The 60,948-nt window shown below is 43.8% G+C and overlaps 4 protein-coding genes across 4 annotated transcripts; 2 read left to right on the top strand and 2 right to left on the bottom strand.

Moving 5' to 3' along the window:
- The first annotated feature begins 600 nt into the window (after positions 1 to 600).
- On the top strand, positions 601 to 15,177 carry dcbld2 (discoidin, CUB and LCCL domain containing 2). Its single transcript, XM_079277321.1, has 15 exons — positions 601 to 911; positions 2,874 to 3,098; positions 3,747 to 3,884; positions 7,834 to 7,885; positions 7,987 to 8,059; positions 10,197 to 10,330; positions 10,547 to 10,587; positions 10,712 to 10,927; positions 11,193 to 11,317; positions 12,349 to 12,499; positions 12,584 to 12,733; positions 12,816 to 12,909; positions 12,999 to 13,048; positions 13,118 to 13,252; positions 13,353 to 15,177. Exons 1-15 carry the CDS (start codon positions 809 to 811, stop codon positions 13,748 to 13,750), a joined length of 2,085 nt encoding a protein of 694 aa, XP_079133447.1. The 5' UTR covers positions 601 to 808; the 3' UTR covers positions 13,751 to 15,177.
- A 138-nt stretch (positions 15,178 to 15,315) lies between these two features.
- tmem30c (transmembrane protein 30C) lies at positions 15,316 to 18,289 on the bottom strand. Its single transcript, XM_079277322.1, has 7 exons — positions 17,992 to 18,289; positions 17,610 to 17,726; positions 17,306 to 17,413; positions 16,589 to 16,679; positions 16,363 to 16,509; positions 16,078 to 16,290; positions 15,316 to 15,907 (listed from the first exon to the last, which is right to left on the bottom strand). The coding sequence occupies exons 1-7, from the start codon at positions 18,187 to 18,189 to the stop codon at positions 15,720 to 15,722; spliced, it is 1,062 nt and encodes a 353-aa protein (XP_079133448.1). The 5' UTR covers positions 18,190 to 18,289; the 3' UTR covers positions 15,316 to 15,719.
- Positions 18,290 to 18,768: 479 nt separating this feature from the next.
- On the bottom strand, positions 18,769 to 48,640 carry cmss1 (cms1 ribosomal small subunit homolog). Its single transcript, XM_079277073.1, has 10 exons — positions 48,552 to 48,640; positions 21,436 to 21,563; positions 20,998 to 21,069; positions 20,763 to 20,895; positions 20,603 to 20,662; positions 20,408 to 20,510; positions 20,257 to 20,317; positions 20,069 to 20,156; positions 19,895 to 19,983; positions 18,769 to 19,093 (listed from the first exon to the last, which is right to left on the bottom strand). Exons 1-10 carry the CDS (start codon positions 48,598 to 48,600, stop codon positions 19,010 to 19,012), a joined length of 867 nt encoding a protein of 288 aa, XP_079133199.1. The 5' UTR covers positions 48,601 to 48,640; the 3' UTR covers positions 18,769 to 19,009.
- On the top strand, positions 40,051 to 44,458 carry LOC306783155 (filamin A-interacting protein 1-like). The gene is made up of 2 exons (XM_079276691.1): positions 40,051 to 40,184; positions 41,590 to 44,458. Exon 2 carries the CDS (start codon positions 41,894 to 41,896, stop codon positions 44,099 to 44,101), a length of 2,208 nt encoding a protein of 735 aa, XP_079132817.1. The 5' UTR covers positions 40,051 to 40,184; positions 41,590 to 41,893; the 3' UTR covers positions 44,102 to 44,458.
- Positions 48,641 to 60,948: the final 12,308 nt, after the last annotated feature.

The following is a 60,948-nucleotide window of genomic DNA, read 5'->3' as shown; positions in this document are numbered from 1 at the left end:
TTTACTCCACTAAACATATTTTTTACCTTCCCCTTACTTTGCAAATTCTGATTAATAATACAAAATACAATCAACAAATAAATGATGATGTGTTATTTATTGTGGATAAAGATAAGACTGCATTGATTCATTCACAAGCTACCTGCAGTTTACATAGGGGAAAATAATATATATATATATATATATAAAATAACACAATTTCCACACCAATATTTATAATTCAATAATGTAAATAAATCATTCTGCAATGAACCATTCTGCAGAATGATTACTTTTACTTTTGGTTACTTTTTTAAGAAGGCTACATTTTGATGCATACACTTTTGTACTTTTACTAAAGTCACCTTTTAAATGCAGTACTTTTACTTGTATTGTACACTGTGGTATTGCTACTTTACATCAAATGAAATACCTGAAGACTTCTCCCACCTCTATCAAAGAGTGACTTCAAAGGGAGTGTTGGTGGATCTGGGATCATTCAGACCACTTGGGGGACTCGGGTGTCCCAGTCCCAGATCAGGAGGAGGAGCCTCGGTGGAGGAAGTAGCTCGCACAGCTTGGACGTGTGTGTATCTTTATATGCGTGTGAGTGTGTGAGGAGCAGTTACCTCCATAGTGAGAGTGTCGCTAACCACTGGATTGTTAAAACGACAAGCGAAAGACATCCACGGGAGGAAACCAACACGCGGATTCGGGCTCGAGGATCAGTTTTTGTATCCACAACACCACCGCCACCCCGCGGGACAGGTTGAAGCGGTGCAGCTGGTCCAGGAGCGAGCTTTATCATGCATTCAGACTGCAGGCTGCTATGGGCAGAGCGGTAATGGTGGGCAGGGAACCGACAGGGGCCGGGGTTCTCGTCCTGTCGATTCTCATCATTCTCACCGCGGAGGGCTGTCGAGCGCAGAAAGGTTGGTGCCCCCACAGCTGCGGTGACAACTGGAGGAGTGGAGAGTGTAACAACTGCACAGCGACACGCGGCCATGCTGGTTCTTAAAGTGTGAACGCGGACCTTTTTTGGGGGTGTTTTAGAGATGTGCTTAAGGCGACGGGACGTCGTTATTGTCCTCCAAACTTGAACAAAACGTACCTTACATGGCCGAGTGTACGTGCAGTTCCGCTCGGGTTTACACCGCTTTCCGCCGCCCGTTACGGTGGAAGTCTGGTGTAGTAAAACCAGGCAAACTGGTTCTGGAAAAAAAAAAAGATAAAGTACTGACGACTGCTTGTTGTGGTAGTTGCTTGCTGAATTAACGTGTGGCTTTTTAAAAGTTTAAAGTCACAATACATTTTTTTTTGTTGCTTTTCCCGATAAGCTACCTTTTTTTAAATGGAGTCTGGGTGTGAGGACTGTGTGTACGAGACAGCAGCACATTTAGGAGCTCGTGGCCTTGTTTCTCGTTCCAGGTAACTTAGCCCACTTTATTCCCAATACACCGCGAACCTACCACTGCGTTCACAGCACTGTGTTGTGATTGTGCTCGGTGTACTCTACTCACTATGTTCTTCCTAAATGCGAATATTTGGAAGTTTTAAGAGCCCACCGCCGACCTCAGGTGGTCAGAGGTTGGGGGTGGGGTAACGTTAGCAGTGGGGGTATCTCTGTAACATTTCACGTGAACTTAAAAAAGAGTGTCTCGTGGTATTTGTGTGATCATCTTAATCTCCTGGAGTAGGTCTGATGATGAAACAGTTGGGTGGATTCAAGTTGTATTCTGATTGTTTTTTTGAGCACTGAGGGGTAACTTCAGGAAGGTAATCTGAACTCCTGCTGAATGCCATGCAGTTGTTCCGTGTTTGTGTTTGTGAGTCAGAGTTGAGGGAAGCGGCTTTTGTTTTTGTCCTGTTCATCTGGATAGTGTCCACTGAGAGGCTCTTGCGTAACTCCAGGCTCACTGAGCACAATGAGGCGTGACGAGTGTTATCTCAGAGCCCACATCATCCACGCTCCTGCTCTCTGACAGCTCAAAAACAAACCTTAAAAACGGCATTTTCTCCATCGATTGTTAAGTCAGTTAAATGTCCAGATGTCTTCAGATGTCCTGCTTTTGTTTGACTTACAGTCAAGATTTACCCCCAACATATTCAATTTACTCACAAGCCAAAGTGAAACTGCAGTTCCTTAGAAAATATTTTTGTTCAACCGATGACTCAAAGGATTTGTCAATTGTCAAAATAGTTGCGGTCGACTAACTGAAGGATCGTCTGTAATCGTTTCAGCTCTGATCCAGAGCAGTTTATAGTTGTCTCGCGTCATGCTCACAATCTATATCTCGCTGAAAGGACGGTGCAAATTGTAGACAGAAGTTGATCCACCAACCATATGATTTATAGATGCATCGCTGTTATCGCCTCATCCACAGGCGCTCCGGATGTCACTTACATTTAACAGACGGAGGCCAACTACATTTAGACTGTACTGTATTAACCTGTGTAAAGAAACTCAAACAAATCCCCAAATGTAAAAAGCTCACTGTCAAATCGTTGCAGTTGGGCATAAATATCAGTCTATCAATAAAACTGTTAATACACATTTTAAAATAACTCATCAGCAGCATTGTGGCGACAGCCCCAGAAAGGCTAAATAACAACACGAGGCCTCTGTTTCAAAATCAAAGAACACAATTTTTAATCGGAGCACTCTCGTAGAGCGCTAAATGTATTTTGAATTTATGAACGATTCTCCATCAAAGTCAGCAGGGGGCTGCGTGAATCCCAAACAAAAGGAAATCTATCAGCAAAAAAAACCAAAACATGATTCAACAATCAGTCGACAGAAGGCAAGACTTGACCAACCACATTTGTTGTGTGTGCTGTCTCAGTGGCGTCCTTTGGCCCCTCCTCTGAACCCCTGTGTTTGTGTTGTCCTGCAGGTGATGGCTGTGGCCCCAGTGTACTTGGCCCCAGCAGCGGGACTCTGTCCTCTCTGGGTTACCCGGGGACATATCCCAACCACACGGTGTGCGAGTGGGAGATCAGCGTGCCCCGCGGCAACAGGGTCCACTTTCGCTTCGCCGAGCTGGACATCGAAGACAACAACTGCCAGGTCAACTACCTCCGCCTCTACAACGGCATCGGACCCGAGAGGAGCGGGATTGGTGAGAGTGACATGCGGATACTCGACTGATTCGGGGGAGAAACCACAATTGGAGCAATAGTTCCTACCAAATTACATACATCAGACGTTAAACACACAGTGAGGAAGTCCTTCTAGTCACAAATTCAGGCCCCAAGTGCTTATGGGATGGTCAAATAAAGAAAGGAGCCACAAGCTAGCCCATAGCCTGTATGCATCTCATTAGCCTCCTCTGTCTACGTTTGCGTGCACAGTCGAACTTGCAGTCGAATCTTTGCACTGTTGACCCTGTGATCCTGCAAATATCAAAGTATTTGTTTGCACAATTATCAAGAAATCAAGCGGCTGCAGAGCACCGACAATGCCCGGTTACTGAAGTGCATGTAATCTCAGTGAAAGACATCGGCCACGTGATTCAGCCTACGGTAACAGTTGTTCTCATAGCAGAGTGCTGCAGGGCTTCCAAAGAGAGTTGCTGGGAATGAAAGTTAAGCTAAATAGTAGATCGATAGATTTTATATATTTATAAACGTAGCTAGTTACACCCACCGCTAAAGAAGGATTCTATTAGCACTAATATCTACCGTAATGTTTGTTGTTTTGTGTGTTAAACTGAACAAGCGTGTTTAACCGACCAGCCTCTCTTCTCTCTCCTGCGCCTGTTTCACAGTCAAGTACTGCGGGTTAAGTGTGACGGTCAAAGAGCTGATTGAGTCCACTGGAAACCAGGTCACTGTCCAGTTCATGAGTGGGACCCACCACACCGGCCGTGGATTCTACCTGTCCTACTCCACCACCGAACAAACAGGTAAGGCTTTCATGCCGTGTTTGTGGCGTTATCCTCCAAAACGCCAGAGGACGCACAAACAAAATGAACTCGTGAAACCGGGAGATATGGCCGTACACTGTATACGTGTCACCGGCCACAACCCATAAACCGACCTCCACAATGCCGAGGAAGGACTGTAATTATCTGTAAACTCGTATCTTATATTCATGGCGTACTTTATGGTCGATGCAGGCCCTGTAAAGAAAGAAGTGGAGTATTAAAAGCATTCTAAAGAAAGAAGGATTTAAGAATTCGGCCCGCCACGTCATTTTATGTGGCCCGCGAATCCGCCAACACACAAAAAAAAAAGAGAAATTTATTTTTATTTAGAATTGATAATAAAAATATCCCCATAGTCAAAATTATGAGATAGAAAGTCGAAGTTATGAGCTAGAAAGTCGAAGTTATGAGATAGAAAGTCAAAACTATGATAGAAAGACATAATGATGATACTTGAACACAGAAGCAGCTCTTTGGCTGGTTACTGTACACTTGAAATGGAAATGTATTGCGAGTACATTGAAGACGACTTCAAACGTGGCTTTAAAACACATGAAATACTTCATGTGGGATTGTGCAAACGCACCCGTGAAAGGATTTTAAGCTTTGAACAAAGTTATTGTAATAACTTGTTTGATATTTTCTTTAATAGTTTGATCTTTGATAGAGTAATGTGGATTTCTTAACCCTAAATTAAAAGGATTTAAGTTATAACAACAGAAATGTGCTTAAATATAGTTTTACATTCATATAACTACATGTACAATATTTTTACACTTGAATAATCAAATGCAGAGACAGTTATTTACCAATATGTTAGGAGTAGTTACATTTACACAGTCTTACATTTACAACCGGCCCTTTGAGGGCGACCGTGATGCTGATGTGGCCGGAGTGAAAATGAGTTTGAGACCCCTGCTTTACAGTCTTTATTTAACTTGTTAGCGGGCTGACGTTTTCCAATTAGCACAGAGCACAGCTGAGGTTGAAGGGTATGCAATTAGTTTTTGCAGGCATCTTGTTAAAGTCGTATTTGAATCCTGCTGGTGGCACGAGAGGAAGAGTTCATCATCACCAAAATGAGTTGGCGCAATCCTCTGGGGACCATGAATGTCTGCGCAGACTTTAATAATTCAGCCTGGTGGGCCGAGCTGCTGTGGCTGACAAACAGTGTTTTTGAGGTGGTCTGGAGAGCGTTCACTGTAAACTGTTCTGTTCCTGCATTAGTGTTCAGGTCTGATTTATTTTTGGGTAAAAATTAGTTTTGGCTCGGACCCCCGAGGATCTCTGAACTACATTTCAGGAAATGCAACATACTGTTTTATAAAATGCTGTTTTTCTATTTAATGTGTTGTGTCCAGTGGTGTCAGTGTCAACCTGTATGACTGGAGATGATAACCATTTCCAATCATCCCGTTTGAAAACGGTGTGTGTGAAATAAAAGACAGTAACAGTCAAAGAGGACTCTGGTTGAATGGGGGAACTGTGTCTCGGTGCTCGAGGCTAAATGAGAGGAGCGTTTACGACGGCGTGTTTGCGCGCCACTGAAGAGTTTATTCAAACACGCGCAGATAAAGAGCTGCTCGGCTGCTCGTTTGCGCCGATCAGCCACATATGTGTGCAGGGTCAGCGTGCCAGTGGGCATCGGCTCAAATCAATGTGTTTTGTTCCCCCTTTAGTGTGTGTGTGTGTGTGTGTGTGTGTGTGTGTGTGTGTGTGTGTGTGTGTGTGTGTGTGTGTGTGTGTGTGTGTGTGTGTGTGTGTGTGTGTGTGTGTGTGTGTGTGTGTGTGTGTGTGTGTGTGTGTGTGTGTGTGTGTGTGTGTGTGTGTGTGTGTGTGTGTGTGTGTGTGTGACCGACCGACCGACCGACCGACCGACCGACCGACCGACCGACCGACCGACCGACCGGTCAGTCACTTTGCAGTTTTACAGCCCACCGCGTCTCATCGCAAACGATAAAGCGTTTTATTGTCGCTATATTTGTGGTGTTTAAGTTGTGACTTAATTGAATAGCGTGCTGCTGGTATAAGACAGCTAAGAGGCACAGAGGAGACTGTGGACAGCATGACATTTAGGAGAACAGGGGCAAGAGGAAGTGAGAGGAATACTATGTTGTGGTTTTATATTAAGACTGCCTGCCTGTTAGAAGCTGTTTAACCTTCCTCTAATGTGATGTCATTACAGAAGAAGTGTTTTAAGTTGACCTGATGGCTATTTAACATGCTGGTCTCGTGCCTGTCAAGTCACGATGGCTTTACCAGGACCAGGTCAGAGCCTGGTAACGTTTCCGTATCGCTTTCAACACGGTTACACAAGTCTCAATTGAATGCCGTCAGATTTACACCAGTTACGCCTTCTATGATCACTGCAGCGCATTGATGATCTCAACTTATCAGCCTTCATACAGACAGTAAACAGTAAGTGAGCCTATTTGAAGTTCTTCAGGAGGAAGCTCTCATATCAGATCAGTCGTATTATGCGTCCGTGGCAGCAACCATCACTTTTTAAGAAATGAATATTTAGCGAGACTTGACATGCAGCATTGGAGTTAACGCGGCTTAAATGAGGGTCCCGACTTAACGTCCATTGACAAAATGTTTACCCGTGTTGGTATACAAATAGCACTGACGATATGCTATTCAGGATATTTCAGTCTGCCAACCGCTTCAGGATCGAGAAGTCTGTTAGATTCAGCAAATCGGGTGAAAGATCTTTCTATTTTCTAGGTCAACTGCTAATTATTTGGAAGATGGCGTCTTTAGATTCCTTATTTTGTACAAAACCCAAAGACAATAAATATACAAACTGACGTTTGAGAAGCTGGAATGATTGAACAATGGATAATCACTCGTCAAAGTTAAATCGTTTTAGAACTATGAGCATCATTCGCATACGACGACTTCTCTGCTGCCTGTGAGTTTAAATACTAAAAACAAAGTTGTTGATAATTCATACAACGGACTTAATCCATTTGATAAATGACTACTGTAGCTACTCAATGCTGAAGTCCATGAGACACAGAAACCGACTCTAAATGCATTTTCTCCTCAATAAGAATGTTGTTGCTGTGTAATCGTGACTCCAGCCGGCCGCGCTCTGTCATGTGGAAAATCTTCAGATAAAACGGATAATTGAAGCCACAAGCCGAGGGGGAGGGCCGCGACGTCATCGTTGTGAGTGGTCGCCCCGGTACAACCGGATCACACTGAAAGGCAAACACGGCCGCCGAATGGACCCCCGACTAGACTTCCCCTTCAAAGAACCGATGTGTGTTTGTTCGTGTCGTGTGGGCGGGCGTGGGAGGACAGTTTGCACAGCTAAGTAAATCAGTCATCATGGCGGCTTGCGGTGGTTTGGGGGGTATTTGTCAGTCTGAGTCACTGGTTGGTTTCCCAGATAAGTGTTTTTGGTTTTTTTTGACAATCTGGTGGAGACTGCGAGACTGACTGACCACCACAGAGGAGGGTTTACATCGAGTTCCCGGCAGCCCACAGCATCCTGTCGGGCATATGTGGTGTGTGCCTCGTCGCTACGATGCTCAGACACGTTTGTGCTGTTTCACTTTGACGTGTTCGTTGAGTTGCGCTGAAATCGAACGGCCGATTGTGAATATTTTGTTGCTTTTCTCAGTCACGGGTGACATTTTCCAGAAATCTCCAGAAGTTTAGGGCAACAACCCGACTTGGTTAAGTTGAGTGAAATCATTCGGCTCATGTTCTGGGTTAAAATGAACCGTTTCTGCCGTGAAAAGCCCTGGAGGATATCAGTGAGCGTTGATCTGTTGGTCAGTGTGACTGTGTCATGCGTGGCCTGTTGAACATTGTTTTTTCAGAGAGAAACAGGAAGTGAAAAAAGGGGGTGATGGGTTAGCTGGAGAGCGCGCGGAGAAACCAGTTATGACACTTGTGTTTGTTTTGCCTTTTGCAGATCTAATCACCTGCCTGGACAAAGGGACTGATTTCCCCGAGGCAGAGTTCAGGTAAATAACATTCGCTTTGTGAGGATATGTGTGCAGTGATCACGCTGTTCAATATTCATCGTGTGTGTGTGTCTTCTTCTTCTTCTTCTTCTTCTTCTTAGTAAATACTGTCCGGCCGGCTGCTTGACATCCACCGAGGAGATTTCTGGAACGATACCTAATGGATACAGAGAGGTGAGGACTTGCAGTAGGCAGCCTTTTCCTTTTGTGAGTCACGGTGCCCTGTGGTCTCGCGCCGTTTGGTCACCGTTACCCCCACAGGGTCCACCAGACCGTCAGCATCTGCTTACTCATGGTTTCGTGGCTCTGCCCCCATTGTTTTTGTCTCTCCGCCGACGCCCATTGCCATTGAGCGAGTCTGCAGCACATCTTTCCGTGCAAGTCCTCTCTCTTTCTTGTGTAAACGGGCCTCTGCTCCGCGGTATGAGAGTCCTGTTCTGATGGCCTCACAGCACCCCCGCTGCGCGTGAGGTCATGGGCGCCGAGTCTTTGGCTGATGACTTCATGCTCAGAGCTTTGGGGGGGTTTAGTATAAGGAAGGGAGTGTTGCTGGCTGATGGGGGGGGGGGGTGCTTCAGGGAGTGAGGTGCCCCACAGGAACAGAGGAGGGGCAGGGTCAGCGGGTGAAAGGGAGGTGAGATAATAGTTTGGCTGAATATAATAAGCCTCTAATCCAGTCCAGCTGCAAGAGGGCGCTGAGCTCGGCATTGTGCTGAGTGTGTGAGACAGAAAGCTGCAGAGACTGAGCGAGAAGCCGGAGACGACCTCTGTGTTTGCATGTGTGTGTTTTCTGTGTGAAGTGATTCATTCATGCTTGTGTTTCAGGTGTGTGTGTGTGTAATATGATAGTGACTGTGGAGGCATACTTCATTCTGCCCCACCCAGACCAGACCCTGCAGCTCACTTTCTCTCTTTTTATTTTTTCTTACAGTGATGTACTGGTTTTTATATTTCCACATCCCACATATCATGTGTGTGTGTGTGTGTGTGTGTGTGTGTGTGTGCGTGCGTGTGCGTGTGTGTGCTTTCCTCTGTTGGAGGCAGGGTGCGGCGGTTCAGAGCAAAGCTTTGTGTTTGTGTTAGTGGTTTGGAGCTCTTTAGGATGTGCCGTGTGCTTTTGGGAAGTTTAAGAGTCACAGGGCAAGTGTTGATTGCTTGTGGCAGCATTTGACGTGTGTGTGTGAGTGAGTGAGTGAGTGAGTGAGTGAGATTACATGTGCTTAGTGGGTCACCAGCGCTTTTTCCCACAATCTTGTGTCAGCTGTGAATTCCAGAGTGGGTCGTTTCCAGGAATACAATTCCACCTCACTCGAGCAGTTGTTCGCGGTAGAAGGAGCTCACGGCCAGAGTGGAATCTGTGTTTCTGTCCGGTCCTCAGTGACGCGGCAGCAGGTCCGGACAGGAATGCAGCCAGCAGTGAATCATTACCGTCAGTGACCCTCAGTATCTTCTATACAGAGAAGTGACATCATGCTGACTCATCAGCCTTTTTATCTGCACCGGTCTGAAGGTTAAGAGCTCACACACCGAGACAGTACTGCTGTTTTTTGTTTTTTTTTAGGAATTCTGGAACTTTGCCTGCATTTGAACCACAGACACTCTGCACCAATTTTGATTCCTTTCACAAAAAAAATCTTTATGCCAAATATTTGAACAAAACAAAAGTCCAGAGGTATTTCTTCGTGGTGGAAGATTGCAGATAAAACCCGTCCAGCACGACGTACGTCATTTTATAGGCAATATAAATCAGTTTCAACATCGTGGAATATGATACTTTTTCAAGACACTCAATTTGAAAGCTGTACCAAATTTCATATACCGGTAGGCATTTTTTGGGGGTTTTAAAAAGTCGAATAATAATCTATTAGCAAATAACAGTTTTAAAATCCGCTTGACCACCCAAAATATACACTTGTTGCGCCAGTGATGTTTAAATATTGCCGTCACAGTCGGAACCAGACACCGCTGCATGTTTTAGAGACGACGGTGAAGCTAATGGAGTTATTCGACTACGGGGGTGGAAAGGTGGACTCTCATGGATTTGTGAAGTCCTTTGAGTGAAAGTCTCCAGGCACAGTTGAGCTAGAAGGTGAATAACACCGTAATAAGTGACTCATCACGTTCACTAGTCTAAGGCAGCACGTCCTACACAACCACGAGGCCGGACGAGCTGGAAGCAGCACGAGCAGCTCGACGACATAACGAGACGTGCTGGAAATTGGCTTTCGTTACCGTTTGTCGTAAACTGAAATGGAATAGTGCGTAACCAGCGTCCCGTAATCTCATCTGGTCTTGTCCTCTCACTCCGCAGTCCTCTCCTGTGTGCATGGCAGCCGTCCATGCAGGCGTGGTGTCCAACGCCGTGGGGGGGAGGATCAACGTGGTCAGCAGCAAAGGCATCCCTTACTACGAGGCCACACTGGCTAACAATGTCACTTCTACTGGGTAAGGGGGGGCGGGGGATCCTGGGCACATTTTAATAATGGCTTTAAAAACCAACAACGCAAGACAGTTGAAAATCAGATTGTAAAAACAAGAAGATACTTTGAGGTGGTGTTTTAACTGCTTTTTGTTTATTTTATTACTTTAAAGGAGTCAAAATCCGAGCAGTTTTCAGTGATTGTTGGTAAAAAGTCTCTAATCGTACACTTCTCTCCTCAGAGGAACGTTGTCCAACAGCCTCTTCACCTTCAGGACCAACGGTGAGTTTTCTTTATGTTCATAAGCACCAGTGGGAGCTGTAGTATTTGTGTGAATGTTGCTGTATGTCCGTACATTTTTTTTGTTTTTTTTACGAGTCTGCACAACATCTGTCTGTGCGCGCAGGCTGCTATGGAACGCTCGGCTTAGAGTCCAGCGGTGTGGCGGACGCTCAGCTGTCGGCCTCGTCTGTGTGGGAGTGGAACAACATCCTCGGTCAGGGCAGCGTGTGGGCGCCATCGGGGGCGCGGCTTAAAAAGGCGGGGCTGCCCTGGGCATCTTCTCAGATGGACCAGCAGCAGTGGCTGCAGGTCGACCTCAAGAGGGAGAAGAGGATCACAGGTACACGAAAAATTGCAAAACCAGACCTGTGCTCAATTGTAGTCATGCGTATTGCCAATGTATTTTGTACAGACATTCATGGTCCCCAGAGGAAAAATCCTTGTGACTTTGGTGATCCCCTGACTTGTTCCTCTACCAGCAGGTTATTAGATCAGGATGAACAGTGATCACTCCCCTGACTTCTCATCACCATGATCTGGTCAAAAATGTTAATTTCTCCAATGCACAACCACAATCTTGTTGTTCTTACCGTCGTCTCATTTAGGTATCACCACCACTGGCTCCACCCTAAGAGAATACCAGTACTACGTCTCAGCATACCGGCTCCTGTACAGTAACGACGGCCAGCAGTGGTTCATCTACGGGGAAGCTGATTCTTCACAAGACAAGGTAATCCAATCACCAAATCAATAAACCCCATGTGCTCCACTATTACGTCATGGGGCTTTTAGTTTTCCTTCTCCTTAAAATGAGTGCAAATGGACAAAAACGTCCCTTCAGACGGCTGCAGGGGCACACACTCGCACCGTTTCCACAGCAACCGGTATTGACCAAGAGCTGTTTATGGCAGGAAATGATGACGGTCGGTGGTTTGAGTTAAGTGCTGTGATAGACAAGCCGGGACACTTGGGCATTAATAATGAATGGGTATGGATTTAGTGGCTGAGCTGCTCTCTGCTGGGATTCTCACAGGCTCTCTGTGACTGATGCACCAACACTCACTATTGTTCAGGGCGGAACAACAGTGTGAATTGCAGATGGGTCGTTAAAACAGCAAAATTCTGCATGGATGTTGCTAATGAGGCCTCCACATGTTGCGTTTTCTGATTAGGACGTGCGTGAAATACCGAAATCATGACCGTTTTAGGAGCATTCTTTGGATATGTATACAGTGCCTTCAGTATACGCATCTCAACTGTTTTTTTTTTTTTACGATGGTTTGGGACATTTGGTCTCTTGCCTGCCTTGCTCCAAGGCTGGGGAAGTGTTGCATGCCCAAAAGAAAAGCCTGCAGTTCTGTGCTGAAGGAGAAGGACATTCTGAAAGACTTGGATAGCGGGCTGCCTGCTGCCACGTCACTGATAAACAGCCGTAGGATGTCATGCACGGGGCTATTGTACATTATTAGGAGTGTGCATGGCTGCATGTAAATGGGAATATTAGTGGAATTCCAGTAAGCCATGCAAACAGCTTAGAAGGAATATTGTGTTTCATAATTAGGGCAAAATTTGAATATTCTGCACATGTAATCAAAGTCATTATGTTGAGGAAAGTTATTATTAGCTTGCCAAGTTGGAAAATAATGAGCTTATGGTTTATAGTTCATTTGTTCACATTCTGGCACATGTTCTACTCGTACTGGGCTACAGTTTGGTTTACATCTCTGGCACAAATAACAGTTTGTGCTCATTTTACGGTAGATTTTCCAAGGCAACACCAACTACCTGCACGAGGTGAGGAACAACTTCATTCCCCCAATTGAGGCCCGGTTTGTGAGGATAAATCCAACGCTGTGGCACCAAAGAATCGCGCTCAAGTTGGAGCTGCTTGGCTGCCAAAATACAAACACAGGTTTGTTTTGAACCTCAATAAGTGATCCAGTGAAAAGAGATTTAGATGCTTCTGCTCAACTCCAAATTCTCTTGTGTTTGACAGTGAGGCGGAGGCCAGAGCCGGGGCCAAGGATGTTTCCCCCCTATCGTCATACTCCACCTCCTGCCGGTACAAAACGACCTCCCCACCTTGGCGGAACCACACACACCCCAGACATTAGAAACACCACTATGCCTCCTCACACTGGCAAAGGTGCGTTAGAATTTTTGATTTAAAATAAAGACAGAAGCTGGTTTGACATGGTGATGTTTATTGATGTGTTCTTGCTCTTTAGATGTGGCACTGGCAGCAGTTCTGGTGCCCGTGTTGGTCATGGTTCTGACCGCCCTCATCTTAATAGTGGTTTGTGCTTGGCACTGGAGGAGCAGGTGTGTGTGTGTGTGTTCTCATCATCATGCAAAGAAGAAGAACTCCCTCTGAAAGCTTTCGTTTGACTGTATTTTTCCTCTCTTGGTAGGAAAATGAGTTCTGAAGGAACATATGACCTCCCTCACTGGGACCGCACAGGTATGTAACCCGCCTGCATGTGTTTGGTGAGAGTGTGTGCCGTGCATCTCATTGTGCTTCCTGCTGCAGACTGGTGGAAGAGCATGAAGCAGCTGCTGCCCTCTAAGATGGTGGAGACGGAGGATTCGGTTCGGTACAGCAGCAGTGAGGTGGGCCGGCTTTCGGGGAGAGGCGCTGTACCCAGACTGCATGCTGAACCCGCAGGTAAACGCTGTTACTGATTCCCGGCATGCAGACAAGTTGAGTCTTTAGAGATGGTGGCTTTAACAACACAACCAAACTCCATGACATGCTGTATTTTCAGAATATGCTCAGCCCCTGGTGAGCGGCGTTACGACGTTGGGTGCCCGGTCGACCTTTAAACCCGACGAGGGGCCCGACCCGGGATACTCCGACCCCGACCTGTACGACGCTCCCATCTCGCCAGACGTGTACCACGCCTACGCAGAGCCCTTGCCAGCCACGGGATCCGAATACGCCACGCCCATTGTGGTCGACATGGGCTGCCACCCGTCGGGGGGCTCCTCTCTCAACCAGCCCCCCGCAGTGTGTGGTTTCATGGGTGCACGGACAGACAGCGGCCACTCGAGGCGGTCGGCTTACGACACGCCCAAAAATGCCACTGGACAGGTCACGCCCACCGAGGATCTGACCTATCAGGTACCTCAGAGTAGCACTCAGAAGCCAACGGGAAAAAGCTGAAGAGTCTGGATGCACATGGCCTTAATCTGCCCCCCCCAACAGACAGAGAGGGTTGTTAGCGGAGGAGGTGGTGGTGTGAACCTGTGAGCCCTGGAGGCTGGGCTCGAGTCTTGAATGAACACTACCTTAGCTTCAGATTCATCTGGAGATGTCTGTATTGCCTAAATGTTTCTGCATGGCCACAATCCGCTCGTGTAGTGCCATTACAGTCCTATCACTGAAACCACACAGATGAATGTGTGAGCGGCGTCGACGGGGGAGGGGCGTGGATGGAAAAGGAGAAAGCCGACTACTGTTTGATAAAGACTGTGTCCCTGTTCTGTGATCCGTAGTAGTTCTTGCATTCTGTGAAACTGTGATGTCCATTGTTCTTCTGTTACATGCTGAACTAAATGTACCTGATGAGTAACATTCATCAAATGTAAAGGGTCCTCTTAGTGAATGAACTGCATGTTGCATTAAGTGTCCCACGTCCACGGTGAAAGAATTCCTCCCAGTTTTCCACGGTACGTCTTTTGTTTAAAAAGCATGACTTGAAATTGTGTATAGTTCTAGTAATCCCATTACTGCAAACCTGTTTAAACTCTCAGATGATTTACTGATATTTATTTTTTATTTCACATCCTGCTGATGAGAAACTTTGTTAAAAATAGCCCGTCACCACAGCCACTGATTAGATGTCCAAGAATTGTGGTTGCACTGTTGTGGACACAGTAGGTTTTTATTCTTAAATGAACCTCGTCAGAGATGTATGTAACTTGAAAAGGCTAATCGGGAAGATTAATTCAGAGTGAAGCTACTCTGTCATATGAAAGACCAAATGTTGCCTTTTTCTGTGTATATGCAATGTTCTTCTCAACAGAACCACCTGTTACGATTGTGCTAATAAGCGCAAGTTTAGCCAAACCAACGTTAAAGCAGTCTTAATGTGTGAAAAACGTTTTTAAAGGCCTAGTTAGATGAAATAAAGGTACAGAGAAGAGTGGGTTAATCTGTTACAGCTGATGGTTTCCTATGTGTTTGTCCTGAACTTTTAGATTTTATTTGTGCATCGTGATCGTCTTGTCTTGAAGTGGGTGTGCTTTCCTTGTATCTATGTGGTCAGCCGGTTTCGATGCGGCTGACAGTTATTGTAGGACGTGTTGAGTCGTCTGTAGCACCAGTTGGACTGCATTCCGCTCCACCTGTGGTACTAATCTGACCAAACACTCTGTGGCAGGAGTGCAGATGGAGGAAAAAAAAAAATGGAGCAAGCTCACCTGGCGGAGGGGTGGGAGGTGATATTCACACAGCTGTGCCACCAATCATGCTTTGATTATGCGCAATAAGCAGGGCCATCTACATATGGTTTGGTGCTCCCTGGTCACAGAGGGATTGTGTTTATGTGGCACTCACTGACTGTACATAATAAAAGAGTTTTAAAAGAAATGCTTTATTACAATCTTCAGCTGTTCTCATAGGCCTTAGCAGACGTACAAATGGTTGGTGGTAAACATCAGAATGTTTAGCACACAGACAGACTTATAGCAAGGCTAATTGTTAGCATTTGCTCCGGCTAACCTTCATTGTGCTGTAATTATGAAAACATCCACAAAATTACAGATGAGCATTACAGGGTTTTTGACAGGTGTTCTATATTATGTTATCAAAGTGTAGGTTTCTTCACTTTGCATTTTCTGAGACAAATTAGAACTAACACCTCAGTGAATGGATAATAAAAAATGTTAAATATTGACAGTGCATGAACAAAATGGTGTACTGGTATTTAAAAAAAAAAAAGAAGCAAAAGTTCAAGTAAAATCAACACATAAGGAAACCTCACAATGAAAGCCCTGATATGTTCGTATAGCTGGGAAAGTAGTTCTCCAGATGTCAAACCATCACATGCATCAACGTTCTTGTCATTTCTGATTTGTTGTCACTTTACAGCCACTCGTGAGTTCTTCCATCCCAGTGCACCTCTTACCCTTCATTCCTCCATGTTCCTCCCGTTCTTCCCAAACTTGCACCACGCCACCGTGAGGACGACGGCTATCAGTAGGATCAGGCAGCTGGTTATGAGGTAAGCCACCGGCAGGAAATGGTTCTGACCTCCGAACCAGGTCAGCGTGGTCAGCACCACTTCCTTTCTCCCCCGGAAGTACTGCACGGGGAAGTCTGGAAAGCCGAGAGGTCAAGGCTGATAATAGGTGAACACGAAGAGAAGCTAAACGGAGAACAGCCGCTCTGGAGTCCTAAAATAGTCCCTGTCCACATGCTTGCGTTTAACAGGAGATAAGACAAAGGAAGCTATCGGACCCACGCTGCAGTTAGCAGTGAAAGGATACTGTAGGATATGTTGATGCTGTAATTCCCTGCAGGCAGACCCGTAGTGAAGGGCTTTGAGTCTCGGTATAAAACCCCGTAGAGCTTCTTGAAGTTGGGGAAGGCCGCCTCCCTCATCCACACGATCAGGTCGTCATTGATGAAGCCGTTGTTGCTCAGGTCCTGTTTGTCGAGCTCGTACACGGGCTTCTGCCAGTACAGAGGCTGCGCTGTGCCTGTGTGGATATCACAAATCAGACACGATGAATGACGACGAGTCGGACGCTTTCTGTGCGTTTCCTATTTACCTTCGAACACTTGAGCGAGTGTCATGTTGCCGTCCTGCGGGTTGCGGTACTTGATGTTTTTGTCCGTGTACCAGGTGAGGCCATTCCGTAACAGAGGGACCGGAAACACAACACCCCTGGAGTCTCGGTAGCTCAGAGTAAAGGAGTCTAGGAGAGCACGTGTGAGGTCAGAGGTCAGAGGACGGCGGGTGGATGTGCTAAGTGATATCTTATGAGTGGTGTTTACCGTTGAAGATGCTGTTGGCCACAGCACCACAGGGGGCAATGGGGAGTCTGTTTAGGCCGTTTATGAACGGCTGGCAGTATGGACTTGGGTTCTAGTCAGGAAACAACGTTAGTGGTGAAAAGAAGTATGAAAGCAGTGTGTGCTATGTACTGTAATCAAGTACTGTAGCGCAATTTGGGGTATTTTTTGTATACTTGCATATCATTTTTACTACTTTCTGAACATTACTTTTCATTGTCATTTATTGATATTTTCATATTTCTTGTCAACAGTATTGTACGTAGTCATATCTCGCGCATATTCATTTGATGTTCTCTGTAATATTGTACAATTCTAATATGATATAGGTGGAGGCTTCAAATAAGCCCAGTTGGCTTTTTGCCTCTTCCTGCTCTGTGATATTATTTATCTCTCTTATGTTTGTTTAAAATAAATAAACAAACTAGACTTTCCAGATTCAGGTTTTACATGCAAAATATTTGTTCATTCATAAAAATAACCATTCGTACATACAGTTGTTAAGATTAGCGTCACCTCCACACGCAACTGTTAATACTTCGATACTTTTACTGGAGTACGATCTTAAATGTTAATACATCGCGTTTAAAGTGGCATACTCATCCTTCCAGCTATCTGAGAGCATCTGTTGCAGTACGTTATGTCAACATAATACAGCGACAGTACAGAAAGTGTCCTAGCGATGTTATTGTGGAGCACCTTTAAGTTTGTCTTCCTTCCAACCATCTGTCCATCATCTCTGGAGTCCATGTATCTGCGGAGGTTCTGATGGAAGTTCTGGAGGCCATAGTAGAAAAAGACGTCTCCCTGGAACAGCAGCAGGACACATCAGCATAGTTCTTTCAGATTAAAAGCACGCAAAAGAAATGAAAGCAATACTTGACATGGAATATAGCAGTTTGACAGAACGATCTTAACTGCGGCTCTCTTACGAGCTTTCAACCACACGTTGAATAATTTGGGTGTCTCGAACCATGTTGTCAAACTTAAAGAGATGTTTTACCTTGAATGCTTTTTTAATTTCAAACTCCACCTTGCAGCTGCAGGGTTGTGCTGCGTTGCTCACATTTTTACGCAGTTCAAAACATGTAACACATGTCCCGGCCTCGGTGTAGTCCAGCTGGAAATATAAGAGAGTTCATTACAAAGTAGAATGAATTGGGAATAAACTTCTTTTCTGTTCATGAAACTCAAAACATAACATAAACCCATCGTGGGTCTTTCCTCTCTTTGTCACTCCGTTTTATTGCCCACGAGGGTGTTCAGTCTCTCTCAGTATCTCTCACAGGCATATTACTTTATGCATTTTACAACAAACATATTTTTCCATATTAAAGAACGACGAAATAAGAAAGTGCTATTTGTTTTTCGAAACTCCCACTCACCTTTTTCTCCTGTGTGCTCTGCACCGTCAGCAGCAGCCATACTCCCAGCAGCATGCACAGCAGAGCCATAAAGTAGAAGAAGGGCAGCACGGTGTTCGCCGTTAGCATGGGGGACCAGGCAGGCAGCCTCTGCTGTTTGAAAGCAGAGTTGTCCGGCCTCCGAGCCAGGGGCCCAGACTTGCCCTTCACTTTGCCCATGAGAGGGGCCGGCGGCTATGGACAGGAGAGGAACTCGAGACAAGCTGCAGATTCAGAAAGAGTGTGTCAGAGATGGCGCTGCTCTATCTTCTCTTCCTGTTCTTTCTTCAAGCGTTATCTTCCTGCGCGCACACACACACACACACACTCACTCATTCTGCTTGCCAAGAAAATTTCCCAGAAGGCTTTGCAGGGCGGGGGTGACTATTGTGGCCTGTTACTTATTAACCACAATCCTTTACTTAACTACCTCTTTCTGTTTTCGCTTACTTCCATTTCTTCTTTGTGATGTGATGCTTTGTGCTTCCTTCTTACAAGACAAACACAGGTTGCTGTTTGTTCACATCAAACCGCCACAGGCGTGGATTTATTGTGTAATATATCTTTATTCTAATTCGCTGTCACAGATAATCTGTTGCCCCCCCCCCTCCCCCTTCGCGCTGCTTTAAAGTGCTTTATCAAAGGATGTTATGAGAAATGGGACTTCCTCGTGGGCAAGTAAACTGATGACCTCACACTCTCCGTAGGAGGGACGTCCCACGGTCAGACTAAACAAACAACAGAGGATGCTGGTTTCGTTCAGAGTCTGTTTATTCAATCCATCACAGTGGGCCGTCGCGTTGGACAACAACAGCGAAACAAACACCACCTCGCATTAGACACGGGCTCCGAAAACAGTAAAAGCACAGCGCAGGTTTCACGCCGACACAAAAGGGAGAACAAACAGGATGAGGCCCCTCAGCGTGGCGGGAGGAACATCGATCCGGAGCTTTAAACATCAAGGCGTCCTTTGGATCAGCAGCACATCAACAATGTGCTGCTAAAATAGTCCAATCTTGACTTTGTTTTCTTTGCAACCGTTCAGGATACCACCCTGCAGCAGCTTCATGAAGTCCAGTTTGACCTGAAACAGGCACGTGCGCACGATGTATGACACAGACATGTATAGAAAGATTCCTTCCTAATTGACAAATCCAGATTATATGAATATGCAAATATTGTTCATGTCACAACTGGACAGAAGACGTCTCCTACTTCTCACATCACACACACAACATGCATATTGGACCATGACACAGTGTGTGAGAATACTCAGTTACAAGTAAAAGTCCTGATTTATAATCTTACTTAAGTACAAGTTCAGAGCCTCAAGAAAAGTACTCATTATGCAAACGGTTTTCAGATATTTTACAGGATTTTAATTCGTGATGGATTATCTTTTTGTAGATCACATTAATGCTGCAGCTGGTAAAAGCTGACTGAACCTATAATAATACATTTTGATCTATTTGTTGATTTATATTTTTTTATTGACAATCTGAATCTGCAGATTAATTAGTAATTCAAGCAGTCAAATAAACATAGTGAGGTAAAAAGTACAATGTGTGCCTTCAAAATATAGTGGAGTAAAAGTATAAAGTAGCATAACATGTAAATTGGTGAAGAACAGGTTCCTGAAAATTGTACTTAAGTGGTTGAGTAAATGTATTTAGTTACATTCCACCACGGATTAAACAGAGTTAATGAGTATATGAATAGAACAACAGCCTTCTAGTGTCTCTGCACAGGCACAGTGAAGGTCTAACACCCGAGTGAAGTAACAATAAGAACAACATATTACTATTCATACTTCATAAAGCCATGCTGTGTGATAAGACAAAACAAGGTGATTGTCTGCTCAGTCCAGCAGGGGGCAGTAGCTCACCTCTGGAACGTCCATCATCCTTCTGAGCTTCTGGTCCCTCCAGTTCCAGTCCAGAACCACGTACTTCAGCGCCTGAAAGCTCAAACCCTCTGGACCAAGAACAAAGAGTTTGCACAGATCAACTTCAAAGCGTCTGGAAGTCTTTAACAGGAGGACCGTTGTGGCCACACCTACCTTTCTCAACCAGAGCGCTGATCCTGCCGGGCGTCCCTACTCCTATGTGGGTGACGCCCTTTTGCAGCAGCTTCACCTGCTCCTCCATCTATTACGGACAGAAAAGAGAACCCGTTGAGTTTGTTCCGACAAAACCCGCCGTTGAACACAAAGCGCATGCGTCGTGGTGACCCGTCGGCCTCTACTACCTTGATGTGTTTTGCGAAAAGTTTTACTGCTTTGGCTTCACCCTTGAAGGCGGTCATCTGCCTGGAAGTAACGCAGAACAAATCGTCTGAATACAATTTTAAAAAGTTGTAAAAGAAGGAATTGAACAAGCGTCTCTGGTGCGTCACTCACTTGATGAGCTCAATGGCCCGGAGGGCGGAGCTGCAGACGATGAGCAGAACCACAGAACTCTTCTCCGTGTGCTGCTTTTGAATCTTCGACCACTTGGGGCAAACTAACAGGAAAAAAAGGGGGAAATAAAAGTGAGACGCGTGTGTCAAAAGTCAACAGCTGATAAGGAGGTTTGTAGTTTAGAACAACACTCACCCTGTTTCAGATACGAGGAGAGGGTGTGCGTCAAGTCATTGCTGGACAGGAAGCTGGAGTCTGAAGATGGCGGGAGAGCAGACGGTGACCTCAGTGAACCAACAGATCAGCAGGTATTGGCCGAATTTCACAGTTTAAAAGGGGACTTGCCCCGACTCACCGAGCAATTTGAGATCCTCCTGCTCGATCACAGACAACTTATCTGCGAAATGCTGCGTGACCAGGGTCTGCAGGTCTGCCGGAGAGCCTGGTTTGGGCTCCGAAGACGACAAGACATCCGTAATTGTCTTCTTCTGGTAAACGAAACACAGCATTGTACAGTAATATTCACAAAGCCCAGTGACTGTTGTCCCTCTTTATTAAAAAAAGAAAAAAGCAGGTGTCACCACACTCACCTTCCTCTTTCTTTTGGGTTTTGTTGACTTTTCATCCTCGGCGTCTTTCTTTTTAGGAATAATACACTCTTTCTGTGAAAACAATACACGCAGATTCATGAGGATAATCCTGCATAATCCTCCGAGTTCATTATAACACAAAGAAAAACACATAAATATGTTAAATTATCCATCCACCCAACAGTCCAAACCTCAAAGATATTCTTTATATTTACTTATTTATTGCCTAATTGTTCCAGCTCTAAATCACAGTCCAATACAAGTTCTGTGCCATTCATTTGATACACGACCTGATAGCTATTCAATCTAACAGAATAACTTCCTGATAATTTCACATGGTGCTTTAGAAGGAAACTGTTTTACGCGCTAGGTGTGCTGGAAAAATATAAACTTTTAATTAGCAGCTTTTACACAGGAAGGTGCAAAACACTAGAATACCTGTTGAGTCTTTTTCTTCTTCTTGGCCTTCACCGTTTCCTCCGTTACACTCTTCCTCTTCTCTGGTTTTTTCGTTTTTTCTGTTGGCGGTTCCTCTTGTCGTGTCTCCGCCTCCGCCTCAGACGCATCTGGAAGAACAAAAAGAGGGAGAAATTTTCCTCAACACACTTCTGGATATATGGGTTAACTTGCAACTGCAGTGCAAGATGAATGAAGCATTAAGATCAGAATCAGCTTTATTGGCAAAGTGTGTTTTTAGGATGAGAACACACTACAGGTTTTGCTGTTGGACATAACCCATGGTTATGGGCTTATGGAGTTATAGAATCTGTTTCCACAGTTTTGCTCGTGGACCAGAGATTTGGCATTTCAAGTGAAAGTGTTCTCCAGGCAGTACAGTTCAGTCACTACAGAAAACAAACGTTCCCCGAGATAACAATCACGCAGCATGTGGTTATATTTAGCTTCTCTGTTGCTACCACTTCTCTGTGCACACCTCTCGTCTCATGCCATGAGGTCACGCTCAGCCCCTCTGGCGTATATTCAGGCTTGTTCAAAATACCTTAAAAACAGATGCCAGAGCGAGCTGTGCAATAAATGCGTGGAGTTCGCTGCAGTGCCCTTCCTGAGAGGGCATTTTTTAAATTCCTACTTTTTCTTTGTAGTTCCTCCAGTCCAATATATCGCCTCCATCTTCTCTAAGTGGACCGTGAGAGCCAAAGTTTGAGTTGTGGTGGTGATGTCGGACTACTTCTATGAGATTTTCAGAGGAATCTGCTGATGCGTGTCTGCAATGGGTTGATGGTTCAAGCAAAGCATGTAGTACTGCGAGCCAAAACCTCATCAGAAACACCAGAAAAGGTTATTATTATATCACTAACTACGGAAAACACCTGCTGGGACTCACTGATAGGGAACAAGATCTTGACCCATTGGGGCGTGGCCAGAGATGCAACAAGAGTTTTCTACGTTCATTGATTGAGTACAATCTAAAAGTAAGGGCTGCAAAGAAATGGACACACATGGCTGTATTAATTTAGCCAATACAAAAGATAAACTATTTAAGATAAACCTTTTCAATGCCTATATAGCTTACAGATGAAACAGGATAAGCGTTTTCTGAAATTAATACATTTGTACCTCTAATTACGAGCACAAAACAGCATTTTAATTATTGACCCAAACTTCCTTTTATCATTTGAACAATATAGCGATAGTGAAACCTCGACTGAGCCATCACGATGCAGAAAAGCCTGTTCACGCTTTTGTTCCTCGTTGTTTTGACTGCTGTAAAGCTTTGTACACTGGCCTACCAAAAGCAGCCATTGCAAAACTACAGACCATTCACAATGCTGCTAAAATAGGTTAATATATCATACAACTCCTGTTTTACGTCAACTATACTTTCCCTCCTTTGTATTTTAGAAGTCCTTCTCTTAGTTTTTAAAGGCACTAAATGGCCTTGCCACCTTTTTATATCTCCCAACCGTTTTATGATCCTAAGAACCTCAAAAACAGCTGCTCTTAACTGCTCACAGCGCCCCAAAAATATGGAACACTGCCTATATTGCCAATAAATAGCAGTCTGTCTTATCTTTTATGATTTTATATAATTGTGTATCTTTGCCAGGAGGATCACGCTTTTGTTAGTCCACTCTCACTCTCTAGCAGGTCATTTTCATTCTATTATCCAATCTCCACATCAAGCCTCACTCTTAGACCTTCGTCCTCATTTGTTAGTCATCTGTCCAACCATACACTCGCTTCTGCTGAAAGACCACTCCCAGTATTGATGGGCGAAAGCAATCATTTCCCACTCTCTTGCTGTGCTGGAACTCATCCCCTTCTCCCTCTCATGCTGAAGGGAAGTGAGGACACACAAGTGCCGAAGACCAGGAAACGGAGGACGAAGGGAAGACTAATCACACAGGAGGACTTCAACATACTGGAGATAAATGGATTATAATCAAAGCAAAGTCCAGTATATATATGACCAGTAAGCGGTTCACCTGTCCTGCAGCAGGTACGTGTATATTTCCCTGCTGGTATTTATGGGTAGGATCGGGCTTTGGGCTACACGGTTGCATGGCTGTTTTGAACCCAATGAGCTGTGAAGCACACATCAATACAATAAGCCTGTGGGGTTCAGAAGATAACCCAAACCCTCAGATGAGTGGAAGCTGAGGTTAAGCCCCGACACACACTTTTAATTTCACCGTTAACACTACGACAAACTTAACACACCGGTCAAGGAGCCATTCAGCAACACTCTAGAGGTGATGAGCCGTTTCAGTAAGTATTTCATTTGGTGTGTAGGGTCTCACTCATCAATTACAGCGTTCTACTACTCATTGAGCACAACGCATATATTTATGTACCAATACGCGTCAACAATGTAACATCACAGAGGTTGTAAGGCGTCACGGGGGCCATTATTTTCACCCTGTAAGAAAGTACTGAAATATCTCTCATGCTCACTAACAATGCAATCAACCAGACACACATTTAAGTATCTGATTAGATATTGCGGTTTGACCAAAACCGGACAGTTTCCTGTACTATAGTATGCAAGATAAGAGAACACTACAGGTCATTAAGAAGTTACGGGTGATAGAAAAATTACTTTGGGTTCCTCTATCTTTTTAGATGCTGTCAAACAACATTTATCTGGAGAATTCTGAATTTATGAGGGCCTGGGGGCCCCAATTCATTTAAAGTCATCCAATCTGTACATCCAATCTGTGTTTAATTAGCACTTGACATAATAAAGCCTTAGAATGGATGGTGAGAGGAACATATCACTGATTAATCACACGCAATGTGCACATTTTAATGATACCCAAACCGGGCTGAGGATGGTGCGCCTACCTGATCAATAATAAGGGTTTGCAATAAGACCCACAGGGCTTAGTGAATGAGGTTATATTCATCACTGCTGGAGTAAAACACACACTGGGTAACAAATCCAAGGGAAACACTCAATAAAAAGTAAGGTGTTGGGCTGCCACGGGCATCTGACTTTAAATATTGGGTTGACCAGATATGTGCTCATACGTTTCTTGGAAATAAGTCATTCAGCATGAAAAAGCATAGGATATTCATTGTTTCCCTCTTTATATTGATGATAGCACTGGACTGTAGTAAAGTGAGAAGGGAAGAGAAAAACTGTCCTCTGTGCTTTGTAGTCCTTGCTGCATAATTTTGCATTCAGACTGATGCCGATGCAATAACCAGGGCAATATACAAATCAATAGGCTACATTTAAATTGCAATACATGATGATGAAAGGGCTTAAAGAAACCTTACTAGGATGTATGAAAAGAACCAACAGATGAAAGCATTAGCCAAGACTAAAAAGGACGGTGAATGAATGGAGTCTGTAGCAACAATGACAGCGGTTGACTAAATGCAGACCAGATAAATAAAGCAGTAGAAGAAGAAAAAAAGAACTAGAGAACACTGATTGCACTTATGTCTTTGTCCACTTTGACTCCGATGAAGACGCAGTACGAACAGACTAATGTGTCGACTCCACGATTAGAAGCTGCAAATCAATCCGTGCGCTCCGGCCCATTTTCCCTCGGAAGTTTGCTGTCCTCGAAGTGAAAAGCAACTGAATTTGGAACTGAATTCGGCGCTGACTGGATTGTAAAGGACGATCAATCGACAGGTGCCAGGAAACGGTTGATTGTTTCAGTTTCAGACAAACTGCACTCGGATTTGGTGATTACATTTTTAAAGGGTGCTGTGCTCACTCGTGTCAACTGGTACTGTGCCTACACAACTGACCTCTTCATCATCGACACAGTTAACTCTATTAGTCTGAGTAAAGACACCACTTTGGGTCGCGGGAGGATAAAAGGCCACTGATCCCTCGACACAGGACCAAACACGTCACGTTATAGGAATGGAGACGCCCACCGCCCCCCAAAGACACTGTGCAACGTTTCTGTTGTGTGTTTCCATAATAACAATATGATACTTTCCCATGAAATCAATTCAGCGCTTGTTCAAACAATCAATAAACTCATCTCAGGACATGTAGTATTGACTGATTTGGGGAGTGGTGCGCGTGTGCGAGTGGCTGTAGCAGTTATTGGTGGCCTGCAGTTTCCTCTCTAAAGCCACAATGTGAGCATGTGTTATTGTGGGGACTATAATGGGTACTTTAAGGCGGCATGCACAAAATGAGCAAGCAGGCTATGGCGGAATGGCAGCGAGGCCGAGTGGAAGCTCGTTCTGGTTACAGATTCATCGGCTTCCAACACGTTCCTGTCAGTCCAATCTCGTTTCGAGTTTGTACTAAATGACTTATCTCCCGGTTGATTGTTGCTAATCCTGGGATTTGTTTTTACACCAGATAAGGGAAGTTTATTTACAAGCTTGCCCAATGAGGGATGGGAGTAATTGTTATTTGGCTATCCTTGTTAGGGTTTGTCAGGACATGTAACCAGAGCTTGAACATGACACAGTGCAAGAAGGTAGCATCACCAGCAGGGGGAGTATTGGATGCACAGTGATTAACCATTTAGGATTATTGCAACCATATTTTGGATGTGCAAAGCGGAACGTCCTGTACAACTCTCGTGACAGGCGTGGTGGTGGTGTGCCGCACACGCACACACACACATGATCAAATGCTTTTCAATTTCCCCATCAATTGTTTCGCATGAATATAAAGTACACAGTAAAGTGAGACCTTGAGTTTGTGCACATCTAGCCGATGTCTTTGCACGCGTGTGGGTGTTGTCACACATCAGCTGGTCCTCGTCTCTGTTACAGTTGAAGCAAATGTCTGATCACATGATCTATGAATTGACCTCTGAGGAGTGGTACGTCACAAAAATAATTATGCTAAATTGACTAATTTCAGCACCAGCCTTCATGTTCTATGCATAATAAATGTTCTTATATGGTAAAGCCCCCCCCCCCCCCCAACATACATTGGGTCGGTGACATTCACATGTTCGAGTCGAGCCGATCCTAGGTGGCGGAGTGTGATAGGAGCTCCTGATGATGTCGCACAGGGGGTGCTAATCAGAGACATGAGGTTATGTAAATAACCCAAAGCTCTTAAGCTTTCCCGAGAACCAATTTAGGAAACCCGTCTCTCCCGTTGCTCTGCCAGCATATTGCAACGTATGTAACGGGGATATTGCTGTTGGTCAAATGTTGTCCTCATCTTTGCATCCATTCCTCCGAAATGTGGTTTCGAACATCCGGCGTCGGAGTGAGGATGGGGTTAATAATAGTGTCCTCAGCACAGAAACCAGCGCAGACAAAAATCAACCTTAAATGGTCGAATTTCATGTCTTCATTATTCAGCAAGCTTCTGTCAAGAGGTTCTTGCTCAACATCAATAGCTTCTAGTGGACAAACATTACAGCGTTACAAAACAATGTTGACCCTATCTCATTACATCACTGATGTACAAAAGGCTGTTTTGCTTTCCACAGCGATGCTTACCATTTGATTTAAGTCACGATAATTTAGGAGAGACCACCTACACGCATACAAGTCATTCAAAACATATGACCAAAGGCATCAATTTGGAAAGAAGACAACAAGAGAAACTACATTTATTGAGACGGGATATCTAATTTGAACTGTCTAGTTACTATAAATAAAACTTAAATATTATACTCTGTTTTCAGAAAAGTACCAGGCACAGTACTGCATTACCTTATAGTTAGAACTGCTTTTTATTTTAGTTCAACAACCACCACTATGTAGACTTCAAAGATCACTTGCAGACGGTGAGTAGGAATATATTGATTCCAAGCGTTCAGATCACAGGAATCTATATCATTACAAAATGTTTGTACTCTTTCATCAACATTCAGTGGTCGTATAAACCTCGAGCGCTTTAAAACAGCACAGGCAGCAGGAAACACTGCCACATCTGGCACTTTAAACTTATCGATGGAAATAAAAGGGGAGTTGGAGCCATACTCAAATATTTAACATCTTCCGTCATGCACATCAAACACAAACACACCCAAATAATGAAAGGGAATGATGTTTAAGGCAGAAAATGACTAGGTTTATAACTCATCCTTGTGCTTTGTAAGACATGCACGGTTGCTGCAAAAGCTGACAGATTTCCAAGAGCATTCTTTAGCTTCTTAACCCTTCTCTGGTAGCAATAATAAAAGCACGTTAACAGTCAAGACACGCGAGTCAAAACTAATTGGCTGAAAACTATGGTAAATTCCCTGACCATGAAAGTCCATCAGTGTAACACTTAAACCAGTTGCAGTGAATGGTGGTTGATTGTCATCTTCATGCTAAAGTCATCAGCGTATGAAGCGTTTAGCAATACGTGCAGCCTAACCACACTCATAATCATAAAGTACAACAGCAGGAATCCTGGTGACAAAATAAGTTAATCTCCCGCTCTCTCTAGCTGCATCATTGCTGTTACAACACTCTTACCGGCCATGCCTGCGGCCCCGTGCTCGTGCCAAAGCATACATCAGCCATACGGAGTGCGTATTGCAAAGTGCTGCGCCAACGTGACCCTGGAAACGGGAAGCCGAAGAGGACTCCAGGGCATAGACCGAGCCAGCGTCCCATGACAGGTGGATATAAAGTGGATATGAGCTGCTCGTGGAGAATGAATTGCTGGAGCAGGTGGGAGGGGGGGTTCAAACCTAAACTACCAGGGCGCCGTGGGGCCAGGTTGTTTGCTCGTGTTGCTCACTTCTCTGTTAAGATACCAGCATGTGTAGACCAGTTTTGGGTTTGGTAGGGATGCAGGCACGCTGCCCTGGGCGGTGTTGGGATAAATAAACAGAGGTGGCCGGCCACATGTGCGACTGCTGGCCGGCGACCCCTTGCAACCATTATTGAAGCAGACTCTGGCTCTGAGCCAGAACTTGGGTTTAGAGGTATTTTCACATGCCTGGCAGCATGTGGGAGCGCGTGTGTGTGTGCACGTGCTTGTCTAGACACTGTGAGCACATCTGTGTGTGTGTGTGTGTGTGTGAGAGAGAGAGAGAGCATGAGGTGTTCAGACACCATCACCATTAGTCAATTGAAGGCCAAGAGCAAGGACACATGGGCAGCCGACTTGGCTTGACTGCTCACATTAACGACACCATCAGACGGGCAGAGAAAATAATCAGAAGTGGCCCCGGGGCCACCAAAGACAATAGCGTACACGCCAAAGATCATCAACCCACATCAGCTCCACCACACGTCGCCATCGTTATCTGTACCAACAACAAATAAAAAGACTGTACTAGGGAGTGGTCCTGTGCTGTGTGGGGAATATAAGTCCTTAGTGCAGCAAGTTTTGACAGTTTAAAAGTGACCTCATGAAAACTCCTCAGCGATTGTGTTGAGAGCTTTCATCATCCCTTCCTGTCGCTGAAAACAAGTGGAGTAAAAGCAACGCAGGGACAGCTAAGACAGCATCATCCGTCTCCCTGATTGATACCGAGAGGGTGAGAGGAAGGGGAGGGAGGCGGAGATCGTCGCTCTCCTGCCGCACAAGAGAGCCAGGAGGAAAATACTTCTATGCAAACACAATCGATTACGTAAGCCAACACTCTCGCAGGGATTCAACGGCTGAGGCACAGTGTCGGCTACAGTTTGAACCGGCTCAAAGGGTCGCTCTCTGCTCGGGGTTTTTTCTTACACAACGTTTGACCCTTATGCACCAGTGCTGTCCGTCTTGTTTAGAGAGGCTCAAGGTTGCTCTCGAACCATGTTGACAACAAGCAGATGCTGCCTGTCTGTGCGTACGTGTGCTGGTGTAAAAGAGAGAATGACAAATAGAGAGAGGGGGGGGGGGAATAGTCTCATTGCTTTCCTGTTCAGAAACAGAATTTCTCCGAGGAGGTCTTAAAACAACTGCAGTGACATGACAGGCCTCCAGGCATTGTTATTTTATATACTTCCCCTAATTGCTTTTTCCGCAATGTCCAAAAAGGTGGGAAACACAAGGGGCTAATTTATCTAAACAGACAAAACAACTGAGGAGTCGGAGGTGTTCTCGGACACAGAGAGAGCTCGGACCAGAGAAGCAGAGATGACATCATCCTTCACTAATAAGAACCTGCTTGCTTTCTGCCTCGAAATATGGGATGAGAACACCAAGTCAGATAGAGTTGGCTCGATAACCCTGTTAAGCCCATGCGATTTGCTTCATATAACACACACACACACACACACACACACACACACACACACACCGAGCAGACAGCGATTGTTGTAAATGTGCTAAGAGTAAGACTATGAGATGACATAAGCCTCAAACAAAGTAATGCCAGGCGCAGGCCTATCCAGTTCAGTAACAATGATGATAAGACGCCTTCTGATTTTGGTTTAATCCACAAAGGCCTTATATAATCTGCATCAGACGTTCATTTATGGAAGCTTCAAAATAACCACTTGTACTGTGAAGACACCACAGGGCCTTTCATACACGAGATGTAATGTCGCGCTGCTTTATAATGAACAAAATAAATATGCAACCCATTTAAACAAGGGCAAATAGACAATAATAGTATAATAAAGAGACAATAGATGATCAAACAATGAGTCTTTGATCTGAAGCACACGTCTGTGTCCACGTTCAGCTGCCACCTCCAATAATGTATCAGTCTCCAGTTCCTCCTAGGTGGACTCAAAGCCATGCAACCACTTAGTAAAAGTGTTTCTCGGAATCAAGATGATGAAAAGAAGCCTCCCTTCCACGCCATGCTGCCCCCAAAAAACACTATTCGAAAGGGCCAACGAGGGAGACAAGAGGGAGAGGCGGGAGGGCCGACACACAAGAGAAGACCTGTCCCGTGATGACTTGTTGTTCCTGCTCAGTATTCTGGAGGGAGAACTACAGGTGGGATCTTTTCTTCACATCCCGCATACATACTTCACATTAACTGTTTGAGTGACTGCAGCCATTGTAAGACACTGAGATTAAAGCCAGCGTTCTACTGGGATACTGCAACTCTGCGCCTCGCAGATACTGTGGATACTTTTAAAAGCCAGCTCAAAACCCACCTGTTGAGGCTGGCGTTTGTGTAAAAGTAAAGCCATGTCCTAGACCTGCTCTTAAAATATGTTTTACTTTTATTTTATATTATTTTTTAATTTATTTTTTAATTTATTTTTTATAATAATTTTTTTATATAATTTATTGACCCTAGGGTCACATTGTATTTTTATGCTTTTAAATATCTGCTCTGTTAAGCACTTTGTGATACTATTGTCTGTGAAAAGCGCTATATAAATAAAATTCATTCATTCATGTTTGACCCCCCCAGGCCAGAGACGACGTAATCGCTGTGTTGAAAACGGAGGAGACAGATTCGGCTCTACTGGGGGCCCGATATGGTTTCAGCGGACCGGAGAAGGTGCTCCGGGCCCTGCGGGGAGACTCCCTACGGGCCCAGCAGGACCACCTGCAGGATGTGTACAAAGAACCCGTTGCTGAGGTACCAACAGCCCGATAGTGAGAAACCAGACACCATATGGAGCGGCTGATCAAATTTAATGAGGGGAATGCATTACTGTCCGACATAAGAGCATCTATTACGCCCGCATCGTTGCACAATTGCACACATTTGTTATTTTGTACTACAGGTGTTACAGGTGTCGGAGCTATTTGTCCGCAATAATTAGAAAATGTCTTCCTCTGATCGGTGCAGTTTTATTCTTTAGGACAGGAGAACAAGTTTCCGATAAAAACTTTTGAAAGTTAAGTCTTGGGTTATCCAAAGTAGCCTGTACATTGTTCCAATAACATTCAATTACTGCGCAGAAAGAATCTTATCTGAAAAGCTTTCTGGATTGCTACACCACCCTCTAATGCGAAGTGGAAAAAATGCATGTTAACAGTGGGGCACTTCTGTAGATCTGAATTGTTTTCCCCTTTTCTCCCCCATCAGCTCAACAACTTCGTGGAGGCCCAGAAGCGCTCCTCCGAGCGGATGCGGGAGCAGCTCCAGGAGGTGTCCCGCTCTCACAGCGGAGCTCTACACAGGCTGGAGGAGCGAGAGAGGAGCCACGGGGCCTTCATCCATAAGAGCAACCGCCTCACCACGCTACTGGAGGAGGACAGAGAGAGGTCGGTGCACCGAAACCTTAGAGGTTCAGATGAACGCCGGAGCAAAAGACTAAACATTGATATTCCCGCCGTATCGGTAGCCCGTCTTGAAGCTACACTCGTAGTAAAACACCCCGTGCCTTTCAGAATCCCTCCCGATGTAAAATAGATGAGGATTTACAGCTAGCGCAGAAAGAGGCTAAGGGATTAAAGTATTTCGGCACACTGGAACAAGCCAGATCTGAGCTCTGTGATGTACACTTGTGCAGGCTTAAACTCTTTTAGTCTATGTTGGTCTCTAATGCTCTTCACGGCTGAGTGGCAGAGCAAAGGCTCTCTTGGCTGCTGCGATCCTACCATCCCCAGTGTATGCGACCTCAAGACTGTACTTAGGAGCTACTCCACTCAGACACATTCCCCTTATGCCATGTCCTCACTACTCCGTGTCTAGTTGGATGCAGAGTTGTCAAATAGAAACGATCTCCGTCCACACGGGAGTTTCAGCATTATTCTCAAGTTGATCTGCATCCACACAGCAGCCTTCGAAGGCGGACAGCACGTGACCATTAACGTACACTGGGCATGCGCGTGACGGTGTAAACAGGAAGTGGATTGCTTGCTTAGTTAAAAAAAATACGTAACACGTAAACGTTTACTAGATTATGGTCCATAAATGTGGTCAACACACGTCGATCACTCGCTTCCTGTGTTGTCTGTTGTTGCCGTGGGGGCTGATGTATGTTAGCCCACCATTTGGGTATTCCTTCATGAGATACGGCATCAGGGGATAAGGTGGGTCACCCAGCAGAAAAACAGGGACATCATCTTCGCCCTCTATCAATTCTTTAGGGCATGGGGGAATTGCTCCATCTTTTAGGGCACAACTCTCGCTCTGAACGTCATGTAACAGAGGTCCGACTAGCTAGCTTCTAAGCAAATTTTAACATTACCGCCAATGGGGAAATGCTAACCGCGATTAGCATTAGCGAATATAATATATCTTCGTCCATCCTTTCACGCTTCATACAGACATACTTACAGACGAAGGTCTCTCAAGGCTACCAAACGGAAGAAGTAAAACGAAGAAGCATGTCTTCTCATTAGAATCTAAAAACAACAATGTTGAAATTAATCGCTGGTCGCCCTGCCTGTTTGTTTTCTTCCGGGTACGGGTCACGTGATAATGAGTGTGACGAATCAGGGACGGAGACGTCATGGATTCTAACAACCAATCCAGTAGCGAGCACGGGTGTGGGCTCATTTTTTCTAACGCATATCCGTATCCGACGTCCACACTCAACCAAAACCCCGGAGTTTTCAAATACCTCCAACCTCGGCGGAGTTTTCAGGCTCCTCCGTTTAGGGTGCTCCAAAACTCCGGCGTAGTGTGGCTGCTCAGTGTAAACGTAGCAAAGATGGAGTAAAACTGGAGTAGTGTGGACTAGGCATTAGGCTCTGGACTTGGTTTGGACCTTGCGTCCAGCCCGGCTCACTCTCCCTTGTAAACACATAAACATACTCACATGCAATTACGTGTACCGTCTAAATTGCCACCCTCCTGCCCTAATTCAACAACACCACACAACACAGGATAAGGCCCGCTTCTAAACAGTAAATGGACCGACGGTTTGTTTGTGGGTAGGAACGTTCCCTTCAGAAATAGAGAGCACATTCAGATGTGGCTATGGGTACAGCTAGGTCTGACATGAAGGAGGTCACTGGCTCTCCTATGCAATTTGAGGCCTCGCGACGGGGGCCGCTGTGTTGAAGTCTCGGGTCGTCTCGGCTCACGTACCGCCAGAGTCCACTCTGTAATCTAGACTGGACCCGCACTGGGCTCGCAGCCTTGGGAGGAGACTCGTTGTCTGCATATGTGTGCCAAAGTGAAAAAGGTTTACTGATCCACACACACACACACACACACACACACACACACACACACACACACACACACACACACACACACACACACACACACACACACACACACACACACACACACACACACACACACACACACACAGCAGAAATAGCCATGCCAGTAGAGGGATTAAGTTTACTAGAATTCTGTCCATTCAAATACAATGTGGAAACCCTAAAACATGCACACATAAAGGCTTTGTGGTTAATCTCATCCTAATGATGATTAATACATGAGTAGACAGCATGTCTGTGGTGCAGTGTGAACCCTGTGTGGCTCAAACATTCCTGGCTCTTTGAACACAAGAGGGGTTTTTCATCTCCTTTATTGATTCCTTTCAGGAAAATAGTCTAAAACATCACACGTGAATTTATCACTGAATCTGAAGTTGCAATGTTAGGTTTGGCTGTGTGGGAACTTTACATATTTGTGTTTGTCTCAGACCAAAACAATCAGAGGATGTCACCTCTGATGGCCGTTTTTCACCATTTCCTGACATTGTATAGACCAGGGATTCCCAAAGTGTGGTGCGCGCACCCCTGGGGGTGCGCAAGCTGCCTCTAGGGGGTGCACGAGAGGAAACATGTAATGGTGGTCTAATGGTGTAATAATTAATATTAAATATAATTTTAAAAACTGCACTTCAGCTACTGCCGCCAGACTGTATTTTACGTACACACTAGCTAGCCTAGCTTGCGCAGCTAACGACGGCTAACTTCATTCATTCAGCAACATTCATACAAATATGATAAACTGGCTGAAATCGGGGGAAACTGTCAGGTGGGACATCTGATGCTATCAGTCATAAAAGAGGAGAGGGACAGAGAGAGAGAGCGAGAGAGAGAAATCGGAGGAGAGAGAAACAGAGGTGCGTTGGGGAGAGACCGGGAGAAGAAATCGAACGGGAGTCAGAGAAAGATGAGACGGAGGAGACTGAAAAGGAGGAAGGGATTGCACAGACAAATCGAGAGCACATCGGCCCATCAAGGTGAAAAAAGAGGAAACGAGAGTGAGCATCAGACTGGGAAAAAAAAAGAGGCACTATGATCCGTGTCTGGGCTTCACTTGGATTGGCGACGCAGATTGCCCAAAGCCACAGTGCGTGGTGTGCAGTGAGGTTCTGGCTAACAGTCTGAAGCTCTTATTTACGTCGCCACCTGAACACCAAGCATGCCAGTGCAAGTCAAAAGCCCCTTACATTGTTTATATCGAAATCGGAGGAGTTACAAAACAACTGCAGTCTCATTCATGTGTTGGGTCTACAAAACACGCACTACAGGCTTGATGTCTGGTTACAGAATAGCGAGAAAGGGGCTACCTCACACAATCGCCGAAGATGTGTGCTCGCCAGCTGCCAAAGAGATGGTGGAATGTATGATTGGAGAGAGAAAAGCAAACAAGTTGGACGTGATCCCGGTGTCCAACAACAGTGTGTCGCGCCGCATCGATGCTTTGTCCGAAGACATCCTGGCTACATTGGTCGGTCGCGTGAAGAAGAGTGAGTTTTACTCTCTGCAAGTAGACGAGCCTACAGATGTGGCTAATTTGGCCAATCTTCTGGTGTACGTCCATTACCTTTTCGACGGCACGGTGCAGGAAGATTCTTCGTCTTTTTTATCTTGTAAACAAACGCCACGCGCGAGCAAACTGTTCTCTCGTTGGTCCGATTTTTATGCGGCTATAAATTACATTACAGTAATTTAGCAGACGCTTTTATCCAAAGTGACTTACAATAAGTGTATTCAACATATTCAAGAGAACTACCGGTACTCGTCACCAGAAGTCATAAGTACATCTCCTCTAAACAATCTAAGAGCAGAAACCAGAGCAGACATACAGAAACAAACTAGTATGAATACAGTAAGTGAAACTAACTAGTATGAATACAGTAAGTGAAACAAACTAGTATGAATACAGTAAGTGGAACAAACTAGTATGAATACAATATGTGCTGAGTGGAAGGCTCAGGTAGTACTTCTTGAGCCTTCAGCCTGATGAAAGCCGGGCAGCGACTCTGCTGTCCTGACGTCAGTTCATTCCACCACTGTGGTAATAATGATGATACAAATGTAATCTTTTATTTCCTAATAATTTGAATTTTGTGCTTTTATGAAGAAAAAAAACACAATAAATTACTATAATAAAGTAAAAGTATAACATTTATTATTTTTGATGGTTTACTGACTTCAGAGCGTTAAAATTATCTGAACAATAAATATTGTGGATCCTTGTAGACCAGCTGATGTAATAAAACAGATCTGTATCTCTGAATAATGATCATTAATGATCAATAATTAGTAGCCTTTTTAATTTTGTGCTAATCTGATCGGTGACTTTTATGATCCGTTCTTCTATTCTTCACAGTTAATTTGGTAGTTTAAGAGAATACAGACGTAGTTTAAAATCATACAGACGTAGTTTAATAGAATACAGACATAGTTTAATATAATACAGACGTAGTTTAATAGAATAAAGATGTCGTTTAATAGAATAGAGACGTTGTTTAATATAATAAAGACGTAGTTTAGTAGAATACAGACGTAGTTCAATAGAATAAAGACAGTTTAGCAGAACACAGACGTAGTTTAGTAGAATACAGACGTAGTTTAATTGAATAAAGACGTAGTTTAGTAGAACACAGACGTAGATTAATAGAATACAGACGTCGTTTAACATAATACAGACGTAGTTTAATGGAATAAAGACGTAGAATACAGACGTAGTTTAATCTAATACAGACGTAGTTTAATAGACCACAGAAGGGGGTGCGTGGGCTAAAAAGTAATTGGGTAAGGGTAATAAAAGTAATTGTTGCATCCCTGAAAACACAATAAATGAGCTACTCCTCATTGCAAATTCCCAATCAATCCACAGCTCTTTTGCCGTTATATATTTATTTGTGTTCTAAGGCACACTTTAGATTCCCTTTCTTTGTGTTCCCAACTGATTTTCAGCTTCTTTGAGCTTGGCACAGAAAAAAGATTTGAGCTGAGTCAATGCTTGCATTCATCCACAGGGTAAACAACACACGGCACATGGCGATACAGCCGGTCCCTTTCATCTCTCCTCTCCATCCTGTCTTTCTTACATTTCGCTCAGCAGTAGCCTAAATATTTAACTGAAAGAATTTCCACTTGAACTATCGTTCAATCTCCCTCCCAGTTTCTTTTTCAAAGCGTACGCTCTGAGCTAAGAGAGCCACTCAGCCGGGCTTAAAATCTTCTTCTTTTTCATTTCCCTACAAAAGCAGTTCCACAAGGTGCCATGTGCTCAGCAGATGACCCGTTTCAGCAGTCAAACTGTAAGGCAAACTCCAGTCACGGCATATAATCACTTTATGCCATAGCATGATCCCCGTTGCGTGTCAGAGGACGATTACATAGCGCACATCACAATGCAGCGATCGGGTTGTTCCAACCTCAGCTATCAGAACAAGCTCTGTGTGTGTGTTTCCTATGGGCTGTCAATGGGCTGACAGCATCTCAGCATTAACCGCGCACACATGTTCGACGCACCAAAGACATCCATGCTCTCATCTGTTCACCCCGGTTCTGAATCAAAAAACAAAAAAACTTTTTACAGGCTCTACCCTGAACTACTTTTAGACTAGTTCCTGTTTTCCCTCCCCAAGTGATGTGGCCGGCTCAGCAATACATCATCACCAGTACCGGTAAGTGCTACAGATGCAACAACGGAATGATCTATAAATATGACTTAGAAAGAGTCTACGGCCGTGCTGGAGGCTCGAGTAGGCTGTACTGAGGCAGTTCTTTGGGCTGAATGCTAAAGTCAGCATGCTAACATGTTCACAGTGACAACGCTAACCCTTAGGTAGAAGGTTTAGCCTGTTCATCTTCTTAGTCTAGTGTGTTAGCAAGCAAACGCTTGATCATTTGCTTTAAAACACAAAGTACAGCTGGGACTGATGAAAATGATGGTATTTAGTCATAAACAAAAGTATTGGACAAATTAAAAATGTTGCATGAAAGGCCAGTGGATCAACAAAGTTATCACAGTTCATCCTGAGGGAAGCATGAATGTCCATCCCAAATTTCATGGCAATCCATCCAGTTGTTGGATGGCAATAGATATTTCCCGTAAAATCAACAAACTGTGACCTCATGGTGTGGCTAGAGGACCGCCAACATCATTCAAATTTATCCTCGGACCATGAATAAATAGCCTACATAACTTCATACCGAATGACACAACAATGGTTGTGACGTTTCACTAAAATGTCAACCTGGTGGTGGCGCTAGAGGGCCGACAGACGAGCACTGCGAGCCCTACAGCTGCGCCACTAACACGGCGAACAAGCAATCATTGAAAAGGGAAAAGCTCTCTGGCTTGCTTTAACATGGTAGAGGAAACATTTTAGAAAAATTGCTTAAAAAGAAAAAGGACAAAGTAAACTTGGCCGTGTCGTAGCAGAAACAGTCCATCCCTTACACTCGACACACATCCAAAATCCGCCGGCCCAGCCAATAATATGTCAGAAGAAGAAGAAGTGCTTAAATCACCGTAATAGTCTGGCAGAGCATCACTTCAGAGCAGAACCGCTGTTCTGATCACAAGCTGTTGGGCCTCTTTATTAGCTACACAAAGCATATGAGGTCAGTTTAGTCACTGCTTCAATGGTATTAAGCGTGCTGGAAAATGAAGAGAAGTAATCCGGGGCAGACTGCCTAAGCAGCTGCTTTTCTTTCCGTTTTTTTATCTTGTGCCTTTTCTGTGACCTTATACAGCATTATGCTCAGTACATCTGGAGGATTGGAAGAAGGCAGCAGCTACAAAAACTCAATATTCCCAAATGACATCCCCCTGGAAAGAAAATAGGAGCTATGACAACGTATCGGAGTGCTCCTCTCATGTAAGGGGGCGATGTTTGAGGCTTTTCCTGGAAGTGCCTTTGAGGAATCGTACTTGTAATTGAGGAAAAGCGCTGTAGATTGCCAACCTCTCCTCTCAGCGAAAACAGGACCCCATGAACTCTGGTTTGGGAGTTGGTCTGAGCGGATCGGAGTTGTGAGGAATGAGGAGGATTTCTCCCTCACATTCCACAACCAGAGAGATATCTCATCTTACCGAGACCGTTCCTTACAAGAGACGACTTCAGCGTCAAAGCAGATTAGTCCAGCGGGGTTGATCAACCGCAGTGATCTCTGGCTTTGGAACAGGCCGCCACAGTTGTAATCAATCAATTAAACACATGTGTCAAATGCTTAGAAACTATTCTATGAAATGTGTCGCATTAGCACAGAGCTGCTACAAACCTCCAATAACCGTGAAGACATCGCTTGTGTATTTATGAACTGTGACCGGCTTACATGTTGGTCACTGTTGTGCAAGCTTTCCTTGTTTTCTCTGAACAAACGAGCAACCTAGAGTCCCACGCCTGGTGTGAAAATGCTTGAAAAACATAAAATGTGAAAGCAAGCTGAAGTTGAAGTGCATCTTTTAGGCTGTTTTGTGCATTCTTGTGTGATGACAACATGGCGCTCCTTTAATTATTGGACACTAGATGGGTTTTTGCTCGACAGAAAGAAATACCACCGGAGGTTTACCGGTATTTCCCACAGAGAGCTAGAACTGGGAGCCACAGTGCAAGTAAGTGCTCCCTCCTGCAGCTCTGGCGGTAGTATCATCCAGTGAGATAATATATCCTTTATTTTCCCATTATCGTTTTGGGTATTCATGTTGTGACAGACGAGACTAGCAGTGGGAATAATGAGTATAATCTGTCATCCCTCCCTACTCCACTGAGCTCATGCATTCGACTTGACAGATACCATCAGAGAGGGATTCATTGGAAGCTGAGCCTGGCAAGAGAACAACATAAATTGCAGTTACAATTAATAACTAAAAGCAAGAAGGTATGGTGGAGAAGAAAATGAGAGCGCGAGCGAGAGACAGATGATTAGTTATTGTATATGCTTTGGCATCACAACATTTTCTTGAAACATTCATGCCAATGAATCCTTTTTGAACTGAAAAAGAGAGAAAGAGACGGATTTTATTAATGGCACAGTGTTCTTTTTTTCCTTTAGAATCTCATTTACTTGATGCTTTGGCAATGTTGTCTGTGTTACATTTATGCCAATGAAGCATATTGAATTGAAAAATTTGAATAGACGGCGAGAGAGGCAGACATATGTTTGTAATTGAGGGCCTATGAGCTGATGATGTCATCTCACAGTCAGGTTATCAGGCCCCAGGCAAAGCAAAACTCACAAAACATGTCTCTTCTTAAACCACATGGGAACACCACACACACACACACACAAACAATGCAGTGTGTATGAGCTACAGGCCTAGCAGCACTTATGCAGCATAGTTAACATGTTTGCTCAGGCTAACCCTGCACACAGACTGTTAGCCGCTCTAGTTTGAATTGTGATTAAAGCTTTAGCTTGCTACGCACACACGTGCACACACACACACACACATTCTGTCCTTCCCATTAGCCTCTTTGGCATTGCTACACAATGACCTCATCTGGAATGGGCTGAACTCCAGTAAAAACACACACACACACAAGAACGCACACACATCAGTCGAGCCTGTACAGTCCCATATAAGGACTTGCTGATGATGTAATGGGCGCCAAGGTCTGCGAGTGAGACTCAGTGTGCAGCGCACTTCTCATAATGTTTGGTTTTCCGGATGGAATGTCCACATCACTGGGATCTCCGGGAAAGGGAGAGGTAGAAGAGTGGAGGCGATTTATTCTCTAAGGATTTTTAAAAAAGGAGAGAGGCCAACGGCAGAGCACAGGTAGGAACAGTCCAGAGACTTGTGACCAGCGGAAAAGTTAGAATGAGTATTTAAAAAATGTATTAACCCACAAAACTAATGAACTGCAAGATGAGTTACGGGAGATGAAGTTCTCTCCAGTCCCGCAGAGTTCCGATGGAACATCTTTTGATGTCATGTTGGTATCAAATAACAAGAGAACAATTCAAAGAGGTGTCTGAACTGTATATTTAAAACAATTAATTAAGAATCACTGAAATATTTTCACTGAAAATGCAATTTTTACAGTTTACTTTTCTGTTTGCAACTCTTTGCTATTTAAAGAAGCATTATTGACAAGACTCACAACTACAAGTGGGACCAATGAAAACTAATCTTGAGGTTCAGTAGTGCAACCTATTAATCTATGTATTAGAGCGATAGAGCGTCAACTTTCAGACCAGCGATAAATGAAATTCGGAATAAGATGAATATATTTTTAACCCTTTCACCCACACACATATGGTATGAATCTTAATAGCAAAAGTACAGATGCTCTAAATGTAAAATGTATTAATCCTTAAAACACAATGTGCAGACTCAAATTGTACACATTAGTTGCTCTAAACATCTTATCCACACACCATGACTTACACACAAAGCTCTCCACACGCTTCTCATCAAATGTTAAGAGGACATTCTCTAACATGGATACAGAGGAAAACATACATTGAAGCATGTCGAGCAGACCTCTCAGCCCTCTGGATGCCTCCAGTACTCAACGTCCACACACTCACATGAGACTGATTCCAAAACAGTTCAAATTGAGTGGCGAGAGATCACTTTGAAGGGTGCCTCACTTGCAATAACATTTGACAAAAAAAGTGTGTATCAAACTCATACATTGCTGGCATGCATCTGGGGAAATGTGGGGAGTGACAGCACTTGTAAATGCAGCCGGTCTGTAATTACTTATGGAACGGGGGGGGGGGGGGGATTCCTGCCGCTCCTCGCTGGGAATGGGACAGCGTTGGAGGGGCACAGGAGGAGGGTGATTTGGGTGCAGTGTCGAGGGTACTCAAGGGTAGAGGAACTTCTTAATTAACAAACACGCCCTGCCAAGGGACCATCTGCCGTAATAGTCTAAACATCCTACAGAATGCATGCTGAGTGCAGAGCGACGTGGAATTACATGGAATTACATTACATCTTCATGTTTTACAAGTAGGGACAAAAAAGAAAGCATCACTGGCTTCTGTAGAAGTTTGAGTAAGGAGGAAACTGTGATTAAAATTCTTCTGAAAATTATAAATAAATGTTTGTGTTGGAAATACACAATTTACAAAATTGCTTGTGGCCAAGAGGTTAAGTATAAACACAGACAATTACACAATAAAAGCATGCCAAAACAGTTTGACATCAACATCGTTTGTTTCTCTCTCTACAGACTCCAGCTCCTCATCGTAAAGGAGAGAGAATACCAGGAGATTACGGAGGAGAAAAGGGAAAAAGAATTATCGGCTCTGAAGGATGAGCTCACCAAGCTGAAAGCCTTTGCACTGCTGGTCGTGAGGGAGCAACGGTGTCTGAGCGAGCTGCTGGAGGAGCAGAGGCGCCGCGGCAAAGAACTGACCGCCGTCACTGACCGCATCGAGCGGGAGGTCGCCGCCGCTTACCCCGGCGCAAAGAGGGACGAGCTCAAATCCCCGCACCGTAATAAAGCCTCCATCTTCCACCAAAGCCAGGGCGCCATGACGGCCCCAAGCCTGCTGTCGGAGGTCGAGCTACTGAGGAGAAGGGTCGTGGAAATGGAGGGAAAGGACGAGGAGCTGGTACGCATGTGGGACCAGTGTCGAGACCTGGACCGCAGCCTGGCGAGGGAGACCAGCCGCTGCCGTAGCTTGAGGGTTGAGGTGGATAAACTCAACGGCAGAATCAGCGAATTGGACAGGATAGAGGAGGCTTTAGGTAAGAGCAGGCAGGACTGTAGCGTTCTGAAGGGCAGCCTGGAGCGAGAGACTGAGGTTAGCGAGGTGCTGTCGGGCGAGATCGGCGCTCTGAAAGTTAGGGTGAGAGAGCTGGAGGCCGTCGAAGTCCACCTGGAGAAGAGTGAGGCAGTGATTAGACAGGACCTGGCCAAGCTCAGGTCACTGACGGTCGCTTTGGTGGAGGACAGGAAGACCATGGCCGAGAGGCTCCGGCAGGCCGAGGAAAAGCTCAACAGGAAGGAGGGCAAAAGAAATGAGCAAAGCAATTTGGCAACAACGACAGAGAGACTGAGAGAGGAGAGGCAGCAGGCGCTGAGGTCTAAGGCTGATTTAGAGGAAAGGATTAAGGGCATAGCAAAGGAAAAATATGAGCTCCAATACAGACTAAAAAGCGAAGGGGAGAGGAATGGAGAGCTACAGAGTAAAATCACTATGATGAAGAAAAGGTTGCAGATCTTGGAAAACAGGAAAGAGAAGTACGCACACGGCTCTATTCCGAACAACGCTGACCACCACTGCCACACAGAGGACAACAAAGTCAAAGAATTGACCCTGGAGCTAGAACGGCTGCAAAGGAGACTACGGGACAAGGAGGTGTTGGAGGAGGAGCTGATGAAGGTGGAAAGTGACTTTGAGTCCCTGCAAAAGAGGTTCAAGGAGGAACAGAGGAGGTCCCGGGCTCTAACAGAGGAGCTGGAGGACGCGAAGAGGGAGCTATCTAGGTACGAGCAGGCAGAGAAGCAGGATGTCAACCAGGAGCACCTTCTCCTCTGCCGCCTTCAGAAGGAGCAGGTCAAGTCCAGGCTGCTGGGCAGAGAGGTCGACACCCTGAAGCAGAAGCTCCACCAGCTGATGGGAACCGAGGAGTCCATCTGCCGGGTTCAGACGGATCACTCCACGCTGCGGAGGAAGCTGACCCAGCAAGAGGCCAGCAACAGAGAGCTGGCCAGAGAGATGAAGGAGCTGTGCGGTGAGCTCGAGAGGCACGGACAAATCCAGAATCTTACACCCGGTGCGAACAAACGGCGCTTTGCAGACCTCCATCAGACCACCAAGGAGGTTCAGACCGAGCCCCCAGAGAGCCTGCCGCCCGACTACAGCGAGAGACTAGACGAAGAAAACGAGGATGAGGAACCAAGCCGCGACGCAGAAGTCATGAACAGAAGAAGCTCTCTGGTCAACAACCTGCACAGCTTGAATAACAATGTGAGCAAATACGGCGGCCGTTCGGCCAATGGCACGGATGCGCACCAACCGGTTAACGGAGAGGTGATGATGTTAACGCACACCCCGGGGCAGCCCTTGCAGATCAAAGTAACACCGCATCACATACTCAACACGGCCACGCTCGAGATAAGCAGCCCCAATGGAGACACGGCTACGTCCTACACCAGCACGGCCGTCATTCCAACAAGCAGCGCCTCGCCGAAACAGAGAATTACAATCATCCAGAACTCAGCTCTGTCTGCCGTTAACACTAAAACCCCACCTTCCAGCCCGGACCGTACCCTGTCCCCACTCGACGGTGCGCCCATCTCTCGGGCGTCGCGCTCTGTGACACCCGACCACGGCGGCTCCCCCGTTCAGATCGTAACGGTCAGGACCTGTTCTCCGGAGTCGACGGATGCTGCGAAACAGGCGGTCTACTGCAAGACGCCGGAGCGGCAGAGCGGCTGGCAACACCAGAGGTCCGGCAGCACCGACACGGGTCCCAGTATCGTCGCCACGGAGGAGAACAAGATCCATATCCATCTGGGGAGCCCGTACAGCCAGTCTCTGAATGGTATGACCCACAGCATGCCACAGCCCGTTGGGCCGTACTATCTTCGACATGAGCAAAGGACTCAAGTGCTCGCCAATGGCTGTCACGTCAAAGGTGTTGGCACGATTACGAGCAGCATCACTATATCCCCCGCTGCCTCTTCAGCTTCACATTCCTCAAACATTACAGTAAGTGGCCTTTTTGATTAGGTGAGAATATATTCTCAGCATACTGTACGATGTTTTCAGTCACGTTCCCGGACCAGAGAACTCAAACAATTCACGTTGTCTAATGAGAACCCAGAGTTTTTGGGGATTTTGTAACATTCATGAAATAAATGCTTTGTGGTATTTGTCCTATAAGAGCCTCTGTATGTCCTATTTGGTGTAGTTCGTGTGTCCTTAGACTGACCTCAACAACCCTTTATTGACTGTATGACATGAGTGTCTAGTACCCGAATGAGAGCTAAGCGAGACAGCATCGCAAGCAAATGTGTGATGTGCTTTTTTCTAATTTTTCTGCATCATCAATGTTTATTTTGTGTTTATTAAAAGCGTTTGTGTTGATTTTATTTCTTCGCCGTGAATACTTTTGAGAGTGTGTTGGCATCAACACAGCTAACAGGCTGCCGGACAATTTAAATGCAAAACAGATGGAATCAGAAAAGACCAAAAACCTGGTTTGATGCAAACTAAACACTGCGAAGCACAACACACCAAGCACATACCTATTTACGTGACACGTTTCAAATGAAGTGACTGGAGAAAACTAAAAGTCACTGGAGAACAGGTCGGGTTGTACCTGCTACAAACTAGTTTAAAGCTCCATTCATCACTTAGACATCGACTGTCTGTTCATTTCGGTTAAACCCTGTCTCTTTGCACAGTTGCAGATTAAGATTATGCCACTAATATTATAATATATCATTTGTAGGATAAGATTTCAGTGGAGGTTGTCTAGGATTGTTTTCGACTGATGTGATTGAAACATTTCCAACAACTCCAGATCATTGTAAAGTCAGAAAAACTAAATTTATTGGAAAAGATAGATTTTTTCATCCGACATAATATTCTGCTTGTCATATTTGTTGGCGTTTAGCGGTTCAAAACATTTTCACTGTGAAACCAGTCAAAAAACTCTCACAAAGGGAATCAACAGCACCAGCACTGTAAATTATATAACAAAGAATCTTTATTTTCCATTTTTTTAGGGCGATAACATCATAAAACAGTCATTTTAGGCTTGTTTCTAAATCAATACAAGCTTTGAATGTAATGAATAAATTACATTCTGTACGGCCCTAAACAACTGTTTATGCGTTTGCTGTGTTTGTTTCAACAGTTGAGTCACCAGCTATTTCAACCACAGCTAAATTCCTCACAACTGTGTGTGTAAGTGTGAAACCTCCCTCAAAAGTGCACTGGAAAACTCAGCTCATGTTTCTCTGAAACAATTAAACTTGGAACACCTAGCGGTGGAGGGTCTGTTAACGGTTTATGGTGGACAGACTATTCACGGCCTTTTTCTATTTGTAGCAAAAAATGATAAACGGCCAATTGTAATTACCATCGTCTCAACACGTTTACAACGGACACACAACATAATTTTAAATACTTTTTCAACTTTTGCACAACCCCGTAAAACATTTTCTCAACTTTTCCTCATTTACGGTAACAAATATAAAGCAGCCAAGAGCAGCCATTGACATGCCAATACTGGTCAGTGTTGTTTTGTTAGCCACGTAAGTTGCCAACAGTTGGTCATCTCCTGCCAGCTAAACCTCCCACTGAAGACCAGTGATGCAGCTCATTTTATGGTTGTGTTGATTTGCTTACATTATAAATCTGTCCTTGTGTCCTTTATCAGATGTTCCTGTTTGTACAATGCATGTGAAACATGAAAGTACCAGAGTAAAAAAAAAAAAGCTTCAATTGCTCAAACTGCACACTTGGCATGCAGGCGAAGGAGACCTGTCCAGAATATTAAAAAAGGTAAGATGGATTTGGCAAAAATATGTAGCACACTAATGAGGAGCAGCATTTATTTTTGAGCAATACATTATCCAACTTCCAGAATACCTCATACCCTAAACCCTAAATCACAACATTCACGGTTCACAGTTCAACTTTTGAAAAAAAGTCAAAACCACTAACTATATGGTTACGTAGAGTGTCAGAAATAAATGGGCTGTTATTGAGCTTTAATAAAAGCTGTGATGAGCTGTGTCGTCTAAATAAGAAACTAGCTGACAGTTTTGGGGGACACAATGGGGCTTACTGTGGTGAGAGGCTGGCAGAGCCGGAATATGACGACAAACACGGAGAAACATTAACCGCGCTGACATCACCGGTTGGCAAGGTAAGAAGCCAGATGAGGCAGTTGATGAGAGCTGAGGGTAGACTGGAGCGCGACAAGAGGCCTCGTGAGAAACGGTGTCATTACTCTGAGCATTTAGCCACAAGAAGCATCACCATAAAAGTCATACCGCTTCTTACGATTCTCCTCTTCACTCTTGTGACTTTAAACTCAGTCCCACGCACTAAAAGACTTCAAGTCTCCTTTTCCGTCCTGTCAATTGTCAGTCGGGCCTTTCTGTCAAGCCATTCTATGAGACAAATGTACGCACTGATGGGATGCCAGTCAGTCAAAAAGGGGCCAACCTAGAAAGACAAAGAGCTGTAGACATCTCTCAATAGAGTCCATAGATTTATATGGTAATGATGTAAATGCATGCGACTCCGGCTCATTACACCGTAGTGCAGGTAAAGTGTATAAACTGGCAATAAAAGGTAATATATTCAGCTTCCAAAAGTGCAACACGACGACATCTTTGCACAGAAAAGACAAATGCTTCACAAAAAAAGTGTAAGCTCTAACATCAGGTGAACAACTAACAGATGCCTCCTTTCTCGAATCAGATGTCTTCGGGGTCACTAAAGAAGCCTGGTCCAACAAGGATTCCCAAGACTAACAGGATCAACTCATAGAAGATGCAACAGAGCTCTCAATACAGGACAGGAACATGGGAAAACTCCCTCAGTGCATACAGGGGAAACACAGATCTGAGAAAGACACGTTTAGCACTGCGGTCTCATGTAAAAGATGAATAGCTTTCATGTTAAAATGTGCAGATTAAATTCAAGAATTGTGATTGTAACCACGCCAGGGAGTATCAGGAGGATGTTAAAACAAAAACAAGCACGAATAAATGATTAGTTGAATAATATATTAATCATAAGCATTTGCCTCACAGTTAAACAACTGGTTCAATTAGGACTGCCCCGAATGTTCATTTCATGCTGCTGCTCACCTGTGTAGGTAAACAGCTGGTAGACCGTTTGTTTTCGAGGTAATAGGGCAAACGGTAGCTTATCTTACAATCATTACAATAGAGCACTTCTAAGGCATAATCAAACATTCTTCTGAGCAGTTTGACTGAAGAACGTAAGGATACATGCCCATGAGTATTTAAATGTGCCAAATTCAAAATTCTGATAATTTCCACTGCCTCCACACAGCTCTTAACAGGGCGATGGTGGAGCTGCTATATACACGCTCTGAATCCCTGTTATAAAGAACCTGTAACATATTCTATTAATCATATTGTATGTCACAGAATCGCTTTCCTCCTCTGAATAAATGTAAAGAAACAAAGTAATATGCTTGGTGAGTATCGTCATTGTATGTGCTTCTATCAGAGCAGTGGTAGAAGTATTTAAATCTTTTATTTATAGATATATATTATGTACGTTACTATTTGGTAGTTAAATCCTTAACAAGATTTAGAAACTCGTGTAACTAAACATGCCAAAAAAACAAGTGCAGCCAGAAACACAACATTAACCTGTGAAATGTAGTGAAGTAAAAGTATAAAGTTAAGTAGTTTAAAATGGAAATACTCAAGTAAAGTTAAAGTACATCAAGATTATACTTAAGTAGGCCACAGTGCTTTAGTAAATGAGAGTAAATATCCACCACAGGTTTATGTAACTTATGCAATTGATATATATCTACAAGTCTGTTAAATATAAACGTTTCATTTCCATAATGTACACACTTTGCTGTCCAAAACAATGAGACCAGGGCACATATAACAGGACTGCCCTCTGTTGGTATGCAGAGTGCATGAAGCTGTGGGAGGAACAGCCGCAGGGAACTGCCTCTGTTACTGCATGGAGATGAGGATGGGCATAGCAGAATAAATAGGAGAACGCTATGTATATAGATGAGCGCTAACTGTAAGGTTTAAGGGTACGACACACAACGTGATCATTTACTCTCATGACTCACACCAACACACGTGTTTACACATCCTCACTAACACACGTGTTTACACATCTTCTGCTCGCGACAACTCCTGCTGCCCACGCTAACTTTCCCAGTCCGAACAAATCACAGGTAGGCTGTACAAAAACCTGCTGGTACTTTGTGTGCGTGTGTGTTACACGTGCCGGCTTTGGTAACGCGTTAACTTTCACAGAGTGTAGCTCGTGTTAACAGTATCTGCTGGCTAGCTAACGACGTTAGCTTACCGTTAGCAAGCGACATTTCTCGCGAGAGCTACAAGCTCATGTTAAGAGTTCGCTTATCGGGATAAACCTCCCGGACCACACGTTAAGAAACGCTAAAAAATAGAGATGCTAAGTCAAGCCAGATTACCTGAGTTGCCCTCGTGTGCCCACCACTCGTCACCCAAGTCGTCTCCCATTTTCCTCCAGCTAGTCGTCTGTCTGTCCAATCCGAATCTACCGCTGAGAGAGCACGCTGGTGCCAGTGTTCAAAAGCAGCACGTTTTAGAGCACGCTGGGGGTGTGTTCAAAAGCAGCACGTTTAAAACATGGAGCCCACAACATAATTTACATTAGAGAAGACAGATATATGTTGGGTTTGGCAGAGATGTTAGGAATATACTAAATATACTAAATAAATAACTAATATATAAAGTTTCTGGTAAGTAAACCGCACCTTCATGGCACTATATACTGGAACGTTTTCCATTTCCAAATTCAAGAGTCTCGTGAGTGCTATTTTGCTCTCCTTTTATTAACTTGTCCTTTTTTGAAAGTTTGGACTTTTGCACGAATGACATTGAAGGCATCTATCTAATATGAACTTTATCAACCATTTGACCAAAAACAACTGTTCAAATAAAACCAGAACATGGCTTTGACCCACACATTAAATGCTGCGACTGCAAGTTTCTTTTTTTACTTCATCATGAGATGAACAAGCAAAATAAATCTAAATTGGTTTCCTAGCTTCTTTCCTGTGACAAAACATGTAAATTTGGCAAAAATAGAACATGTTGACTGTTGTGGCTATCTGGTTAATGAAGATAGTCTGTCTGTTATCTGTTTGCGGTACAGACACATGATTGATGACACCAATAACTATATTTGCCAACCCACTCACCACAACTCATCAATGGCAACACTGCGCTCTGAAACGTGAAACTCCTTATTTCCAATGGCTTGCACTGCGCCACGGGGGCTTTTCGCTGCTTCAGGCAAAGGCCTCGAGACACACCGAGACACTCTGTTAGAAACGCATTGCCAGCAAAACTCATGTTCCCTTATTCACGACTATTGCACCGCGTGTCATGTTTTACTGACGTTTTTTTTAGAAATGCATAAAAGTTAAAATAGTTATTGCACATCTCGTCAATGTCTCAATGTCGTCAAGCAAGAGGCGGGCTTCACTACTTTACAATTTCCCTCCTGTTTTGATGCTAACAGATGTGGTAGAAACAGTGGAACAATTTAGGGCTCGACAACCGCTTGAATTCATTAATTTTTTTCCTGTTTCCTTTTTTTCCATTTGAGCTCTTATTTGCACGAGCAGCCCCGCTCCACAGGAGCGCCACACTGTTTTGCCAGACACGCTTTGCCAAGGTATTTCTGAAGTGGCTGTGCCTGGAGATGGAGTGATCGCGGCCAAAGACGGAGCGTGTCTTATAGCAGCTGGTGGAGGCCTTCTGTTATTGCTGTCAATGAGAGTGAAGTGTTCTGCTTTTCCCTTGCCGACTGTCTCGCGTTATTCCGCTCTGTTGCATTTTTGCAGGGCCAAACTAAACATGACTTTATCAACCTAGTAACCGTGTTCTGAACAGGAAAAAGCAGGCCATGGGGCAAATTAGGGCAATATTTTTCATTCATTTAAACTGCACTATTAGCTGTTAGGTAGCACGCCGTACATGGTTTGGGTTAATCTAATAGTAGCCCTCTTTACACGCTGTTCGGTGCCAGAAAATGTTTGAAAATGTATTATAAATCAGGAGAAACACGGTATAATTGTGACCCTCGAAACCGGGAGTGGGCAATGAAAATAAGAGTCTCCAGGAAAAATCGGGATGGTTGGCAAGTACAACAATGACTGTCTTAGCCCCTCTTCCATTACAAAATATATATATATATACTTACTATTACAAATATTGTGATGACACAGCCATCCTCACAGACTGGGACTCAGTCACAAACTACAAACAATGCGTTGCCCATTTCACCCAGTGGTGCAGCGACAGTCACCTCCTCCTCAACGTCACCAAGACGAAAGGAGCTCAATCTTTGACACCAGCGATAAACTCACCACCCCTCAGTGCCACACTTCCATCAACAGCCAACCAGTGGAGACGGTGGAGAGCTTTAAGTACCTCGGCATCATCCTGGACAACAAACTGAGCTTTGATCAGCATAGCACAGGCATCCATAAACACTGTCATCGGCAAACTCTGGGCCCTCTCAGTCAAACCCCACCTCCTGCTTCTTCTATATACTGAAATATTATTGAGGCCATCCTCCTGTGCTCTGACACCTGCGATGTCACCATGCTCACCCTCACCAACCGAACTCCTGAAAATCACAAACACATCTTCTAAAATATGTGGTCTCCCCAATCCCAAGCTCATTGACACCGTCATTTTTTTCTAGCAGAGCACAGGCCACACCACATGACCCCCGCCACCCTGCATGCTTCACCCTCCTCAGATACAGACAACCAATCTGCTAACTCCCCCTAAACACGCTTTAGGGGGAGTTTTGTGCCAATCGGCCATACCTGCTTTAAATAGCCTGGGCACACTGTAATAGACTTGAGTTGTGGTTTTGTTTATACCTTGTTTCGACTGTTATTTCTACGCACCATGAAAACAAACTCCCCACATATTACATTAAAGAATGTGAACTCAAAAGATTTACTGAGGCTTAAGAGCACAATCCAACAATAGTTTACACTAAGCAAAGGATAAACAAACATATAGTGACTGTAAAATAACCAACAGACGGTCGGACATGTCTAAGCCCAGTGTTCCCTCTCAGGGGCTGAGAGCACTAAGCCGTTCCGTGCCTGTCTCGATAAGTGTGTCTGCTCTATGCGTGCTTTTTTTATTTGTGTTTGTGCCAAAACAAAATTTCCACTTCTTTGTTGTTTTCCCATCCTGATCAGTTGGAAGCCTCACTGTATTGGCGCTGTAAGTAATGAGGACATATTTTCAGAGAGGGCGCTTTCTATGTAGAGACTACTTCGGTGCCATTCAATTTGGCACATTCCATGATTTTTCTTTTTGCCAAATAGTAGCCTTGAATTGGCAAATACAGTATATATTACATCAGTTGTCTTAACGAGTCATAATCATTGCCGTTAGGTACAGGTAATCATTTTAGTTTTGAATGTATACAACGCCCCCCTCTCCACCACATAGTGCCATACCATAAAACATCTGCAAAAGAAAGAGGAATAAAGCCAGATCCTTTTGTTTCACTTACTTTTGTTGTCTCTTGACACTTAATTAGATGTCAAATATAGGCTCTCTATAATTATATTTAGCCTATAAAACTCAAATGTTAACCTTTACACAAATGACATTATGCAATTATAGGATGAAATCCTCATTATGTATCATGAGACGTTTCCATAGAGGAGTGTTTCTCCATAGAGTACATTACAAAACACATCTTTACATCTTCTGTCATTATGGCTTGGCCAGGGTGGTCTTATTTTCCAACACACAGAAGAAAGGAAGGAGAAGAGAAAAGAGGAGGAGGACGTGTTTGGAATAGTGCCCTCTTCTCTGCAGCTGTAGCGGAGAGGAGGGACAGGTCCTCCGGGAGTAATTACATGCTTTTTTGTGTTTCTGTCGGAACAACACATTTGTGGCTGGTGGAGGCTGTGAGATGTTTGATTAAAGCTTTGCCACACAAAAAAAAGAACAGACTGATTACCGGGGAAATTATAAAGGGTTCAGAACGGTTATGGTGTATGACCCTCAAACCGGGGGAAGAAAACAAATCAAGAAAGAGAGAAAGGAAGGATGCAGTCAACACATTGTGCCGAGGTCTGCCAACGTTCAGGGAGGACAATGGATTCTAAATGGCAGCTTTGTATGTAATTAAGCATCATTCCTGTAAAACACAGGCCTCTTCCTCATTTGCCATTCTCTCTGTTCATCGTTTGGCTGCATTTTCACTCGGAACAATATGCTGCGCAAAAGCACATTCCTTTTTCTCTAGACCCCAGGGGAAACTTGTGCAACTTTAAAATCAGCATACCTTGCGTTAGTCAGCCAACAAGGAGAGAGAGCACTTTAAAAAAGGGTGAACTATCTTATAAAAATATGCGTGAAATAATCTCAGAGGAGCATTTGTGAATGTTAAGATGAAGATGGAAATGACCCTCATTCTTTGGATAAGATAAGATCAAACTTTATATTTATCCAATGGGAATTTGCTCTTGTAGCAGAAGAGGTGGAGGCAAAGATTGTGCTGGTGAGCATTTCATGATAGAATATGGAAAATATCAATGTTTTCAAATTTTAGTTTTGCATTTCGGTTTCAGAAGACCACAGATATCTGAGTAAAAACTGAATAAATGTTATTACTCTGTCAGCTGTAATGACCAGAATACATATTCTGCTTACCCTCAGACATCATCGCCTGCCTGTTTGAATCCAATCAGAAGTCTGTTTGTGTCACTGCATCTGAGGGAACATCCGTTAGCCAACAGAAGCAAAATACATTAGTCTCTCCCTGATGATGTGTCGAGGTACTTAAACGCAGACTAACTGATCACTGAGATTATGCTTTGTTTGAAATTTGAAATGCTTTGTCTTTTTTTTATTTATGTGAATTCTTTGACACATTGAGGTATATTAACAACTGTCTTTGTAAATTACCCCACAATATATTTTTTGATTTAATCGAACCATTTGGCAGTGACTCTGCGGACGACTAGTTGGCGCTCTGAGGCCCACCGGTGATGAGCCCCGCACCAGTGGTTGGAAACAGCTGGATTAAAGTAACAGGATAACACGTGTAAATTTGTAACTTTTCAAAGCACCAGTAGAAGGATTTTTCTTTCTTTTTTTTTATAGTTTGGACTAAGACATAGGCTAGTTATTTCCCCTGTCAACCAGCTGCTCTCTATAGCTTCAAATGCAACAGACAGCTTTTAAAAGTGGTATTGATCTTCACAGTTTGAGTACTGTAGCGACACAGGATAATAAAAAAAAAAAAATCAAGATGCAAAGAGATCTAAAGTGAGACAAAGAAGAAAGTTGTGAGAATGCAGAAAAAGAGTGAAAGAGAAGATGAGCATGACTGTAATTAAAGGCGGACAGCTGTCTCCTCTGGCCTCTGTGATTGCACACTGTGGAGCATTGGTCTTAATGTGTTTGTTTTGTTGTAAGCAGCTGTTCTTCCACTCGTTCTGTTTTCTCTTCTTTTAACGATCACAAGAAGATGTTTATTTTTGGTTTCCATTCTCCTTTTTTTGGTGTTTTCCTTTCCTGCTGAATGTGGAGAAAGAGGGGGGGGGGATAAAGTACGGTAAGTGAGAACGGACACAGTTTAATTACGGCTTTAAAAAGGTTCCGTGCTGATTACCACACATCTCAAAAAGGCGTTTCCCACCTATTCTTATGCCATGGATTTCCACTGGGACAAACGTACACCTTCTCTCCTTTATCTACAGTGACTCTTTTGATTTCTTCTCCTTTGTCTGACTCATTGAAGAACATATAATTCAGTTTTGTTCGTTTGTTCCTTTGAGGTTGGGGCGGGGGGGGCAACGTGATATTGCTTTTTGTAGTCTAAAAGGGCCAAATGATGAGTTGGATGACAATAGATTATTTTATTACCTGCCTAACTGTGGCATAACCTTGTCTAATTTGGAAACATCCACCCAAGGAGAATAAAGTGTCTACATTCACCGAAATAGCCCTCACAATTTGAATGAGGGTTGGAAAAACTAAAATGATGATTCAAATGAATATCGGATGAAATACATATATATACATATATAAATACATCTATGCCACAGCTAGAACGGGGGTCAGCAGGGCAGTCAGCTGGCTGACAGCAAATATGCGACCAGGTGCAAATAAACAGGAAGTGACCTTGAGCTTTCCAAAACGTCTCCACACATACAAGCTTCCCATGCAGGTCTCCAACTTGCAACTGTATTCATGAGCATCTGGCCGAGCCTGACCTGCATGGAGATGTGCTGCATTCTAAACACTAACATCTATTTGTTGCGGTTGCTCTCTGTCATTTATGTTTTGTTTTAAAGGCTATAAACGCATATTGACACACATTTGATATGCTGGATATGTCGGAACATACATTATATACATCAGTATGATGTATTTCTATACAATAGTAGAGTTTTGTCTGCAAGCATCAGTTTGTTGTCAGGTGTACACTGCAGGCAAAATGTGTCTGTGCCCTTAGATGAGATTAACATGCCTTCCTGTAGATGTGTCGGGGGGGGGTTATAGGTAAGACAGACGGTATCTCGGAGCGGGCATCGTTATGGCGAAGGTCCCAGTTACTGTCAACCTCACCAACTGTCTAACCACATGGCTCTGGCCGCACCTGATGGAAGTTTTAAGTCCACACACTGCCAAGTGTGCCGGACAAGAAACGACAGCTCGGAAGTTACATCGTGACACGCTGTCCGGTCGAATCTTCTAGCTACGCGCCGGCTTTTCAAAACACAATGAGGTCGGTATTATTTGAGTTCTACTCCTTTTCAAACTCATGACGCCACCGCTGATGCAATGTTGTCTCATGGTTCTGTAGCGGAGGTGTTGCTGATGTGACTATAGCGAAAGCAGAGCTATAGCCAGCACTTTAGAAACAATGAGGTCATGTTTAACTGCAGGGCCCACAAATGCTAAGTAGTTAGCTCAACCTGCTACAGAGCATCTTCTCCTCTTTTGATGAAAGGAATACAGAGTATAGGATTTAAGGGGATGTATTGGCAGAAATGTAATATAATATTTATAACTATGTTTTGATTCGTGTATGATCACCTGAAGATAAGAGTATTTGTGTTTTTGTTACCTTAGAATGAGACCTGTATCTCTGATCAAATTGTTGGCGGCATTGTTGGTAATCCAGGTGCCAAGGAAAAATAATCCATCATCCATTTTTTTTTTTGAACTGTCCATGTTGAGACAGTGGGGGAAGTATTTTAATGTACTTGACAAATAAATGTTATACAATGTAACGTCCAAATTTCCCCAGAAGAACCTTTTTTAGACGAGCCACCAATAAAATCCAGTTTTTCTTTGTTGAGATCACCACATTTTACATTGACATATTAATTGAACAGCTCATTTATATTTTCTGTAAATGGTATCTTCCTGAATTGTGTTGTAAAGTAATTTCAAAGCCTCCGTTGCCTCTGTCATTTATGCAGAATAATATCAGTCAGCCGCACATGTGTTGATGTGAGTGATAGCAAAGGACCGAATTGTAATCCTAAAAGCTTTTCAGAGAATGACTGGTGCTGCTAAAACTTCCAACAGTTCAGCACAATTGACTTAGTCCTCAAGAGATCTCACATTAGAATGGCAAATTCGTGTTCTTACGCCTACCTTTTTGTTTCCAGCAGATGGAAGAGAAAGTTCCTCTGTGTGAGACCGCTGAATGTATGGACACAGCTTGTTGATGCTGCAGACAGTAGAGACTCTGCAGTGTGGGTCGAGTGACATGACATCTCACCCCCCTCTCTAATTATGGTAAGTGATGAAAGTGATTGTTGTTAGCTGCAGAAGTGACGGCGTTAAAGGGCGGAGGTCAACCGACACAGCTGGGAGCTCGGCGACACATACATATTTTGCCTCAACACGCACGTCACCGAAGGGACACGGTGGCACAAAACAAGGTGAGAGGGGGTTTCTGCGTAATGCGCCTGTCAGATAGGACCTTGCTGCCTGTGTGCTGTTATGTGACCCAGCAGAGCAAGGCTAGGACAGTTGGAGAATGAAAAAAATACCTGTGTTGTTGGCTAAATGAGATGTGACTTCTAGCATTCAGGCTGAGTATGAATTTGCTATTTTCTGTATCTGCAGAAAAGGTTTATGTAATGTTATTTGGATCTCATTTTATGACATCAAATGTATACTCTCTCACCCTCAAATCTGAAAACACAATATTATTTGGTTCTTGTGAGTCTTTGCTCAATATAATAAAGATTCAAATGAATTGAACATCAATCACAATTCATTATCACTTTGAGAAGTAGGAGGCTTTTGTGTGTTCTTTCTATTGTGAAAATCATGTAAAAGTTGAGGGAACTTGATACACACACAATCGCCTCCACATTCAAATCATACACGCATAAAAATTGAAAATTTCATAAGCGGCAAATCTACAGAACCATACTGTTCGAGCTTGTTATCAGGCTATCACGAGCCATCAGTACCAATTGCTCAGGAACTTGGTGTGAAGATTATTGAATTTGATGTCAAATGTCTGACTTTATCGATTGCTAGTCTACGATGGACAGTTGACATTTACCCAAATCTGATTCACTCCATGGTTACAGTCTACCTCTGAATTCATGTTCTCTGTTGTGAAACTGCTCAGAATTGTAGCAGGATGGATTGTATCTGTTAATGGCAGGCTGATGCTATTGCAACAGAGTTAATTAATTCCTTCATGTTAAATGATCACAATGAATACGCTTTTGTGTCCTGTATGCAACCAAGTCATGGTTGACTTATTTTACCAGAGTTTTATTTGTAACTTACGTAGCCTACTTAATGCTGGTAACGGAACAAGTACACTTATTTTACGCAACAAACATAACGTACTTATTTGAAGCTAAACCATAATCTTTTCCTCAGCTTAACCAAGTGCTCTTGTTGCCTAAATCAAGTAGTTTTGTATTGTGAGTAAACTTAAAAAAAACACAAACTTGCGTTGGAAGTTTGTTTTGACAAGAGACTTTCCATGTAACGAGCAGATACCGTACGTTTCCCATGAAAGTTTATTTAGAAAAGACACTCTGCATGTATCCAGTGGAAAGTTACACGCCGTCCCTGACCCGGACAAAAGTGATGCGAGAGGGGTACCTATAATGTGAATGTCCCTAGTTTTGTGTGTGCTGAAAATGACATACAATATGTATAAGATGCAACATGACATTTAAATAACTTTGAATTTCCCAATAGAACACCATACAAGTCATTTATTTTCTGGCAGCGAAATGAAATAATTAGCATTTAAATGAATGTTCTCGCTGAACGTTTTTACTTGACATCTTTTTCTAGTCAAAAGGAACGTATCCAAGAGATTTATAGCCATTTATAGCAGGGTTTCTCAACCTTCTGTATCGTAATGCCCACTTGATTGTTCAAATAAATAATTCCCAAATAAATGAAAAAAAACACAGAATAAAAGAACTGTGGATTTTGCCACTGTTAATGTTTTTTTACTGGCGCAGGGTTGTCCCCCACGTCACTTTTTTGTTTAAAAAAACAATAAATGTTGTGTTGCTGCATCACAAGTAATGTTAGCTAGCTAGCTGTTTTTTATTCATGTGAGTTATTGAGCCCATTTAGATATGAAAATAACTAGCTTCATAAATTGCAATTTGTGGTAATTTATGTTATTTTTAATACGAGATTAGCAGCCTTTCTATTCCCTCCCAACGGCTCTCAACTGACGGTGATAACAGTGATAACAGCGCTAACAGCGCAAACAACGCCGACAACGGCGAAAGTGCTGACAGAGCTAACAGTGTTTACCTGAGGGGGAACCGGAGAGTCGGTGCTCAATTTCGCAACTTTCGGTAGGGGCGGCGTTATCATTTGTAATCGTCATATGAGAGCATTGTTGAGCGGCAGCTGTGAACCAACATTAAAAGCATGCGTGTCCGGCCCGGCTATGTCAACAAAGCAAGGAGAAGCTCGGATAACAGCACACTTGGAGGGAGAGTGACTTAATTATCTCGCTCAGGTAGACATTGCTCCACTATATCTTTACATAGCAAATCGTTGTTTGATGGTTTATTACTGCTCCGAATAAATTAGATTGCACCTTTCAATCAAAACATTTGACAGTACCTCCGCGGCCCACTAGATGGCGCTTAAGCTGATCTGTAGCATGGTGCACAGTTGTTCAATGTCATTTATTTGATCAGAAGCTGGATCTGGGCTGTGGTTAAAAGCCTTCTTTCACGGCAGAGTCTGGACTGAGAACAGCAGGATCACATTAGGCTTTCAGTCGTGCAAGATTATGACGAGGAAACAAATACTTTTCTTCGACCTGATATGGAGAAAGCTGTTTCCCTCTAACCAACCCATGATAACCTGAATAGAGCTTATGCAATACGCTACAGACATGAAATAGAGAACTCGTTTGAAAAAATTGGAAATTCATGTTTGGACAATCAGTTTGTAAAGAATGTCTTGATTTTATAAAAACGATTTTAAAGCCTAATTGACTGATTGAGCATGCACAGAATAGATTAATAAGTTTTATGTTTCATCAGTAACCTTAATATATAACACAGTTTGATCTAAATGCCCTTTTGTAATGTGATGGTAGCAACCAATTTAATTGAAATATCTGCATATTTAATTTCTCCAAGGGACATTACTTACATAAATGTATAATAACCGGTAATCATAATCATAGAAACACATAGATGCTCATGCTCTTAGGGTTTCCTCTGTACCCCACTCCCAATTCTGCACTATATACTTTATGTAAATCACTCATGAATGCATGAGCTTAGTGAGATATCGCACATGGGGATGATAAGATGGGAAATGGAAGAATGAGGAGAATGCAAGAGAAGCAGAGAGAGATTGAGAGGATGGAGGTTGAGTTTAACTCTGAGCAAAGCAGTAAGAGGGTAAGTCAGGATGTCCCGCAGGTCATGAATAAAATACGAAAAGAATAATTTTGGCGATTCTCAGCCTGGTACAGAACGTCACAGTGTTGATATCAAAGAGATTAGTACCATTGAATCACACCTCTCTCCCTTTGTTCTTTTTTTTCTAACATTATTTATTTCTCGCTCTCTTCTCTTTCCGTCCCTGAAAGCAACATACATATACTATTCATTTTCCCATGACACCACAGACGCGCGCTGAACGTTAATGTGGTTATCTTGTAGGTGCAGTCACCACGGGGAATTTGCACGGTGCAAATTAGGTTGGATCTCTTCCTTGGAGAAGCTATTAGCCCTTCACTACCACCCTCTGTGACTGTGTGTGTGTGTGTGTGTGTGTGTGTGTGTGTGTGTGATATCAAGGAAATCTCTGCTCCTCCAGTACATCATGTTATCTTCATTAAAAAAAAGAAAAAGACTGACTCTCTTATGCTCACAAATGAACTAACTTTCTTGACTGAAACAAAATGCTGGCATGAATAACTTCACCAGAGCTTGCTGTGTTATTGCTCTGATAAAGTAGTGTGTTGCTGAAAGGACTGTTGGAGAAAGGAGGGAATCCTTTACGCGTACAGCGGCAATTCATTTTCTGATCTAGGTGGAGATAGTGACTGTGAGGGACCACGCTGGGGTTTCTAAAAAAGATGTTCCAAAGAGGAAGATTTGTATTGTCACTGTTCTCTGCAGGCCCCTCGTTGCTTATCACCATTTTACACTCCGTTTAGAACAGCTGTTTCCATTGATAACAAATTGATGTATTTGTCTGTAATAGTAGGACGATGGGAGGACCGTAACACATGCAGACATACACAGACTCCTAAACGCTGTATGCTGATTCAGAGAGACTGTTATCTAGTCCCTACTTTACCTGTGGAGATATTCCGTGAATGTTATCTGAAACCCCGGCATTGAAACGTTGAGTGTAATGGAATATTTTTCTGCGTCAACTAAAAACTGAATCTCAGGAAATATCCCACAAGCTCTTGCTGTTGGGAGGAGCATCTTACAAGTAGCTACACAATCGATTTTATTATTTTTTGCTGTTCTGCTGTCGACTGTGATAAGAATAGAGAAGCACACTGCCAATAGAATTCACTAGAATAGTACTACATCTACATTGTGTTGCCAAAACAATAGAAATACCAGCTTCAAGCTTTCCCCAGTGACTGTAGAACTGTTTTGTCTGATGCGCATTTACAGCACGTATCTCCCACAAGTCATCATTTCTTCATATGTCCTCGGATAGCATTTAAAGATCTCTGTTAATAACTTAAAAGACGACCACCATCAGGATCAAGCTAATGATGTCAATTTGTCATGTTAGCAAACATGACGAAATTTCCCCAAAGGCAGATGTGATTGAATTCATCCCACAGCAAACACTGTGATTTTTACTTGTTGATGATTGCATGTTTATTTGTATTAAAGGGGCTATGTGCCAATTTCATATATCAAATTCAGTTTACTCTGTCACAGAGAGTGCTACCGTGACTCCCATATCCCACTGTACTTACCTGCCCAGGACCACACTGCAGACTGTAGCGACTAACTGGTGAACATAGTGGAGCATTTAACAGCTAAAGAGCCAGATATTTCCTTAAGGAGTTGGAGGAGACCAAACACAGAGCTAAAGGACAGTGAATATTGAACTTACCTTCACCAGGTATAGCCAGAACAAACCATTCACATTTCAAAGGAAGGCATCAAGTAATGCAGCTTGGTTAGTGCTCCTCTGCATCAGACACCGACACACACACATATATGCGACGTTCCTACCCGCGGCATTACGGACAGAGTAAATGACAGGGGTTTAAACAGCGAGATAGTTCAAACAGGGTGTGAGGGAGAGGAGGCATTTCGTCAACCGCTGTCCAGC

Source organism: Melanostigma gelatinosum, assembly GCF_949748355.1.
Source record: "Melanostigma gelatinosum genome assembly, chromosome: 10".
In the NCBI taxonomy this organism is placed as follows: domain Eukaryota; kingdom Metazoa; phylum Chordata; class Actinopteri; order Perciformes; family Zoarcidae; genus Melanostigma; species Melanostigma gelatinosum.
The sequence above is the reverse complement of the archived record's forward strand: the minus strand, read 5'-3'. Positions and strand labels throughout refer to the sequence as shown.

Bases quoted from the DNA above. Each gene is read 5' to 3' on its own strand.
- tmem30c (XM_079277322.1), bottom strand. From the start codon at position 18,189: ATGGGCAAAGTGAAGGGCAAGTCTGGGCCCCTGGCTCGGAGGCCGGAC. The intron at 17,727-17,991 runs GTGAGTGGGAGT...TTATATTTCCAG, and splicing joins AGAGCACACAGGAGAAAAAG to CTGGACTACACCGAGGCCGG. The intron at 17,414-17,609 runs GTAAAACATCTC...CTGCTGTTCCAG, and splicing joins AAATTAAAAAAGCATTCAAG to GGAGACGTCTTTTTCTACTA.
- cmss1 (XM_079277073.1), bottom strand. From the start codon at position 48,600: ATGGGAGACGACTTGGGTGACGAGTGGTGGGCACACGAGGGCAACTCA. The intron at 20,318-20,407 runs GTGAGTGACGCA...CGTTACTTCCAG, and splicing joins CGGGCCATTGAGCTCATCAA to GCAGATGACCGCCTTCAAGG. The intron at 19,984-20,068 runs GTAGGTGTGGCC...TTCTTGGTCCAG, and splicing joins CAGCGCTCTGGTTGAGAAAG to AGGGTTTGAGCTTTCAGGCG.
- dcbld2 (XM_079277321.1), top strand. From the start codon at position 809: ATGGGCAGAGCGGTAATGGTGGGCAGGGAACCGACAGGGGCCGGGGTT. The intron at 10,588-10,711 runs GTGAGTTTTCTT...CTGTGCGCGCAG, and splicing joins CTTCACCTTCAGGACCAACG to GCTGCTATGGAACGCTCGGC. The intron at 10,928-11,192 runs GTACACGAAAAA...CGTCTCATTTAG, and splicing joins GAGGGAGAAGAGGATCACAG to GTATCACCACCACTGGCTCC.
- LOC306783155 (XM_079276691.1), top strand. From the start codon at position 41,894: ATGACGGCCCCAAGCCTGCTGTCGGAGGTCGAGCTACTGAGGAGAAGG.